This window comes from Amblyomma maculatum, chromosome 4 (assembly GCF_055883805.1).
Source record: "Amblyomma maculatum isolate TAMU_Amacu chromosome 4, ASM5588380v1, whole genome shotgun sequence".
NCBI lineage: Eukaryota > Metazoa > Arthropoda > Arachnida > Ixodida > Ixodidae > Amblyomma > Amblyomma maculatum.
This window is the reverse complement of record NC_139347.1, coordinates 157,001,423-157,062,370: the sequence shown is the minus strand read 5'-3', so window position 1 is coordinate 157,062,370 and position 60,948 is coordinate 157,001,423. Positions and strand designations below refer to the sequence as shown.

The 60,948-nt window shown below is 43.4% G+C and overlaps 3 protein-coding genes across 3 annotated transcripts; 2 read left to right on the top strand and 1 right to left on the bottom strand.

The window, feature by feature from the left end:
- Positions 1-5,471: 5,471 nt before the first annotated feature.
- Positions 5,472-20,567, bottom strand: LOC146193345 (esterase OVCA2-like). The gene is made up of 8 exons (XM_084602697.1): positions 20,520-20,567; positions 16,898-16,920; positions 15,131-15,201; positions 14,321-14,380; positions 12,704-12,819; positions 10,812-10,890; positions 6,946-7,092; positions 5,472-6,122 (listed from the first exon to the last, which is right to left on the bottom strand). The coding sequence occupies exons 1-8, from the start codon at positions 20,553-20,555 to the stop codon at positions 5,977-5,979; spliced, it is 678 nt and encodes a 225-aa protein (XP_084458823.1). The 5' UTR covers positions 20,556-20,567; the 3' UTR covers positions 5,472-5,976.
- Positions 20,568-20,719: 152 nt separating this feature from the next.
- LOC146193343 (pyrroline-5-carboxylate reductase 3-like) lies at positions 20,720-56,036 on the top strand. The gene is made up of 6 exons (XM_084600083.1): positions 20,720-20,786; positions 43,644-43,714; positions 45,930-46,109; positions 52,575-52,787; positions 54,208-54,300; positions 55,012-56,036. The coding sequence occupies exons 1-6, from the start codon at positions 20,720-20,722 to the stop codon at positions 55,189-55,191; spliced, it is 804 nt and encodes a 267-aa protein (XP_084456209.1). The 3' UTR covers positions 55,192-56,036.
- Positions 32,572-39,914, top strand: nero (deoxyhypusine hydroxylase nero). The gene has a single exon (XM_084602696.1). It carries the CDS (start codon positions 32,673-32,675, stop codon positions 33,606-33,608), a length of 936 nt encoding a protein of 311 aa, XP_084458822.1. The 5' UTR covers positions 32,572-32,672; the 3' UTR covers positions 33,609-39,914.
- Positions 56,037-60,948: the final 4,912 nt, after the last annotated feature.

Sequence of the window (60,948 nt, the reverse complement as noted above, 5' to 3'; positions counted from 1 at the left end):
AATGGATGCCCTTAAAAATGTTTTGAGACGGCTGCTCAATCCCACGAGTAGCCATGGTTCTAACTTTACAGTAAATGTGTAAATGAAAAATTGATCTTAATGGAAAATGGTAATGATACCAAGAAAATAAATGGCACATCATACTCTCGAAAAAAATTCTTATATATAGCATATGTAGCAAGAAAAATATTGGTAAAAAAACAAACAAACTGCCTTCTCTCACAATCCAGCTGGGTCGTTTACTTTATATTTCTTTTTGCCACTTGCTACTCCGCCAAAGAGGAGAGTGGGAAGGGAGACGTACCGAGGCCTTCTGCCGTGCAGGGCGAACACCTCTAGCTCCTTCTTTGCTGCGGAAATAGTAGAGAACTTGCTTAATGCTACAATTAGATGGCATCGTTGTTTTCTTGTTGGATTACCAGACACACCTGATTGGCAGCCTCCATGTGTGCATGTCTGGCACCACGCCCTAACCACGAGTCGCAGCAAATGCAATTGCCGGCAGAATAAGCAAGGCTAATCCCACCTGTAGCATACAACAACTCAACTCAACTCGCCGCAAATTCAGGAGTTTTTAAAGCTTTTTTGTAGATTATGCTCAATCCATGGTCTATACTACATTTTCTGAACAGCCTTTCAAGGACTTTTTAGGCCAGTTTGCTTTGCTTACGGGCGGCAGGCCCAAAAACCGCAACATACTAGTTACTAAACCAGATAGGCAGTTAAAGTAATTTTTTTTCTGGAAGTGTGCCCCACGAAACTATGATGCCTTTGTTCCACACAAAGCGCAGTGAATGATATGCAATTTCGCTGCACGTGTTTTTATCACTAGATAAAAATTTTAAAAACTGTTAAAGCAGGGTGCAAAATCCATAGATACGTACATATTTGAAAAAAAAAAAAAAAACAGCTGAATTTCACTGATTAGAACAGAACTGAAAACTTGTTCCAATTAGTTTGAATTAACAAATGTTAATTCGAACTAATTGGAACAATTAAGTAGATTGGGACTCATATAAGCCCCAATCAAAATGGATTGCTGCACTGCGTTCCCCTGCAGACGCCACTGATAAAGCACCAGAGTACGAAAGGCCTTTTCACGGTTATGAGACCCCTTAGCACCAAACGAAAAATAATATAAAGTAGCTACTTTCCGATTCAGCAAACCCGTATGCTCCGCAGGAAGTGTCTAGCATGATTTCCTTCAATGAAGACAGTGGGTTTTATTTTATTTTTACGCAAGCTTGTATGCTTTACAGTGCTGGAAAAGTGCAAAGCAGAAGAGATTGGTCATCGACAGTTTACACTACCAGTGTGTGAATACCAATTTTTTTGCATACTAAATTAATATAAATAGTGGGAACCGAATACTGAATACAGAGGTGGAAGTGCTGCTCCAATTGCTCCATTCTGTTCCAAACTTTCCCTGCTCCATCCGGCTCTAAAATGCAATACTGCTCCAAATTGGCTGTTCTGATGTCCTGCCATCAAATTTAGTAGAACACGGGAACGATGTCAATGCACCATGTGGCAAAGATATAACACATCTTGCACTGACTGGGCTTAATAGGAATGAAATTTTTTCAAGAAAAGCAAGCATGGAGCATAATAAATATTTGTCCGGAACTAAATTTAGATAATTGCAAAAATAAAAAATGCACATAGCACCTCCTCTCAGCCTTTTGAATCGCTGATGGAGAGAAACGAGATGAGCAAGCGAAGCTGTATGGTATTGCATACTATTGTGAGCCGTTAGGAAGGAAACTTGTCTGATTGTAAAAACTGCATGAGTTATTCTAATGGTTCTGCTGGAAAACAAGCAGGTGCTTCACCATTGAGCCTCTTTGTCAGTGTCAAGCTCACCAGGCCTATGGCACGACAAAACCATACTTGAAGCATTATGGGTTGGTGTGCCAAAGCTGTCAATCACTAGGAAGCTTCTCAAGAGTGTTGGAAGGGCATACGAGGTCTATCGCCAAAATATTAAATATGAGCCCCAGCAAACTGCGCAAGCAAGGAATGACCAACTATTGGCAGGAGGCAGTGGAGTAAAAAAGCTGTAGGATGGAAAGGCTACCTTTCAATGCCATCTATCTATATCCGAAAGCTGCTCCAAAATGCCCGAGCCTGTTTCCACCCCTAAAATCCCTGAACAATAATGAATAACAGCAAAACAATGAAGTGATTATGAGAAAATGGAACATGTATTTATATGAAATTTAATTATCTTCCTATGCTGGAACACCAAGTTTATCCAAGGATTCACAGAGTTTATCAAAGAAACTATTGTTTATCCTACAGGAATCTTCTTTCTCAATGCATTCACAGGTTGAAGCATATAATCCTCATCTATGGGAGAATTTTGGCTAGGCACGAGGAAAGGTTGATTGCTAAGCCGACACATGGGCTATGAGGGACACTGTGGTTGAGGGCTCCTAGTTCAGACCACCTGGGGTGCTTTATAAAACATGTGCACAGCACACAGGCGTTCCTGTGTTTTACCTCCACCGAAACACGGCCACAGTGGATGGGATAAAACCCAGAACCTTGCAATCAGCAGCCAAATGCAAAAACCATCCATACTGAGCTACTGATCTACATGTTATGGGGACAGAAAAGGAAATGTATCATTTCTCGGTGGACATCTAAACCACACCTTGAGTGTAGGGCTCGGGGGAGGATAGATTAAAGAACACAGAGAAGCCATGGTGAGTCCACCGAACTGATTTAGACCATTCGATGCATTTTTACAATTTCTACAAATTTTACTGAGGATTGCAGGTTACGTTTATCAGAGTATTCTTACCCTTTGAGGCAAATATCACAGCTGAGTGCTATTTTGTTTCAATGCATATGAATTTAAATTTTCCCATTCCATAGTCTAAACTGCATGTTTTTACGAGAAACCTTGCGTGTATGAAGTCACAAATCTGTATGCTCATCAATATTTGCATTGACATTTGCTCTGAGCTTAGTGAAGGAATAATAAATTGAAAGCTTTAATCGTTTTACTCATTAGAGAAATAATGAACAAAAGAATCACTTACAATGTTGCTGTTTATGAGGAATTTCATGATAGTATCTGTGTTATCATACTTTAGTCACAACCCAGTTTTGTTTCCAGATTTTCGTTGTTTTCTAGTTTTCATTATTTCGAGAAAAATATATTGACAGTAAGGTAATAAAGTCTATAAAACAACTCCATAGTTTAAACAAAAGATAAAATTTTCCAAAGTGACCCATTTGTGTATACTGACATTGCATAACACACGGGTGCTTTGAGTTTCCCTTCCATAGAAACATGACCGCAATGGCTAAAATTTGACCCCAAAGTGTGGCATTCAGCAGCGAAATGCCGTGAGCATTGAGCTACTGTGGCGCAATGACCGTCCTGCCTGTCGTAGAAAGCCCTTGTGCAGTGCAAAAATTAGTAGTATTTGGGTAAAAAATAACAGTAATAAGAAACTTAAACTGCCCTGCAACATGCATGGAAGAGCAATGCTGCAGCTGACAGAGCTTGCAAAGTCTTTCTTGCCTGTGAACAAGAAAACTACTGCTGGGGTATACTATTCCAAATAATTGATTCAGCTCAAAGTTGCAAAATATATTGTAGACTGGGCTGTCAAATCAAATACGAGCTCAATCTGCCTCAGAATGTTTGTACACCTCTAGTTATTTGCATATGGAGCAAGTATCTAAAATGAAGGAGTTTTAGAAATTCCCTCTGACAGAGTAAAGAACGGTTTCTTATTTCACTCCCTTTTGAAGAGTTTTTCCACTCTGCTCAAGTGGAGTCATGAAGTAATGAACTATTAAGGGAGTAAAATTATGCTCCAACACAAAACACCAAAAACATAATAGAGCTTCACAGGAAATCCGATCATGGATCATACTCTTCTCCAATGTTGCTCTTCTCAGCCAGCAGCTGGATACATTGCTTGCAGACTGCCGCTGAGATGGGCACTTGTTTCTAGACAGGCAAAGCGGCAGTAAATGACCTCTTTATCATATACAAGTGAAGTGCTTTTTCCGTAGACCACCTAACAGGGGCAGAAGAGCTGCACTGCACATTGTAATGCGGCAGTACATGTATGATGACATGACACCACACAATAGGGGCTTGATGGAGAGGTATGCAAGCATATTTGGAGACTAATGCACTACTTACTACACGAGGGGATGGAAGAAACACAACACACGACACAAATGCTTGTATGATGTATTGTTTCATCTGTCCCCCCATGTAGCAAGCAGCGCTAAGTCTCCAAATATGATCAACCAACTGGCCCATATTAGCATTGTTAGTATGCAAGCAGTGGTAACCCTTGCAGGATGATGAAAGGACGTGAAGTCAGGCCCTGAGAACCCTGAATTTTGTAAAGGCAGAAGACTCTAGTCAGTGCAGGCAGATTGAAAGGGCTGAGTGTCCAAGGTATATACAGTAAATCAGTAGGTGTCCAGTTGTTCCATCATGCCTACATGACTAAATGCTGTGGAGTCAGGCATATTCCATTGTAAAAGAATGTGAATTAATGAAGGCCAATTTAAGGCATACTGGAGGTGTATGTAGTGCTATGTACCACAGTTGATGTATTAATAAAGTAATGCAATTATGCACAGCACAGAGGACAAAGGGGGTAATGGATGAATGTATAAAGCCTTTATTGCAAAGAAATTGCTCTTGGCTGCTGTTTGGTAAATTTTATTTGGTTTGGTTTATAAGTTTAACGTCCCAAAGCGACTCATGCTATGAGAGACGCAGTAGTGGAGGACTAAGGGAATTTTGACCACCTTGGGTTCTTTAATGTGCATTTACATTGCACAGCGCACAGGTGCCTTGCTTTTTGCCTCCATCGAAAAGAGGCTGCCAAGGCTGGGATTAGATCCCGCATCCTTTGGCACAAGAATAGAGCGCCCTAACCACAACACCAACATAGCGGGACAATTAGGGAATTGAATTGGAAGCGATGGGGGTATAGGTGAAGAAGCAACCTCTAATTTCTTCACATCCTTCAGTGCTATGTGTCGTCAGTCAACCTGCCCTGCACTACTTAAAGCAGGCCGATCTCAATGCAATTTGCTGCAACAGGTGGAAGACATGGTTTACGTATTACAGTCATAATGATGAGCTCAGTCAATGGTTCCATCTGTCGTTAAAACATTTCCTGTAAATGGCATCACCTCTGCTCTCCAGCCAGAGGTAGCTTTAAAAATGACTCTTGGAAGGTGTCAGCAGAGCGTGGAGGCATTTATATTTGCACGATACATTTATTGAACTTGCTTTGTTGAAAAAAAAAACAAAAGTTTGCCAATGCCCCTCCTTATTTAAAAATGCTCACGTGTTCCTGCAATGTCTGCTCCATGCTATGCTTTGCGGTGCAAGATGTGGAAGTACCTTTATGAGTTCAACGTGATAGCATTTAAAACCCTATGCTTTGAAGACCATGGATGAATGTATAAGGCTTTGAATCGGGTAGCGGGAGCGCCGTACGATCGAAGTAATTTTCCAGTGAGCACCACATCACAAATAAGGAAAGCGGTAATATTCTTTGCTATTCGCTTAACTATTACTTCCATGATTAGATTCTTTCTAATGACGTGCCTAAACATTAACTTACAGTCATAAGGCAATGCGTACATTAGGTGCACCTTTATTCGGAGAGAAGCAACGCAGTTCTGTGGTGGAGCGGTTGCGTGCTCGCCTCGCGCTGTGAAGGAACTGTCTTTGTGGGTTTCCACAAAACTTTTATTGTTTCTTTATTTTCTTCTGATTTTCGTGTTACAACCATAACGCCAACTCTGGCTTTCTGTGACATGAGGCCCTTAATGCTATCGAGTAACAATATGTTTTTTAATAGTATACAGAAACCACACAGAACACGAATGTTTTCAAGGTTTACTGGAAAACACAACAGAGGTCCGAGCTAACAAATTTTCTGGCAATGCTTCATAAAAAAAGTCTGACTAAGCAGCCTATCATGTGCCATTCTGTGTGCTGGCCATTTGCTTGAAAAAGTCTATGTAATCCGTCTTGCACTGGCCGCTTGTTGGCAGGAAGTGGCCTCCCGGATGGTACAGTACCGTCGGGGACACAAAGAAGGCAAGAACTTCTGTTGCTTGAGCTGGAAAAAAAAAAATAAGCACAGTGAGTAGGACGCGCCTACATTCTCCTGACAAGAAGTGAAACCTGAAAATAAAAGCATAAAGCAGCACAGTTAAGACATTATAAACGAGGAGTAAGCAACAGTAAAAAAAGAGCAAGCAAAGAAACAACACAAATTGTGGGGCTTAAAATTTCCAAACAACACGTGGACTATGAAATATGCTATAGTGGAAGGCTCGGGATTTATTTCGCCACCTAAGGTTTTTAATATGTGCTGATGTATCTCATACCACACTGGCACCTTTTGCGTTACAGCTCCATAAAAATGCGACCTTTGTGGCTGGTCTAATATTAGTACTAAAGAACTAACATTAGTGAAATAAAAAAATAAGAATAAGCATAAAGCTAAAAGAAGTAAAAGTAAAAACTTCAAATAGCAAGCATTTGAAGGCATTCTGGAATGTTTCATAGGGCTTTTTGCATCAGCAATATTTAGTTTGGCTTTTTTGACATCACTCCGCCAGCATTGCTTAATTTTAATTTGCTGAGAGAGAAAGAGAGAGAGAGAGTAAACTTTATTTATATAAAATAATTACGAGGGTGGTTCACCCAGGTCAGGGAAACCATGGGTGAATATGGCCCTCCAGGCCTGACCGATGAGCTGGCACTGAAGAAGAAACTCTTTGTGAACCAGCTTAGCCTTCTACTAAATGCGCAAATAATGAATGAAAAAGATGGAGTACCTGAATAGAAAGTGGGCACCAATATGTCGGTGTGCAACAAAAACAGAGCGTAGAATCATGAGCTGGAACGTAATTAATACAAGACAGCATGTGACGCACCTTTTGGGATGACATTGTCGGTTTCTCCCACAATGTGTAGGGTGGGCACATCTACCAAGCCTTCTTTCTCAAACATGTAATCATGTGAACTGGAACGGCTACGAAACCCAGCCACTAGAACGCCAAACTTGAAGCTGCACTCCACCCCTGCAAAATATCCAAGTTGCAGTGAGGTTTTGTTTTTACAAACAAGGCCAGAGAAACCAAGCAGACAGTACAAATCAAAGTGTAAATTTTGCCACATAGACATAGTGACAGATCTAGTGTCCATTATAGTGGTACCAAAAGGAAGTTAATACCCACAATTGCAAGGCAAGTCAGCATCCTTTTGTGGCCCTGTCCACAACGAGGTAAGTTGTAGCTGATGCCTTCCCTCCCATGCATTCCTAAGAAGGTTTATTCAGTGAACGACCCAATGGTATAATTCGGCGGATGATGATGATGACTGATATGACCTGCCGGTGATGCATGATGGAATGAATGTGTTACAGAAGTGTGGACATCTGATTTATTGGCTGAGAGTTCTATTTTTTGCAATGATACATAATGTGTTACTGTGCACTGATCCCAATGTGTTACTATTTGCGTACAGCTGATGAACAATTTATCAATTGAATTTCTTTACTTACGTATTCCAGTTTCAATAGCCAACGCTTGGCTGTTGAAGCCGGAACCGAAACTGGTGAGAAAAAACTATTTTATATCATGTGGCGATTCATGTTCAGTAATGCCCTACATATAATTAACGAGAACAAAATGTAACCAGAGTTTGGTGTCTATACTCCTTTAAATTACTTTTGTGAGGACCCAATTTTTCAGTTTTCGTGAAACACACAGACATCAGAGAAAGTCGGCCCTCTGAATAACTTGGCCATCACCTCTGCTTCATGAAATTTAGTAGTTGTGAAATACTTCTGACATTATGACCTTATCCCAATCAATAAAATATTCAGCTCATAAAAAATATTATGTCAGCTACAGGATTAAAAAAAATTTCTGCGAAAAAAGTGATGCCACAGTTCTGCACCCATATTATAACTTCACTGCGTCATTGCGTCGCTTGCTCACTGTCAGAATGTAATCTGTATTGATTAATGGTAATAAAATTCCATATTCTGCCAGACACTTAGCATTTTTTTCTGACATGCATTCTTTTAGGCTTTTTACGAGGTGCTTAGTAGCAAATATCCAACATTATTCCTCAAGCATTGGATAAACATTTACAATGTATATTTGAACGTAAGTACAAATTTGTATTTTCAATTGTGGTTGTATGCTTGTAATCCCTCAGTGTTGAACTGCATAAGAAGCAAAGGCCTTAGTCAGGCTTCTAGCCTTTTGCCTTTGCTTCGATTTCTGTAACCACAATGAAACATAAATACATTCATTCACAGAAAAGAAAAAAAAAAGCCCGACTAATAATATTAAGCCATGCTATTAGTGGAACACTAATATTTTACTTGTTGTGACATGTGTACTGTTTTTTGTAGTTCTTTCTCAGTTCCTTTTTTTTAGCATTCCGTATTGTGCTCGCTGTATGGAGACCAATATGCCCCCTCCTTGTGTAACGCCTCTGGGCCCTTAAGGAAACAATAAATGAAATGAAGTGCAGCATCTCAAAATACCTTAAAACTGGCCCATCACAATATTTACTTATTCAACTAGTATAGCTACCAAACTAGTATCTCTCTGCAGCCTTTTTCTACTCTCTTTCTCAATGATCTACTAGTTATGGTATCACAACTGAAATCCTGGCATTACACCCGCAGGAGTTTGTTGGGGGACACCAGGAAGGGAAAATAATGCTCTTCTGCACTGAATACATGTGAAAACAGCCAGGAAATGTCCAGGCCGGTCATTTACGCTGCAGACAAAGTAACAATCAGCAAATGAGTTGATGTCTCTCGACTCTATTTGTGACTGTTTGGTATAATAACTCTGATGCTCTGCCACCCGTGAAATCTTTAAAACATTGGTCCTGCTGGAATTACGAGAATATTTCAATCAAAGTAATGAAAGACATTTATAGACAATCAGACCTAAACAGTCATGGCATTCTCAAAAGCTCAAGGCAGACGCTTTGGATGCAGACCGAACTGCACAAGGCTGTAGCAACACGCGAGTACACGCTTGTGACAACCATTCCAAGGTTTACAAACATTCAGAAGCACTTCATGATGAAAAAATGGCAATGACATTGCAAGACGAAGCACATTTGTATGTTCCAAGGACACAAAGTAGCGTTTGTAGAATGCTGATTACAGTATGTGGCTGTAAGGCAAAAAGCTTAGAGATGAAAGGTTAATCAAACAGGCTCGCAACAGTGTACACAAAGAGATTAGCAAGAAGTTTCTATCAGGAAACCAGAAGTCGAGTGCACGAGTATGCTCAGTGTATCAGTGCATGATAAAGGTTTATCTTTCTCAGAGAGCCTCGTGCAGGAAGTGGTCTTGGCTGTGCACCCTGTTTTTGTCTCCTCTCTGCTACAATGGCCTCCAAGAGAGACAGCTGTGAGCCTAAGCATGCAGCCGCAGCCAACAGCTGCAAGAAATGTGCGGGCGGCAACTGCCTGCCTGCTGTTTGCCAGGCTTTAGTCCTAGTTAAGCCGGAGGCTTCAAAGATTAAATGAAACCAGTGGCCATGTCAAATAGTTAGTGACACAGTCCTTTCTTCTATTTCAACCCTGACTGCCTGCCTTTAATACCTTTAATGCGTGCTTATAAACACATGCCTACGCCCTTCCCGCAGAAAGAATTCCCCTCTAAAAACAGTAACCCTGCATCGTTTGAACTGAAGTTTATATCTGCATAAATAATTATTGCCTATTGGAATTGAAGTAAATAACCAGCTATTAATTACTGAGTGCACTAATTAATGCTCAGACTAAACAGTGCAAATCACTCCAGTTTTTAGTGATCACATATACTGTTCAAGAATGCTGCAGCCCTTTCATGATGTTATGAATTACCCATGTACAGTCTTTGCCAGAAGTAACCAGGCTGCATGAATCTGCTTACCAATCACATAGCAGAGACCTCGCAGCACCCCTAAGGATCAAAGGACTTGGAAGGAATAAGGACAAGGGTTCTCTCCTTGCCTTAGAGAGAGATAAAGGCCTTGATAGACCGAAGTGTTCCATTATACGAGTGAGAAGCCAATCATGAAGCTTTGTTACTTTGATCAAAGATGGCCCTTTTGGGTGTGCCAGCATCATGGAGGAAGGAAACAACTTAGGAGAGGCCCTTGCCATTTCCAATGCATTGGAGAAAGTGTGGCAGAAGTGACGTCAAAATTTAGGGCTAGCCAAGTCGAGCCATTAGCAACGGCGACGTTGTTGCTATGAAAACTCGGGCCACTAGCAACAGCGTTGCTAAGGGCCCTAGGTACGTGAGCGTTGCGGAGAAAGATAATGTGGAGGGTAAATAATGAGGAGAGACGTTGCCGTCTTAAAAAAAAATGACATCAGGGCCTCTCCTAAGTTCTTTCCTTCATCCGTGGCCAGCATTCACTGACGGCAGCAAGCATTGCAAACTACAGAATACGACATTTACTGACACAACCAACTACAGGAGCAATTTTAAGAACTGGTTGGCCATGTCCTTACATTCTCTACAGTAGGAGCACAGGAACCATACACCACAAGGAGCTTCACAAATATTTTGTTGGCTGAAAAGAGCAAATTCAGGACATTCATGCAAAACATTTCCGTGAAAAATACGCCCCCTCCCCCTTAAGAAATATTTTATTCCCGCGTTACGAGTTTTACTCGGTGTTTTCTCTCCACTAACATCAGACAAAAACCTGCATTCATTATGAAAATGAGCACGGTACAAAGGTGAGATCATAAAAGGCAGAAAGGAGCCTACTGTTGAGGCACTGAAGTGAGAGGATCATGGCTGCCATGCAAGCACCCTGGCTGAAGCCCAGGACTCCATCAAAAGGGCCCTGCATAAAAAATACAGTTTTCACTTTATGTGTACTCAGAAGACTTTTAGACATTTGAATCTGTCTTTTTACAAGCAGGAAATGAACCCCAGTAAGAGGCTGCAACTTGAGTGCAAACACTGTGTCCGGTAGATATTGTATGCGGTTAACATAGATAGGCTGGCCAGTTGGTGACTCGAACCGGAACACATATTTTAACAGTGCAAGAAGGAAGGAAACAGGCATGCTACGAACTTAAACTCAGGTTTACTGTATGGGCTCATCAAATATACATAGCAGCATAAGCATGTGAAAGTCATAGAAGCCAAAATAGTCACAGTGAAGGCACATCAAATATGCACACAAGAGAAAAATTATGAAAGGCAGAACTCATTGTTACACTCTATCATGCTGCCATCTGTTATAACTTTTTTTTTTTTTTTTCGACAATATTTTTTTCAGGCAGCGAGAGGTATAGTTGAGCATAACAGTATAATCTATAGGCCAATGCTTCTACCACATGCTACTCAGCATGAAATAAAGCACATGCCGTTGCTATCAAAGCTAGTCAGATGCCATTTTGCATGAGCTCAAATTACATGAGTGCGAAAAATGCTTATGTCCAGCAGTATATACATGTGATGCAGAGCATTAGGGCTATATAGGGTTTGTTGAGGTGCAATACATGCACATGGTGTCACATACACCGAAAAAAACCGGTACCACAATATGAAACTACAGTGCTGCTTGCGGAGCTGTCAAATCTCGAACGAACATAAGGACTAGTATGGAAAAAGGCCCCCCCCCCCCCATGGTGTGATCTCCAAAAAAGAACTTGCCCACTCTATAGAAAAATTTCTTGGCTGCTGCAAGCAAGGGCTAGTGTGCAGTGTCCCGGTGGAATCATGAGCACGGCTACGCTGAGAACATGAACATGCAAGTGGATTGCCTCAGCATGTGAAGAATTTCGTCACACACTGCATTAGGTGACCAGGCAGGCTCAAGTTCAATGGCATGTCAATCAAGGAGCAACTAGTCGCACGACAAAAACAGTCGGACTGGCACGCGAGGTTTTTCGAAATTGCGACACAGAGCATGGACTTCCATGGAAGCATTCCATCAATCACGCCAACAAAAAAACTGAAAAAGAAGCAGCATTCACAACACTCCTATGTTCTCATGATTCCATGCAGAAAAACAATGGCAAACGAGCTGGAATGAATATGCTATGTGCAGAATATAGATTGTGCTTTCCTTTGTTTCGTTAGGAATCTTCCTTGTTTATGAAATAAACAGTTGTGAGTGCATTTTTACTGTTGTTGCAGTTTGAATTCATTGTATTTTTTGTTGATGAAACTCAATGCAGAATAAGATACAATGCAACAGTTTTCGGTTACAAAATAATGTGTGTGTGCAGATTATGAAATTACTATGCAATGTATACATTCTCTGTTCTTTTGACTTTGATTACACTAACTGGCCCAAATTCATTACCACCCAATGGCACAGTTCTGACTGTTCATGCAAATTGTTGTTAAAATCACCCCATTTCTGTGATCCGCAGTGACAGTTCTGACAAAAGAGACATGCCTTATATTCTCGATGATGGCTTGGCACTGAATAAACAGGACAATGCGACATTCTCAAATAGAGCTTTAGTTCAAAAAGTGAAAGAGAGGATCATGTAACAAGTGATTTTTGCTGCTCCCAAGAAAAGGGTCAGACAGGACTGACGTGATTCCCTCTGGGAATGAGCTTTGGTGTCCAAAAAACTCTATGTGGTTTTCTTACATATCACACACTGTCTGCAAAATAACAGGCACGGTGTCCTCACCTCCAATTTGCATGCCTGCTCGATGGCCTTGACAGACTCCTCGAAACCTCTGCACGTGTCTGTGTACTCCCGGGCACTGAAAGCCTTTTCACTCGAAAACCACCAGCCACGCCCACCTGGTCCACATGGCACGCAATTCACTTTGATTACTGTGCATGAAGGTGATTTTTGACAAAGAAAATAATATAGAATAATTGCCATCTGTTGCTACGTTAATAGGCAGACTTCCAAAGCATGCTAGTGCAACCGGCCAATCACACAGAATAAAAAATGTACTGAAATGCACACAAATTACGCTGCATTAGGTCAGGAAAGAATAAATATCATGTTAACTGCAAAAAGAAGCTGCGTATTATGCAAGCAGTGTTGTAAGTTGGCGGTACTTTTGGCCAGAGATGTGAAAGAGAGCATGCATGCACAAATGCAGACGTGGCACGCAGCCTTATTTATGGAGCTGCTTTCATTCTCAGTATTGGGGCAAATCATCATCATCATCATCATCAGCAGCCTGACTATACCCACTGCAGGGCGAAGGCCTCTCCCATATTTCTCCAATTAACCCGGTTCTGTGTTAGCTGCATCCACTTGACCCCTGCGAATTTCTTAACCTCATCCACCCACCTAACTTTCTGCCACCCCCTGCTACGCTTTCCTTTTCTTGGAATCCAGTTTGTTACTCTAAGCAACCATCGGTTAAGTATGAACCTATACCAACTTGCCCAGTCGTCAACCTTGTTGAATTCCATTTCTTCTTCCTGATTTCCACAAGAATGTCAGTAACGAGGTATTTCTCTGACTCACTCTGCACGCTTCCTATTTCTTAATGTTATCCCTATCATTTTTCATTCCATAGCCCTCTGCATTGTCCTCAACTTAAGTAGAACCCTCTTGGTTAGCCTCCATACTTCAGCCCCAGAGGTGAGTACAGGTAAGATGCAACTGTTGCATACTTTTCTCTTGAGCGAAATAGCTCTGTTGCAACGAATTTGTTTTGTATGCGTAGCATTATTCATCAAGGAAAATTTAGATCCACAAGCAAGGTAGAGGCTTATTTAAAAAGAACGGCACGTGGTCAACCCTGTGGGTTATTACCCCGACAGTGACGAGTTCCTTAGTCACAGTATTTATACAAGCAGGTGAGAGTGAATGACACACTAATCTGCATGACCAGGTATCACGTGATTATGAGATGCCAATCCTATCCATGCATCTGTGCAAGGCGGCATAGGTGCATCATTTGCAGCGCATTTCAACATTGCTCAAATCATCATCATCATCATCAGCCTGATTATACCCACTGCAGGGCGAAGGCCTCTCCCATATTTCTCCACTTAACCCGGTTCTGTGCTAGCTGCATCCACTTGACCCCTGCGAACTTTTTAATCTCATCCGCCCACCTAACTTTCTGCCTCCCCCTGCTACGCTTTCCTTCCCTTGGAATCCAGTTTGTTACCCTAAGCGACCATCGGTCATTAGCATTATAGGACCATTAGCATTATGCTTAAATAGCATAATGCTAATGTAGTCAGGCAAATAAGTACAGGTACTTCGTTCATGATGCAACTTCACTTTATGCAAAACTTAAGAAGTTGGTGGCTTGCTTTGAGCTGTTCTCACCTTCACTGTCACCTTCACAGTGGACGTCATTCTCTATGAGATGAGGAGCATCAATGAATACTGGAAAGATAGGAAGGGCCATGATGCCCACTGAGGATTAATGCAGCGAACAGGAGAGCACTAAGGATATTCAGTAACATTCAGTGGCAGAGACGTTTTTCGCCCCCAAACGAGACATCACATTCTGTAAGGGTAGAAAAGACACCACCACATAAAGAGTGCAATAATACCACCCTCACCTAGCATCGTCATCCATACACTTACATATACAATGGCACTGTCAAAATGACAAGGAACACTGGGTTAGCATTTAATTATGAATTCAGTGATCAATGACTAACTTCCACTAATAGGACACCCATTCTGCAGGAAAATATATGTCCAGACATACCAAACTTGGAGCCACTTCTCCTTGGCCCAAAAATATGAAATGAAATTATAGATTGTAGAAGTGGCAGAGTCACTCCAGAAGAGCACATTTCGTACCTGAGGCCTGTCACGTGTACAAGAAACTGAAGGTATATGCAACTATTCCATATGCAGCACAACTAGCTAAAAACGTTGCTGCATGCAAGAAGCTTAGCAAGGTAAGTATGGCTTATGACAATAATAGATTCCTTGCACTGCTGTGCAGTTACAACACAGTGTATCACACTTATTGAATCGGCGACATAGCCCTCCTCTGTTTCCAAAAAAAAAAAAAAAGAATTTTTCTCCGCTTGACGCAGCAAACTCTTGTGTTAAAATTAAAGATACGGCTTAACTGCTGAGTACAAACAATACCAATAAAGTAATAAGGGTCGTGCTTACCCAAATCCAGCAGGGATTTTGTTGCCTTCCGAAACCCCCCAAGTTTGGACTTGAATGCAGCAGCATCCTGCCTGAGGCAAATATATGGTAAGCTCTCTGGGCACTTGTGGTTCCCCATAATGACAGTTCTGTCCCCCATGGAAGATCTTTCCATAACAAGGCTTCATAAAAAAAATAATAAAATAAAAAGCTCCCTTGTTGATGCTCAGTGCAAACAATACAACAATAGTTTTGTTTGTTATGCAGTACCAATTAGCCCAACACCTTGCTTTTGCCACATTATGTGATCTGTGCGATTACCTGCCAGCCGGCTTACTAGCCTGTCTGGACTAACTGCAGCTGAGCACACAGCCGTCCCAAAGAACCACGTAAAATGATGAAACTTATTCTTACTGCTTAAGTACAGCATTGGTGACATAAAGCTGCAGTACAGACACGAGGAAACTATGATACGGGAGATGGCCAACAACTGATAGATGCGTTGCCACCATGCAATCTCTCCAATAGTGGACAAAAATTCAGTAATGAACTGTGCAGACATGATATCTGGACCCCCTGCTTGGTAGCTCTCAGTGAGAGGTTTGCAGTGAAGGAAAAGAGAGAAAAAAGTACTTCTATTCTACTATTTCAAAGGATATGCCTGAAATGAACCTACAAGCATTAGGCAATGCAACATACTCTGCTAACAACCCTAGGATACTGCAAAAGATTGAAGATGGAGAACGCAAAATAACATTTTATCGAAATGTTACAGGGAGCAGTGCTGGTACAAGAAAGCACATTTGCAATAAAGTAAGGGTAACAGAAAAAAAATGTTTTGTGCTAGACACTAGACACTGCAAGACTTGTTCATTTAAGTAAAGCAAAGTTTTGCTTCATCAGAAAGACACTACTCGCTTACTATGAATTTTATTAACTCTTTTGTCTCATATAGCTGGGAAGTTGTGTGATATAACACCTAGCCTAAGTAATCTCAACTTCCGGCTTAGGGCCATGTATAACAAACCAACACTCTCAAAATAAGTATTAAAATTAGCATATAAAGCATTTTTGAGCTTGCAGTTCTGGCAATCTGAATGCAAGTGAGCAAAGCACATATCAGGAGCCCCTTTCTTTTTCTTTTCTCCTTTCCTCATATTTCAAGTGCTCTTTTATTTATTATTTCAATATTCTGGTTTACAGTGAAGCTGGCAAATGCATGACCACATTGGAGACATTGGCACAGGACTGGAACATGTACACCAGGTTGCTCCACCGGTTCAGCTATTGATCTGAATCTTTCAGGATAGCAGAATCATAATGTACTAAGAGGATTTCAGTGTCAGAGGCCTCTTCTTTATTTGCCACTGAAAAAGTACAAACATGCTCGATACCTGTAACTGTAGGCTAGACATAAAAAACAAAGAAGAGCTACTCAAAAGCAAACCTTACATATCAGAGCGATGAATAAACTTTGCTTTTGAGGCATATGCCTCTGATAACAGGTGAACTGAATGTGTCCGATTTCACAGAAACCACAAGTGAAGTTGGCTAGACTGAACGGGGTCGTACTTCAGTATGAAGCAAAAAAACTGTGGGGGTTTAAGCATGGCTTGAACCTGGTAATAGAGCAAAAGCTGTGAGTGTTGCAGCAAATTTTTCTGTGGACACCTGGATTAAATGCACCGTCGTCACAACAGTAGTGTAGCTTTCCCTGCAAAAAGCTGCCAATTGCATGTGTGCGAAGTGCATAACAAGAAAAAGCAGCCTATAGCAGCACTGACTCACCGATAGCCATGTAGACAAAGAACCTGAAACAACAAAAGAGCAAAATAAAACGACCATCATTTCAAATGGGGAACAATCTGATTTCTGCAAAAAAAGAAAGAATGAAAGAAACCATCCCACATGGAAATAGAGGAGCCCCCAAACCTATCAACGTTGCATCCGTAAATGCGGCCCAGTACCATAGATATTTTCTGGCTGTATTTAATGTGAAAATGCTACGTCTCCTTTTATGACGAAAGCCCGTGGTGTTGTTTGCGCTTCCGAGAGAGTCATAAAATTCCTAGCAACGTCAAAAAAGATGTTACCAAGCAGACGTATGACACACACAGTAGGTTGAGCATCCATGATGCATCATTGCATGCGTCCAGACTCACCTGTGACCGAGGCCACCACCACGTCAGACAATCCTATCCATGTTGTATGTTTACACAGTAAAACCTTGTTACAAGAGACACTCAAGAGACCCCAAAAAGATGTCTCTTGTAACCAAAAATTCTTACCAACTCGTATGTGCGGCAGTTTAGATTTCCTTATCTAAATTCTGTTCCATATCAGTGTCCTTTTTTGTTGCAATATATATCAGGAACCAAAAAGGAGTGCCTCCTCTTGACTGGGAAATCAAAATGTCTTTATTGTTTCAGCCAATGTCGTCACATGCCTGTGTGACTGACACAACAGGGACATTTTGACTTCCCAGTCAAGAGGAGGCACTCCTTCTTGCTTCCTGACATATTGCAACAAAACAGGACACTGATATGATATAGAACAAAATTTGGATAAGGCAATCTAAACTGCTGCACATACGAGTTGGTACGAATCAGCTGCACTGCATGAGTGTACCTGGGTTAATTGTGTCTCTTATAGATAGTGAAGAATTTACTTTAGGGACCTACAAAAATTGTCCTTAGTAACAGAATGTCTCTTGTAACCATGTCTTTTGTATGCAATGTTGTTAACATGGCAAAAATAGGAAAACCAACTAAACCATTTTCAAGTGTCTCTTATAACCGAGTGTCTCTTGTAACGAGATTTTACATACTCGCCACTGGCTAACCACGTTGCGCAGTTTTCCTGCCATTTTTATCAAAACTGTTATGAAATCATTTGTTGTACAGCATTTCAGGTAGTGCAATACGATTTCTTGTTGCATATGGCATACATGTGCTAGTAAAGGTGGAGGCCCGTCTGGAACAGGGGTTCGAACCATCGGCCTCCAACCATGTGCCTCCAATCGCATGCTTCAAGCTGAGGTTGCGGCAAATATCACTCCCAGATGCTGGAGGAAGCGTGGCAGTCTACAGGAAATACTCACATAAATGCAACATTCGCAGACAGAAACTTAATACGTGTCAAAAACCTCACTTGAAAACATATCACTTGCAAGACTATATTGGTTTCACATTCACACACGCAAGCACTTCTGCCAAATTATGTTTTTTTTTTTAGGTAAAGTTTAAGATGCAGTTACTTGATCACACAATTTTGCTCAATGTCAGCCAAACACTTTTAGCAGCCAGAGATCTCGCATAATGGAGAAAAATGATGCAAGCATGCTGCAGAACATAAAACTCATTTGAGCTGTTCAATTAAATCCTTTTTTGTTTATATGTTTGATACTACCTGGGTTTTGCTGTGTCCCCAAAGAAAAACATCGCCTGCTGCGATGTGCTACATCCTGGATTTTTGCAGCCCATGAGTGTTGCAAAGGAAGGGAATTTCTTTTAAATCACAAATAGCAAGCACAGCTATAAGGCATCAAAAACAACCCTCCAGGGCTCAGATGGGGGTCCGAAAGTGAGATGTTGTAAACGCATGTGTTGACCATGGTGTACAATGCACTCAACGTGAACTTGCTAAGAGATCTAAGCTGTGAAAAAAAACAGCAGATGCCCCTCACTGGGGCCATCGGCCAATGGCGCGAACTGATTTTCATGACGCAGTTAATCTATGGCGAACTCCCTTTATTCTTTTTTTTCTTTGCTCTGAGGTACCCCCGTTTTTCCCTAGGGAGTTTCAAAAAGGGGGAGGGCTGTTACAACATAAAAAAAAATTAATAAAAGATTTTGTTTTTGCAGCACGCTCGATTAAGTGACAAACAATCCCACTCTGTTTTTGGAAAAAGGGAATTAACATACAACCTTATTCTAGTCCGATATTTCAGCATTATTGTTAGTTGCAGTCTTATTTTTATTTATCTAAAATCACAATTTTCTTTGCCAAAAAAAAAGCTCACTTTTCTTTTTAGCGTTTCTCCCATCGCTTGTACCACCTTAGAAAGAGCCTTGCCGCTCTATTTTGTATAGTTTCGATTTGGTCAAAGTTTTTTAAGGCGCTTCCCACACACAACAAGCATACTCCGTGATCAGTCAAACAAATTAAACAAAAACCAGTGTTTTTGAGCAAAAAGTGAGGATTTCAGATTTCGATTAATGAAATTTTGCGTTCTGGAAGTCTATGTAGTGACAATGGATAGACATCTTCCATATCTTTTGTTGCCATGGTAGAAGGTACAGGGGGATAATCCACAACCTAATGAGAATCGACCTATGTCACATGCATAAATTACTGATAGGGCAGCCACGGTAGTCTCATTAACGTGTGTGATGAAGCCCAAACCCAATAAGTGGGTGCGTACTTTGAATGTGATAGGCTTGCTTTCAGACTCTGAGCTTTGCGTGCCAGTAGAAAATCTTCCACTCTGCACATCCTTACATATAAATGGTGTGGGAACGATGAGGGGCACAAAAAGAAGAAGAAGAAGAAAAAAAAGGCAATAGCACTCATAAACTTCTTGTCCACTGCTTCAAGGTGCCTACATCGTGCCACCATATATGATGAAAATGGGACTGATAGATGAAGCATGTTTTTAAACTTATCTCGCTATTTGCTGTGCAACATGGCAGTAGGAGTTCGACCATGCTCAGTAGCAGACCCCTGAGTGGAGCAGCGTTCTCAGCGGTTAGCGACCGACACGGAAAGCGGATCGCAGTTGACTAAGCCATGCTAAATACCGGTAGCCTAGCAGAGTTGCGGGTAGCCACTCGGGTTGCAAGTCGTGCCCGCGCCAGTGCCTCCGTGGCACGTATCGCGAGGACGCGTGCAAATGGTTTGGCATTGTAACGCACGACTGACTTTTAGCATTTAACGATTTTACAAAATTCTGTAAGCGCAGGTGCTTAGCTGGAGTACGTTTTTTTTTGACGTGATTAAACTTTTATTTTTAATTTGGCCTACTCTTTTATTACGCAAGTATTACTAAAAAATGTCTGCGGCACGGCATGCATGCACTGATCATCGCATTAATTAACTTCGGCTTGCCAGAGTCATTTGATTTTTGTCGACGTAGTGCATATTCCGAGCAAGGCGTCGATTCAAAACTAATTTACAGCGTTTTGAAGTTCCCTTTCATTCAGATGTTTGCACCAAGAAAGTCTACGGCGTCGGCGGAATACCGACGACGGGACTCTCCTGCCGCTCGCACGACAGCGGCAACTCCCTCGACGACAACAAGGCGCTCAAATGTCGTCAGAGAGAACGCGACGCGACATTCGAGTCGTTGTTTTTCTCACGAAGAAAACCGATAACTGCTGGCTGCCGGCAGCTGCTCAGGTCGGAAACTCACCCGCAGCTTCGAGACGTCCGCCATGATGGTTGTCATAGCAACCGACACTAAGCGTTAGGAGCGCTGCAATCGACATGGTTTGTTGCCCAGTTTCAGTTTCAGATATCAGCGCTCCGACAAACCTTCGAGTTACTGCCGATCTCTCATTCTGTTTCCAATCCTGACAGCGGTTAGACGCGGTGTAAACGCGAGAAAACAGCATGTCGATTGGTTTTCTTGGCGCTGGACGAATTGCACAAGCCATGGCTAAAGGATTCATTGAATCAGGTATGTGCATGCAGTTTTAAATTATTTTGAGAGGTACTTCGGCTCGCGCGCATTGCCGGTAATTCACAGAGAGGACCAGTATATTATCAGGCGCAATCGTATTCTTTTTAAATGCATACATCGCTGGACACGCGTAAAAACAATGATAAATTAATAACTCATCGTGCGAAACATTAATTACTGCAGGTGTCCGTGAGTGGATATTTTACAACCAACATAATAGCTAAATAACCGTTCGAGCTGTGATATAATATATATATATATATATATATATATATATATATATATATATATATATATATATATATATATATATATATATATATTTCGTAGAAATCTTGCAGGATCCAGAAATATGTGTAAGAAGAGGGGGGGGGGGGGGGCGCACGAACAAAAACAATGATTTATTTCCGACGTTTCGGCCGCGGCCTGGCCGAAAGGTCGGAAATAAATCATTTTTATATATATATTTATGTGTGTGTGTGTGTGTGTGTGTGTGTGTGTGTGTGTGTGTGTGTGTGTGTGTGTGTGTGTGTGTGTGTGTGTGTGTGTGTGTGTGTGTGTGTGTGTGTGTGTACATATAAATACATATAAATTGAATTTACGACATCGGGACAGTAACCGGAGGCCAAGTCTAAATAAAAGCATCCATTAACTGAAACAACAACGCGTAAGCACGGTGCTTTCCCAACTGAAAAATGTTAATTGGTTTAAGGAACAATCCCCAGTTGGTGTTGAAATTAGCTGGTTTCGAGTTGAATTTCAGTTCGTCCATCTGGAACTCAATTGGGAACCAGAAAACTGGTATCAATTGAGAATTCCTTAAATCGGTTAGACCTGCTAAGATCCTCACCTGGAAAATTCTCGCTGTTTCCCATTTTAAGGCATTTTTCTCACTTATCTAAAAATTTGAAAAGTAGAAAAGATTGGTAAAATTTTCAAGTTGAAAAAAAAAAAAGGAGATATATACATATAAATGGTTATAACCAACCTTGTTTATAATACCCTCCGATTATGTGACCTGTCCCGGCTTTTAAAAGGTCACCGTAATATGAAGGAAAATAAATTTTCGATATGATCCCATAGGCATTTTTGTTTAGCATCATAATAACTCTATCGCAAACTTCACTTACTGAATTCGCCCATGGGAACAAATCTGCAGTCGCATCAGTTTAAAATGTTGGGCATAGCAGAGAGGCTCGCGTCGTGAATGGACCTTACTGTGTGCGGACCAGCGCATAACATAATAAAATTCCACAGCGGTCAGTATGACTGAATATTTTCTTCTCGATAGAGATAAAAGGCACTCTTTCGCGCGCACTAAACGTAAATGGGGAAAACGAAGCTTCCAGCCACGCAGAAAACGGGACCAGTGCTCAACCGTCATCGTCCACTCAAGTCGCGCCTTCCACTCTGGCGCACGCGCCTAAGAGCACGAGTAAAGAATCTTGCATGCGTACGCAGTTCAGTGGAGGAGATCCTGCGTCCTCGCAACTGATAAGGGTGTTCTCCAAGAACTCTTCAATCTCCACACGCGATACGCGTGTGCGATATGCGCCTCGATGTGTCGAAGTGCGCATCCGGGTCTTCGTTGGGACGATTGTGTGGTAGATCGCGTACAGAACTAGAGAGGTCATGTAACTACAGGGTCCTTCCATTGAGTAAACGCAGTAATATATATTCAGATCGCGCTCTGAAAATCTTGCACTATAAACTGAACCCAGGCGTTTGCTACCTGATAAAAAGCCGCAGATCATATCGCATCTAATTCATCCGTCAGGCGTCTGAAAGCGGATGCATCAAATTATTTGGCCAGTGTGTGACAGGTGCTAAAGCAATATTATAAACGGCAATTAATACATCCTTGAAATTTCAATTCTCAACGCCCATTGAACAATTACCGCACAAGCTGCAGCTCTCACAAAAACGGTGAGGCAATCCAGCAGGCTGGCAGACCGAGAATTTTAGACAGGTTGTTTTTAATTTACAAGTGACCGCTTTAATGAGTGTGTGAAAAATGCGCAACGCTGAGCGGGTGTCAGTTCTATATAACACAGCGCAATTATAGAGCATACAACTCTTACCCTGATTTCGGAAACCACGGGCCCATCTTTCCAAGCCCAAAAGGGAATTAAGTCTGCATTGACCAACCATACCGATCCTCGGTTATACACTTACGATTTATAAACATCAACCGCTGCTGAATTTGTAGCCATTCGGGAATCTATTCGCTACATATTTGGGGAACCACCTCAAAAATGGTGTATATTCACGGACTCAAATACTGCATTGCAAAATTGGGGAAACTTATTGCGCCACACTGCCTACCATGCAGTCCCTGGCACTAAACATTATGGAGCTCCTCACATCTGCCCAGCTCCAGAGTCCCAGGATAATTAATGTTTCAATGGATCCCTGCCCACTGCGGGCTCCATGGGAATGAACAGGTCAATGTTGAAGCGAAAAGCGCATTCAACAATGGCCTCCAAACAGCTGTGCCTTTTTCAAGAGCGGATACGACATGCCTTCTTACGATATGTATGAAGAATACTACAGCAGCTTATTGGGCCCAGCCAGAAACCCGACACATGCGTCTAAAAAGGCTCGATCGAACATTGAAATGTTACGTTCCGCGTGATACTCCGCGTCATCAGGCATGCTTGCTACATAGACTTCGTTTAAACGTGGCTTTACGCGCAAGTACTTTCATTTAATCGGACAGGTGGACTCGCCGGAATGTTCAACTTGTGGCATCCCAGAGACTATGGACCATATATTATTGGTGTGCCCAGTGTATAAGGGCGAAAGAAGTGCGCTAGCCGCTTTGAAGCGTTTGGACAAGTTTGTCGGAGGAACTGCTGCTGGGCGCTTGGCAGGACAAGGGGAAGGGTGTCCAGGCAGTGCGTGTTCTTTGCCGTTTTTTGTGCGCCAGCGGGCTTGATTCGCGCTTGTGAGGCAAGCTACAGTGCCTGTATGTATATTTCACATGCCTTCTCCCACATCGTCACCCATCATGATCTTCTTCTCCCATTCCCCAGTGCAGTATCAGGCCAGATTCGAATTATTTCGGCCAACCTCTCTGCTTTTCCTTTCAATAAATCCATCTATCTGTCTATTTATAAACCTTGGCTGCTTTTCCTTCCAATAAATCCAACTATCTATCTATATATATAAACCTTACTAACTTCTAGACGAAATTACAATTCCTCTAGCTTTATTCAGAAAGAAACACATAAAGAACTGATTTTGTTTGCGGTTGCGATTGGTCAGTAGTCAAACGAGCATAGTCCTGGGGCCCTATTCTCGACAATTCGCCATTTTGTTCAAATTGTGACGTACGCGTGACGTGTGCATCAGGACGTTGCCAGGTTACGTAAGCACACAATCGGGTTACGCATTCTGAAGAAAAAGAGAAATAAAGTGACAAAAAAGTGCGCTGTCGTATGCTCCTATATATTGGCGCCAAGTATGAAAAACGACGGTGCTCCTGCAGGAACCGATACTCTACGATGCATTCCGTGATTCGGAACCCTCGGGTCGCAGTGAGGTAAGTGAAGTATGTTGTGGCGTTGCGGTATTAGTGTATCATGACATACTTGCGGTCGAACATTCGGTATCAGCTACGCACGGAAAGGCTGCGCGAGTTTCAGTTGAAGAGCAAGAACGGCAAGGGAATATTCGCAATGGGTTGGTGCAAAATGGGACCGGAAAGTAGCGTTGCTGTTCATAAGCGCTGATGACCTCTCACGTTCACTTAACAGAGTCTTTTAAATGCAGAAACTAAAACGTTTAAGGACTTTGTCGTAAACAGAAGTAATCGACAGATTTCCAAAGTAGCTCCAGCACTGATGAAGAGGCGCCGGCGCAGCCGGTAATGTCCATCTCGGAGGACAACGATAACAGACTCAAAATATCAATTAGGAGGGGTAGGCAGCGAACGCGATGGTTAGATGGCATCCTCGAGGCACTGCAGATGAAGTTATGTGATGTTAGGAAGATAGTGAGAGACCGGAAAGCGTGGCGTGACATGGTTCATAGGGTCACGAAGAGTCGGACACGACTGAACGACTGAACTGAACTGAAATACTGGCTGTGCTAACCACCTTTTTCGAAAGGCCACTTTATGAGCTATGCGTCAGGTTACCAAGTCTGCTTAAGTTTCTAACATATATTGTGTCGGCTTGAGTTGGTAGAGCGCTGAAAGCAGCGCAGAGAGAGAGATGAAGAGAGAGAGAGAGAGAGATAGAGAGAGAGAGTCTACACATATACAACACACGAAGTGAAAGGCGTACGCTTGGCCTTACACCTAGTCGGTTAAATTTTCATGCGCTGGCGTGCTCAGTTCATTCCAGTCGTTCAGTCGTGTCCGACTCATCGTGACCCTATGGACCATATCACGCCACGCTTTCCGGTCTGTCACTATCTTCCTATCTTCCTAACTTCATCTGCAGCGCCTCGAGGATGCCATCTAACCATCGCGTTCGCTGCCTACCCCTTCTCCGGTGACCCTCAACCTTTCCCAACATCAAATCTTTCTCCAGCGACTCCTCTCTTCTCATCAGATGACCAAAGTAGCTGAGCTTTAACTTTAGAATTTGACCCTCTAATGAGCAGTCAGGGTTTATGGTCAACAATATCGACTGATTTGATCTTCTGGCCGTCCAAGGAAGTCTAAAGATTCTCCGCCAGCACCACAATTCAAACGCGTCAATTCTTCGGCGGTCAGCCTTCTTCACAGTCCAACTCTCGCATCCATACATCACAACTGGAAAGACCATAGCACGAGTTATACGGATCTTGGTTGGCAGTGTAACGTCTCTGCTCTTTACTAGGCGGTCAGGGCTAGCCATGGCTCTCTTTCCCAGAAGCAGGCGTCTCAATTTCATGGCTGCAGTCTCCTTCCGAGGTAATCTTGGAGCCCAAGAAGAGAAAATCTGTCACAGCTTCCAGTTCTTGTCCCTTGATGCTCCAGGACTTGATAGGGCAAGACGCCATGATCTTTGTCTTTTTAATGTTCAGTTTAAGCCCAAACTTCTCACTCGCTTCTTGTATGCGCATCAGAAGTCTCTTGAGTTCCACTTCACTTTTTGCCATTAAAGTGGTATCATCCGCATATCTAAGGTTGTTGATACGTTTTCCAGCAATCTTCACTCCAGCTGAAGACTCGTCCAGACCGGCCTTCGCCATGATGCACTCTGCATATCGGTTAAATAGGCAGGGCGACAGTATGCAGCCTTGCCTCACTCCTTTCTCGATCGGAAACCAATCAGTAAGACCATGCCCAGTTCTGACTGTGGCCTCTTGCCCTTCATACAGGTTCCTGAGGAGACAGATGAGGTGAATTGGAACTCCCATCTCTTGGAGAGCTTGCCACAATCTGCTGTAATCTACGCAGTCAAACACTTTCGCATAATCAATAAAGCAGACGTAGATGGGTTTCTGGAACTCTCTTGCTTTTTTCATGATCCAACGAAGGTTGGCAATCTGGTCTCTAGTTCCTCTGCCCTTGCGAAACCCAGCTTGCACGTCCGGAAGCTCCCGATCCACATACTGCTGCAGCCTACCTAGGAGGATTTTCAACATCACCTTGCTAGCATGCGAAATAAGCGCTATCGTGCGGTAGTTGGAACAATCTTTGGCACTGCCTTTCTTTGGAATGGGGATGTAAACCGACCTCCTCCAATCCTGTGGCCACTGCAGGGTTGTCCAAACTTGCTGACATAATGTATACAGGACGTTAACAGCGTCATCATGGTTGAGGTTTTGAAACGAAACGCAAAAGATGTCCGAGAAATAGAAAGAAACAGAGAAACAGAATAGCAGGAAGGTTAATTAGACGATTCTCAGTGTACCGTACACGTGCAGAGGGGAAAAACGGATAATAAGGAAAGGAAGCGAAAGATGACTCAAGAAATTATGGTATACGAAGCTAGGACTGCGCCGCGCGCGCGTATTCCTTACAGTCGAAACGGTAAAATGCAAATCAATTAAGGAAAATTATTTTCAGGCTGTAGAAAAAAAGGAATCAACACAAAATGTCCTTCAACTGATTCAACTACATCATATGATTACAGCGTACCGTCATAACGTGCTCCGGAGTACTTATTTTTCTATAAAAATAAGAAAATAGTGAGCCCGCATGCATATTAAAAGAAAGTTCTATGTATTAAACACATCACCTGTTGCAAGTTACATAAACATACATTCCTTTATCAAAATAGAAGCTGTGAGTATTTTTGCTTGCTTTGCTCATCCTGGAAAGGCTGTTCAATTCATTAACATTGCAGTGAGTGCATTGTGCAAGGCAAAAAAGGCAGTGTTTATGGCCGATTGTTTAAGAAAGTCTTTGGTGATCCCTCGCTGCCTGTTACGCGAAGTTCTTGCACAACCATCGAATCATATGACCCCTCAGGTTGTACTCACGAACCGATCAGACAGATAATTAGAAAGAAAATAGCGGTATACTCTCTGAAATTCATAATGATTTGGTGGGCGCTGTTTAACACAGAGACAAAAGGAAGAAAACACGGGACCGTGTGCCTTTATTTCTCTTCTTTTATTTGTCTCTGTGTTAAAGAACGCCCACGAAACCATATTAAGAACAACCTACAACTCGCCCAACTTCCCCTTCTGTTGCTTTCTGAAATGCCTCGTCTCGCGCAGATCAACCGCTTGATTTAGCGGGCCGCATTGCTACGTTTGGAAACGACTGCGCGGATCGATGGTTTCTCAATGAGAGCAAATCATTTGCAACGGGAGGGTAGCTACATCCTCATGCGGCTGTAGATCTGCGTCTTCATTATTTATTTATTTATTTATTTATTTATTTATTTATTTATTTATTTATTTATTTATTGAAGTACCTACATATATCGCCCTTGGAGGGCGATATATGTCTCCAAAAAACACTTCCACAGTGGGAACTCTGGCGGAGAGCAGACGTTTATCTGTAACCGTGCTGATACCGCAGGAGCTGCTTCGCGCCCAGCTGCGCTTTGCGCGTGAACCTACCCACCCGTTTTCAGAGCAAAGCATGACATCACTCTCCAATCTACTGCCTGCGCAATATCAACGCGCAGTACCGTCATCTTTCCCACCATGGAGGTTTGCTTCATGGCAAATTTCGACAACTATACCTGGCATCAAAAGAAAAGCCCACACCCCAGGACCCGCACTTAAATACTTCGCCCTTGAGCACATCTGTGCACGCTACAGTCATCATTGCCACATCTATACTGATGGCTCTGTCACAGCTATTTCTTCATCCATCGGCGTGTGGATACCATCAATGCACACCACAATCTCGGCAACACTCAGTCATCGCACTTCAGCTGTGGCTACTGAATTAACAGCTCTGAGAGAAGCAATTATATATATTCTACAACAACGCCCTGAAGCATGGGTTATCTTCAGCGATTGTCGCGCTGCACTACAATTGCTTAAATCATCAAGAATTCAGGAAGAGCTCGTCATTGACATAAATAAGCTACACACAGAGGCCTATGACCTGAGTCACAGCATTGTGCTACAGAGGTTACCTGCTCACTGCGGCATCGCGGGCAACGACCTCGCAGACGCCGCTGCAAAAGAACTAAAAGATTCCACAAGGACTATTTCAATACCATTCTCACGAAGAGATGCAGCAAGACTTGTAGCAACTGAATCATGGCGATTGCAACGCTCTCTGTGGTGTGACCCGAACCATCAATATCGACCTCTACACCGAATAGATCCCACTTGCGTCTTTCGAATTCCTCACAATTTGAACAGGTGGCATCGAAACTGTCTACACAGAATCCGCTTAAATGTGTCATACACAAACTACTTCCTACATAAAATAGGCATAGCGAGCAGTCCTCTGTGCTCTAAATGTGATGTGTGTGAAAATTTTGAACATTTGGTAACCTCCTGTCAACGGTTTACTGCACATCGCAGGACACTACGCAATAATTTAAGCTTACCTAAAGAAACAACCTTGCGCCTTGAACATGTCCTGGGTCCTTGGTGCGACGGATCGTCTGCTGCGCGAGCTACCAAGGCCTTACTAACTTTTCTGAAGGACACAGGGTTGATTAATACCCTTTAAAACTCATCTGTGTGTGATTATGTGCGTGTAAAAGTTAACTTTTCTTAAGGACACAGGGTTGATCAATACCCTTTAAAACTCATCTGTGTGTGCTTATGTGCGTGTGAACGTGTGCGACACCGATTCTCTTTTTTCTCATTTATTTCCCCTTCCCCTCCCACACTCTGTCACCCTCATCCCTCAACCCTCATCAGGAGTAGCATGCTAGGCTTACCACCAGGCAGACATCTCCTGTTGCCATTAAAATATATATCTCTCTCTCTCTTGGTGGGCATTACAGTAGGGGGGACGAGGCAAAAAACTGGAACACTTGTCAGCGCCGAAGTTCTAAAGTGAAAACAGTACAGACATCAAATACATCGTCCTAATTGGCATTGGAGAAGTGTGGAACGATAGAAACCTATTTCAAAGCATCAGAGTAATAACAAATACAAAAAAACAATCGCTGGCAATCAGTAATTATTCCAAAGTAATAAATAAACACACGCAACAAACACGGGTAATCAAATCAGTGGACACGAAAGGGGAAAATGGAGAAAGCTACGCATAATGACTAAGTGCATCGTCAAACTTTGCACGATCAGCAGTTTTAACAATGTCAGGACGCAGCGCGGTTCCATTTACTGATAGTGTGCGGAAAAAACGACTTCTTATAAACAGACGTGCGAGCAAAAATTTCTTTGATCTTTAGGCTGTGATCTCGCCGCTCAGATACATATCTACTTTTAACTAACGATGTTTCTTTGTACAGTACGTCCATCAAGAATAAAAGGCGAAATCGTTCACGGCGCAGGGAAAGGTCCTCCCAGTTAATTTGACGTTTTATATCGGAGATGCTACTGGGAAATTGGTAACAACTAGTTACAAAGCGGGCGGCACGATTTTGAATGGCTTCTATACTATTAATGAGATGCTGTGTGGGAGGGTCCCACACAATACAGGCATATTCAAGAATAGGCCGGACATTGGTAACATAAAGTGTTTCCCTAACGTTCTGTGGGGCTTGTTTGAAGTTTCTTTTAATAAATTTTAAAACGCTGCCTGCCTTCTGGAAGATGACGCAGCTGAAAAGTTCCCTTATAACGTCGTTTCAGTGCTTTCTGCAATTACAACAAGATGTTTCAGCTAACTTCACCACCCACCAAACTCTCTACCAAACTGCGGTGAGCTGATAGCCGCCCATACTGCACGTCGAATTCGCCGTGTTTGTTTCGCGGTCGCCTCAAGTTCTCAACTGGTTCAATATGAGGCGCCCAACTCTGGTCCCTTGCAGCAATGGCAGAACATACTCTGCGTAATGAAACGTCATTTTGACGTCATCGTTAAATGTTTATGCATGACGTATTTCTCGCCGTACAAGTTCGACCAATCAAATTTCAGGAGTCGGCTCGTGACAGTGGGCGGTTCATTTCAGCCCATTCGTATTACAAGCGTAAGTGCTTCCCTTTTTATCATATATACCTCTGTTTTACCTCCACAGTTACTTATATATACTCTCCATGCATCATGAATGCCGCTGTTAAAAATCCGTTTTCACGCTCATGTCATTTTTACGTCACCGCAAAAAGCCATTTCGACACATCAAAATTTCGCGCCACAAATTTGAAACACATGACTGTTCTGATAGTTCTGATAACCAATCAGAGAAAAAAATGGCGCCGAACGGCGGCCATGTGTGTCGACAACAGGGCCCATTTAATGACAGTTTTCGCTGCTTATTCAATCTAAGGCAGGCGCAATTTGAGAGGTTGAAATGGGAAATTATCTGAAGCTTAAAAACGCCATTAATTATAAAACTAAAGAAAGGTTGGGACACAATAAACTATTTAATTAATCTGCGCCCATTTAAGGTTCCCTTCCTTCCTAATTATAATGTGTGTTTCAGTGAACACTTAAAATATTCCTGAAAATTGTGAATTCGAAATGCAATACTATATATATATATATATATATATATATATATATATATATATATATATATATATATATATATATATATATATATATATATATATGCAGGTACAAACTCTGATGCACGGCGGACACAATTAATGTGCTGCACTACCCTTTTAATTCCAACTGATTAACTAAAACCTGGTAATTACTTCCTTATCATTGCAGTTTGGTGGTTATTCATAAAAGGAATTTCATAGCTTGGAACAAGATAATGCCATATCAATATTTGAAGCGAAGAAACAAAATTTTAAAGCAGTGCGGCGCGATGAAATCCGATGCCTTTTTTTTTTTCGCGTGAAAATGAAACTAAACGCACGACATGCTCAGGAAGAAGTCCGGTGATAAAATGTGCAGTGGTTGAGGCCGTCAGCTCAAACTGAAACCAGTATAGCGCCCCGTCACGTGTGTGTTATTCTGCTTCGCAGACGTAACTTTCCTTTCTCCATGGCCTCGCAGCTAATTGAAGCAAGGTGAAGGCCAGACACTGCGAACTGCATGTAAAGTGGTAAGACGCCTGACTACTGTGCCGGAGTTCCCGGGTTCGATCCCGACCACGGCGGGTGCGTTTCGATGGAGGCGAAACGAAGTGGCGTCCGTGTGCTGTGCGATGTAAGCGCACGTTAAAAATCCCCGGGTGGTCGAAATTACTCCGTAGCCCTCCACTACTACTCTCCTTTCGCTCCATTTTCACTCCCACCTTCTTCCCCTCTCTTAAGGCGTGGTTCAGGTGTCCACAGCGCAAGTGTTACAGATACTGCGCCTTTCCCTTTCTGTGAACCAATTATTATATTATTATTAGCCTTGCTCACACTTCGAACTCTTCATAAGTCCGATAAATAAAATTTAAATTAGTGGGTTTTAGTGAATTAGTTGTACACTAAGAATCAGTTCAGTCAGTTCACTAAGAATAGCTTTGCAGCAAATGTGAACAGCACACAGAAGGATTTGTTCCTACAATTATAATTTTTTTTGCTATTTCGAGCTCAATATTTTTTTTGAATTTTTGAAACGAATTTAAGGTTACCGATTGTGGCTTGGGGTGACAGACCGCGGGTATGAATAGGAGGCAGGCGTAGCAGGGCGTAGAAAAAATTTGTTAGGTGGGAGATTAGGAAGTTTGTAGGGATTTTATGACGATACAGATGGCGCAGTACGGGGTTATTTCGAGATATGGGAGAAGTCCTGCAGTTGTGGCTGATGATGATGCCTGGTTTCGTTCTTTTTCTCTTATCCTTACCTATTATTCCATCGACTACAGGCATTACGTACTAAAGTAACGTTGTTAGTACCAATTCACATGCCAACAGGCCATGGGATTTTTAAAATCTGTTTGGATTTTTTTACTGCATCTGTGAGCGCACGGACGTCCCTCTTTGGCAGAAAGTCTGAGCGCAGTTTTGTTTTTTCGTCGATGTTCAAATTCCACCTCCGGCGTATCTAATAGCCTGAGTTATAGTGCTCTAGAATATATTCTAGAGTACTCCGAGTCGTTTTGGGACGTTAAACCCCGTAAACTGAACTAAACGAATCCACTTTACGAATTCTCGGACGTCCACCGCACATCGATGGCCGTGCGGGTTTCATGGTGTCAGCGGCCTTTGGCTCCTTTTGTATGAATCTCATAATGAGCCCATAATTTGCCCTGCAATTAGTCGCCGACTAACCATCGTTACTGACATTCGAAACCGAAAACGCTGGGCTCGATGTAATCGCCACGTTCCAATCGAAAGCGGCAGCACGGCATGACGCGCGCCGCCATTTTGGTCTCCGCGGTGATTCACACACCGCACACGTCTGCCGGTGCAACGTGCGGTTGCTGGTGATAATCGAGGAAGGCCGTAAGTATGAAGCACGTGGAAGAGGCGGCCATCCGAGCTGTCGGCAAGGTCCTCAACGACAAGAACCGACCGCTGAAAGAGCGCTTTCGAGCTTTATTCACTCTTCGCAACTTGGGCGGTGAGTGCGCTATCGACTGCATCGCCAGCTGCTTTACGGACCCGTCGGCGCTGCTAAAGCACGAGTGCGCGTACTGCTTGGGCCAGATGCGCGATCCTCGCGCCATCCCGACACTCGAGAGGCTTCTGCGAGATGAAAAGGAAGAAGCTATCGTGAGGCACGAGGCCGCCGAGGCGTTGGGTGCCATCGCCGAGCCGGAGAGTATACAAGTGCTGCGCGAGTTCGCCGCCGATCCGACCGCCGTCGTGGCCGAAACGTGTCAGTTGGCCCTGGCCCGTATCGCTTGGCTCGCGAGTGCTGAGAGCCGGCTCGAGGCGTTCGCTGACAGCCCGTACAGCTCGGTCGACCCAGCGCCGCCGCTGTTGGACGACGGGGGTGGCGTGGAGGAGCAGGCGCGTCTCCTCATGGACAAATCGGCGCCGCTGTTCGAACGCTACCGTGCCATGTTCTCGCTCCGCAACGAGGGGACTGAGCCGGCCATCCGAGCCCTGGCCGAGGGGCTCCGCTGCCCGAGCAGCGCGCTGTTCCGGCATGAGGTCGCCTACGTGCTGGGCCAGGCGAGGCACGAGGCAGCCGTTGAGAGACTTGGCCAGGTGCTGGCCGACCAAAAGGAGTGCGGCATGGTTCGCCACGAATGCGCCGAGGCACTGGGTTCCATCGCAACGGGCGACTGTTTCGACATGCTGCGCCGATTCGAGGGCGACGAGGAGCCGCTGGTGCGAGAGAGCTGTGCCGTCGCGCTGGACATGTGCGAGTACGAGAACAGCTGCGAGTTGCAGTACGCCGACACTCTGCTTAAGGTGCAGCCCGAGGCGCTCATATGAAGAGGCGCGATGCGACCTGTGCCCTGCTGCTGCGACGCGAGTTATTGCCCTGACCTTTGCAGACCGTGTTGTGATGTTTGCTGTTGATGTTACTGTTCCGTTATCAGGGTTTCCAGAGGAGGAGGTCACTGGACCAAATGTGGTTTTCCCCACCTCATAAATTTTTTTTTTTCCTCTTGTGCAGCCATCACTTCACAGTAATGACCTAGGTCAGGCTTGTCCTAAATGTAATATATAAGCAGACCTTTGGCAAGTGTATATGAACCTATACAGCATATATAATGCTAAAAGTGGTTTAGCATTTAGAGTTCCTTATGATACACAATCATTTGCCAGGCCAGTGAGAATTTGTTGTGTATTGACATGAGATAGTTCCACTGGAAAAGCATTTTAACAGAACTGCTGCACTGCTTATTTTCAGTTTTATAGGATAGACAATGATAACATTAGTTGTATTGTGTTAATGTTGGCTTGATAGCATTTGCGGTAAGGTTTATTGGATTAATTGTGTAAGTTCAGCTCATGCGCTACTGCAACAAGGTAGTGGAGTTAATGCTTTGCGTAACTTCAGTCACCTGAATTTGTCATGCTATCCTGTTGTCTCAGGGTGCCGTCACTGTTCGTTGCTACACACATGTTGCAGGTGTGTTATTTAGTTATTTGGTTTTGGTACAAAGTGCTGCATCAACTCCATATATTTGTTACACACAGTTGTATTCAAAAATATAGTGGGAAATATGATAGAAAGTTATGCCCATGTTTTTCATACACCATTCATTCAGAATTTCTATAATTTACAAATATTGCATTTACACATCTGCTGGACCTATATTGTTTTTCAATGTAGTCTCAGTCAACATGCATAAACAGAAACAATTATCAACTTAGTGAGGTCTATACTGCCATATGCTCCTTACAGTCCTGACCTTCTGATTTTCATCTTTGCAAGGTCCCCAGGTGGTCGAAATTACTCCATGGCCCTCCACTACTGCTCCCTTTTCTCTCTTTCCATTTTCACTCCTACCTTCCTCCCTTCCCTTACAGCTGTTCGGGTGTGCACAGCGCAAGTGTGACAGATACTGTGCCTTTCCCTTTTTGTGAACCAATTATTATTATTATTTATGGATCCAGGATCCAGATTTGTGAATAAAAGCGTCATTCTTTGAGGACAGGGGTACACCAGGACGAAAATAATTTGAGGGAAACTTAAGTTTCCTTTCATATTATCGTGCCATTAAACTAAAAAAAAAAAAAAGATTGTTGGGGTTAATTGAGAGTCTCCACCCTATTGCAGTTAGTGACACAATTGTTGCCTTCACGCATTGCTTTTAAACCCTGTTAAGCCTACTTACATTTGTAATGTAAATTTTTTTTTTCCTTTTAAGGGACATCACTACTTGTAATATAACTATGTCAAAATGCCTATTTACCTCTCAGAATTTTCTAGTTATGCTGACACTGACTTTCCCATCTAACAGGACTGTTGAAGCTGTAATTTTATATGCCGGTTCAAAGAAGGCACGCATGCTCTTGTTTACTGGTGCCTCAGAGCTACACACATTGACTGAAGCAACATTGAGAAGTAATGTTGGTTCGGTAGGTATGTGGCTGTAATATTTGGTGTAATATTTATGAGTTTCACAAATATTGAATAAAGAGTGCTCGAGAATAAAAAAGACAGGGTTTTACTATCTGTACACCACTCGTAATAATCCTGGCCGGGGTGGCCGCTTTTCGATGGAAGCAAAAAGCAAGGTGCTGTTTACTGTGCGATGCCAGTGCACATTAAACAACCCCAGATGGTCGAAATTTCCGGAGCCTTCCACTACGGCGTCTCTCATTGCCCGAGTCACTTTGTGAAGGTTTTACTTTCTGGACCACTCAACAATCCTGGCCTTGCGACCACTTTTCGATGGAGGCAAGAAACAAGGTGCTGTGTACTGTATGATGCCAGTGCACATTAAAGAACCCCAGATGGTTGATATTTCCGGAGCCCTCCACTATGGCACCTCTCATAGCCCGAGTTACTTTGGGATAAACTAACTCGTAATAAGGTTGTACGCCCAGCTTGGCAATGTTCTGCCCTACCCGTAATTGCTTTTGGCACTTTGCTAACCTCCCCGTTCTACTTCAGTCGACCTCAGCACTCTTAGCCCTTTCTTTGCATGGTCTGATGATGTTGCGCTATTACTACAGTCTCAATTCTTGATGCTACCTAGACTTGATGGAAATGATGGTTTATTGACAAGACAGCCTCTGGGCAGTGACTGAAAAAAGTGTTTTGCTCCTGCTAGCCTTATGTTTCCTTACTGTGTCTGTTTAGGGATATACTAAGTGGGCACTCCCAGAACTCTCTTCTTTTGGCCTCTTTTGCTTCCTTTTGTGTAGTGAAAGGTCTGCCATGGCATGGTTTTTGTCATGTACTCTCATTTTCCAGGCCTGTCTGTCAAACTGCTGCAAGTGCCAATTGGATCGACCCTCAATAATGACATTTCTTCAGTGCTGTCAGTGGTCTGCATTTCGAAAGAGGCTACTGTGGCAAGTGGGGGCCTTGTATAATAGGGGAGTGTAGCGCTCTTTGAATACAGCATGAAAACCCTCCAACTAGCTTAAGTGCCAATGACTATCAAAGACAGACAAGTCATGCACACAGCAAAATGCATACAATCTTTCTCTGATAATTGTCTTCCATTTTTTGCACCTTGCCAACTGCTCGCCTTACTTTAGCCCTGTTGTGATCACTCCCTGTGTTGTCATAGCTGAGTGGAGAGGTGATAGCTTTGTGGTTTCATTTCGATCTGGTGAATGAGTTCCTCTCTCTCCAAAGGCTGCGCGATGGGGATATGGGGATGATGCATAACACACACGTGACCTGCAAGTGGTTCTGCACTTTTGACAAAGGCTGTACATTGCGAGGATGGAGTTGCAGGCAAGGCAGGCTGAGCAGGCCTGGTGATTTGTGGGCCCAAACTAATGTTAACTGAAATATGCGTGCCAACGAAAAGATATAAATCACAGACACTGGGTGGAGCAACATCGTGAGCAATGCATGGCATCTAGTGTAGCAGGAACAGTCAAAATAGGGGGCTTCTAATAACTGGTGATTCCTTTTTTGGTATATGTGTATTAGTTACGAAAATTCTTGGAGTTGAGTCTACAAACACCTGCTCATCCTGCTCATATTTTGCATCAGTGGTAAAATGTGTTTCGAGGTTTTGCTACCCTAGTTTATGATCTAGAAGTCTGCTTATAAGCTTTGGGGTTGAGTTTTGGTGCATAGACTTGTTAAAAACTTCTGGAAAATACTCATTCTAGAATGTGGCATCAACTTGCTATTTCTGTACTTCATGATCAGCTGCCATGCACTCAGTGGATCTTAGTGCTTTCCTTGCTGCTGCTTTGCTACATTAGCATCAATGTGTCGTTTACCCGCAACACCGAATGTTCTTGCAAAGTTGACCTGCCAGCATTTACATCAAATGCTTATCGCTTCCTGAATGCAGTCACCGAGTAGGGCCTGTGAGGTTCACTTCTACCCACGTTAGTGTTTAGTTTGAAACAAATATTTTATACATTTCTGCTTTAAATGTGTGTGTGTTGGCAAGTTTTTACTACATGATGTTGACACACAGCAATAAATAAGAAACAGTAGAGGCACATGCATTTGAGTTGTACAATGTATTTGAGCTACTCTTGTCCGGTGTACCTAGTGTTGCATGTTCACGTGAACTAGATCTACGGTCACCGAGCACGCCAACGTGGACAACTAATTCTTGCATGTTTTATAGCTGCTGAATGCAACAGGCTGCCTTCATGAGTTTCACATTTAATTGGTTAATCTTCATTCAGAGATACGTGGTCATTGACCTCGACAGTACAGAGTGCGCATCATTTTTAGAGTGGAAAACGCCTCGGGCTGCTGTTCCGGAACGATTTCATTGGCTACACAATTTTTAGACAGGATATGCCTTACTCTTAATGGCTTAATTTTGCAAAGGCCTAATTTTTGTGAATTGCATACTACAGCTCACAAAAATGAAGTGTCACAAATAAATTAGGCAAAATAAGCTATAGTTGCGTGAAATGGACATCTTTATTATTGACAAGCTGTTTTTACCTGCTATTAGAGGAGGTATAGGGCAGTCGCCTTGTGTAAGTATTCTTTTTGCACAAAAAAATTCACTTTTCTTTCTTGCAGGATAAGTTAACTTGGTACTGAAATGGGCATCGTTTGGGTAATTTTTCTAAACTACCACCCAAGTTTTTCTGTGCATTTTATTTCTGCGTGGAATGCTTGTAGCTGAGTAGTTCTTGCCTGCTGTTGATAAATGTTTATCTCTCGCTCTCTACAGCCCTAGGTGGATTGGCAAAAGCTCGTGAAGGTTTACAGTGTAATTACCTAGCCTAATGTATTGCCCTGTCGCATGAACATGTTCTACTCAACTAACCATGGTCATTTTATGAGGTTCCTGTATTATTGACAGTGTTGCTGTCTCATATTTGCATTGTTCTTACCACGCTTTTATGTTTTCTTTCATGTTACTCTCTTTCAGGAATGCAGCTAAGGCTATGTTGTGTAAAAGTGGTACAAATGCATAGCTTAGTGGTCAGATAAAACTGTTTCATGTTAAAGCTGGTTAGTAGTTCAAGTGTAAAAGCAAGATACCAACTTCTCCATGCTTATGGTATTACAATCACAAACCTGAACATTGAAACCATCGTTCTTTCACTTCAGTGTGTTGTGGCCGTTAAGTATAGTGGTAGACCTGTGCACCTTGCACCTAACGTGCTTTTCACAGCACTTCACCCAGTGAATTGCATTGTAGGTAGCAGTGCACTAATGGAGGTTTTATGAAACTTGTTCTCGCACATTGCACTGATTGGGTGTCAGCTGCTGATGATGTCTTTGTGTGCTTTGCAGTCTCTCTTTCATGCATTACCTCTGCACTTTTTGACATTTCGGATGATATTTTATTGCCGCTATACTATCAGCGAAACCATTGCTGGGCATACAGTTGTATGAAATTGAACAGATTTAGTGGCATATATAGCTTTTGCTACAGTATTCTTGGGTATGTGTCTGTGGTGTCTGTATTTTGAATGGTTGCACTCTAGTAGGTTTTTTGTCTTTAACGCACCTTACTATAATAAATATTCAGCTCATAATTTACGCAGTTCTTTTTGTTTTATAATTCAGGCTTGATCATCTTTTCATATCTTTGTCACTGTAATGTTATATTTTGCATTGTCTTCTGTGCAGCCTAAGTTGACACCCTCATGTGTATTTATAGCCAATACAACATTCTACAATAATTTTTTTTTTGTATGGTTTGCCGTTTTCTGAAGGCATACGTACGATCAACTGTGTTGGCCTGCAAACTTCAGTTGTAGAATCTGTGTTCTGTGCAATTTCCTTCTGTAGTTGAAAGGATAACTGTACCATGCACTCTGTTTCTAGCACAGCTTAAACTAGCTGAGTAGCTATAAATAGCTTAATGCTTAGTTTGCAGTACCAGGAATTGGCGTTTGATTTCCGTATATTCAGTTTTCTTGCTTGCATGGTTGTTTTTTAGAGTACCTACATTGCAAAGCTCCACATAAGAATTATCGGTACTGTGGTGTTATTTTTCAGGACTTGTGGATCAGAACAATGAGGACTTTTTTGTGTGTTGTCATGAGAGCGTGCTCATGCCATTACCTAGTGAGTATTGAATTAGTGGAGTCTGCTAGGCTGTGGGAAACTTCTCCGCGAGCAACATTATGGTGCATCTTTTTGTAATTTATCGTTACGTTTAGTCTCGTGATGTGCCGCTTTCATAGGGCTGTATGTGCCAAGGTTGTTTTTATCCTGGTGATTGTATGACACTGCTCTTATTGATCTGTGTCATAGAGTGAATATTATGACAAGACAGACATTGTCATTGGGTCTGGATTTATGCATTTGGCTGTTTGGCTCTGGGAATTTGAAATAAATTCATAGGTGAGATTACACTTACAAGAGCTGTATTTGTGAAGAAACCATTAAATTTTATTTTATCTAAGTAAAAAAAGCAAGCCTGACTTAGATTATGTGACATATAGCTCTCACCTCTACCGAGGTCCTAAAAAAAATTTCATAATGAAGCTGCATAGTGATGTAACATCCAGGTGACATCACATGGCCAGCAGATTCTTATTGACCCAGGTTTAATACAAGGATGTATTCTTCGCATGTGGGAATATTTATTGCATTCAAGGTTTTTACGACTGCAAAATCATCATAGCAGCTGTAAATTAAGTTTGTCCCAATAAAGACCTACAATCAAAGGACAGACCTTGGTGTCATTCCCAATTTAATGTCGGTGCACGTTCTTGTACCAGGCTAACACAAAACATTAAAAAAAGAAAACGGTGCTAGCCTACTTAAAGTACCTCGATTTCTCAAGACAGCTCACATATGGAGATAATAATACTCAAGGAAAAATAACTACTTTCATGGCTTTCTGTGGTCTGTGTCTCAATACCATCGAAAAATAAAACAACACTCCTATTAATCAAGATTCAAGTGAATTTTCTAATAATTTATATGTAGATGTGTCATCTGTTCGAACTTTTGTTTTATTTCAAACCTGCATGTGAGGCACCATGCCAGCCCAGCATATTCTTGCCTACTGCTAACATCCTGGTGTCATGCTTGTACAAAAACATGATTGTGCCAGTATACATAAGAGTTTATGTGCTCGTGCACGTCCTGCAGATATTAAAAGAAAACTTAAGCAGTGCCACACGCCCGCTTGCGCGCGCATGCGAGCGTATGTATGCACACGTGGCGTATGCGTGCGGACGCATGCGTGCGGGCATGCGGGAGTCAGTCAATTTCCGTTAATTGCTTGATTACTGAGCTCTATCACACATACACGCAGAGTTCAAATGGTTAATTTGGTTTGGTTTATGGGATTTAACGTCCTAAAGCGACTCGGGCTATAATTAGGGACGCTGTTGCGGAGGGCTCCGGATAATTTCGACCGCCTAGGGCCCTATAACAGGCTTTTTTTTTTTTTTTTCTTAAACTGTTCACAAATCGTTAAACAAATTTTTTGGCACATAAGGCTGGCTAAAACGAAGGCGTCGCTATATGTGGTATTGTAGTATGGTCGCGGAAATCACTGCTTCTATGGCATAAAATAGACAAAGCGACGACATTTTAAATGTGTATTGTGGGAAGCCAGCTTTACGAGTTAAAGATGCGTATATTTGACATTTAATATTTCGAACTGCATTGTCGATAAAGAAACTGGATTCAAATTTGGGGCTGATGGCCTTTCGTACTAAAATATTGGCCATTAAAATCAAAAGTGCGGAGTCAATCAATTTTCGTTAATTAATTGCTTAATTACTTAGCTATCACCTACATAATGCCCGCCTTGCTGTGCAATCCACCTGCACAGACCGCACTGACGTTTAAAAAGAAAAGCACTCGGTATTGTACTGACATCACACAATGTTTTACCTCCACCGGAACCCGGCCGGGATCGAAGCTGGGTCTCCCGGATCAATAGTCGGGCGTACTGACCTCTGAGACACCGTGGCATTACCCTTCATCTACGCATGCGCAGACAGAACCTCACGGAGTAAGATTAGACTAGCGAATTTCGTTATGTTACAACTATTGTGTATTAACCCTGCATAAAAGGAAATCAAACTAAAGGCAATTAAGGGGCGCAAGTATTCAAGAAAGAGTTGCTTGTTGGGTCAGTTGGTTCACTTAGTTGTGCGGTAGCACAGCCATCAAGAATAAGACGACTACAAGCGGTTGGACTGTCCGCTACAAAGGAGGAAGACCTGCACTTGTGGTAATGAACAATATTAAGAGCCGGATCTTGCTCTGGTTCTTTAAGACAATAGACTAAGACAGCCCCAATCTATGCCACATGGCGAGTCTTCGAATAATAATAATAAAAAAAAAAGACTACGGAATGGACAGCGACCGGCAGAGTGAAAGCGTATACTTCGACACTCTGTCGTTGTCCTTTCGGTATTCGCAAGTTCCTGAAGGGGGACTTTATCTGATCTCCATATTATTGAGATTGAAGACCGGGAGGGATTTTTCTCTTTATCCGCCTAATGGCGGCCGAGTGGCTTTGACATTCTGTTTCGGATACCAGCGTATGTTTAGTCAACTCCTGCCGGGCAGCAGTATTTCGATGAAAGCAACACGCGAAGACCACGCGCGCTGTGCAGATGTCAGCGTACTAATAATTCAGAGTACTTCTTTACGGCGTGCTTAGACTAACTGTTTTAAACTAGGTGGGGTTGGGGTTGGAGATGTGTGGTAAACGTATAGTACAAGCAGCAGTTTGCCTTGGTCTGTGCAAAAAGAGAAATGGTACGAATTATGAGTTCACGCCTTAAGAAAAACAGGTTTGTGTGACCTCGCCTCTTAATGGGATAAGGGAAATCACCGGCAGGAGTTTCCCCAGGGACCAAGATTAGATGTATCTAAGTTACTAATGGGAGGAGGGTTGCGCAGAGAAAAACCAGCTGTCAGTGCCAAAATGTTCGTTACGAAGTGTGGGGTGCCTTCAGAAAAACAAGGGAATGGGACGCCATATATGGGAGTGTGCAGGCAAATCAGTGTCATTTTCTGGAGGTCCACATGACTGGAGGTCCACATGGAGGTCCGCATGAAAACCGCAGTTAGTAAGGAATCGTTTCTAGGAGTGCGTTTCCTGTTTGCATAACAGAGTGAACAGTTATGAAGACAGGCGGTTGATATATTGATGGACACAGGATCAATAACATTTTTAGTCAGAACACGCGCAGAGCACTCCAATGCTTGTTCGCTTGATTAATTAGGCCGGAATCGGCCTAATGTCGGAAAGTATACGGTTTGTACTGCAACATGGCCTAGCCAGCAGGCAGTACCAGAGGTTACTGCAAGGCGGCCGAATAGCGCGTTTCTTCGAGAGATACCATCAGGAGTCCTCAACAGCAACTTAGCAACGGCGTTTCGCTAGTATATTTAAAGTTTCGACGGCAGAGAACAGCAATGTATTTAGAATTCTGAATGTATGGCGAAAGTTCCACACCGCTCCTCTCTTGAGAGATTATGAAGTACTTGTGCGTTGCAGCGACGTCGGTACCAGCCGAACGAGTGTTCTAAGCACCTGAGCTTATAGTTAGTTGCAGAGGGGAAGGGTAGGCTGAAGGGCAAGATGGCATATTTGGATTTCTCCGCCTGAATGCCTGGCTGACTAACGTAAGATGACTACATGTTTAGCTGCTTTGTCATTGTGGAAAACTGTTGCGGATGTGCCTAACTGCACTGCAACGAATTGTTATAGGAATTTGATATTTGAAGAAAGAAACATCAGCGAGTAATTCTGTAGCTAGGGATAGCGCCCTTGCAGATCTAGGGGTGTAATGGTGATGTCATTGCTTTGTTTTGAGAACGGATATCGTGATATTTGGCGCCTTGAGAGCGGAGGCTAATTATTTTTGTCATTCGAGAAAAAAAAAATGTTTCGAAATTACACGAATAAAGCGTCATAGTGAAAGACAGTCAATACGAAATTGTTGTAAAATTGCTAGTTAAGAATGGCAAAACTGTTTATTGACAACGCGATCTAAAGTAAAGTTAAGCTAACTGTCGTAACACCATCGATATTAATTCTACCGATAATCTTTGTGCATCGTTCATGCTATCGACAGTGAAGCGCTCTTGAAGCGAGATAGAAACTTTTCGTTCCTGTAACGGAAAAAAAACTCTACCTTGCACGCTTTCTTCATGGCGCGAATTTTGTAATTCGCAGCCAAAGCTATCGAGGCTAATATTACGATGTTTGCGGTGTTACTATTTGGTGCTAGCTTATTTGGTAACAACATTTTATTGCATTTCCTGGTTGTTAAGCGAATTAATAAAGTCAGTTGATTACCAAGAATTGAGAACACAACATGCTTTCATTAATGGAGCTTAAATCTCTACAAATGCCAGTGCACCTGTACGCCGCGTAGAATGCTGCGGTGGGGTTTTAGCATGTTCTTTTCTATCTGGAGGTGTGGCGAGTGCGTCGAAGATCATGGCCAGCTGTCCAGTCGCCGACAAACATCTACTGGATGAGATCAAGGCAAGCTGTTTGTTTGAGTGCAAAATGCAAGCTGTTTTGTTGAGTGCACTGTACAAAATGCATGCAGGGTCGATCTGACAGATAATAATGAAAGTGCTTGAATCGCATGCCAAATACCTGAAATTGGCAACAACTCGTAACTTTAACTTGGGCGTGGATCAGCCACAAAATTGGCTTTTGGAGCCTAGGCTTTTTGTGATGTGGTCACGAGTAATTATGGTTCTGATACAGAATAAAAACAGCGCGTCCTTGTCCAGCATGACAGTCGCGAGGTAGAGTAGTAGAGTCCCTAGAAGTCGAGGGCTCTCCTATTTTTGTTAAAGGTTGAACTTAACCACAAAGCATACAAAACCACAGCACGTAATGCGGTAATATTAGCGGCGAGACGCGCGCGTAGGTATGAACGATGTATAAAGCAAAAGTAGTCCCATCCGATGAAATTCTGGCGCATAATAAGCTTGGGGCTGATTTGAATGGGACCTTAAAGACATGCAGAACATTTTCTTCCAGCGCTCGCCTTCCATGTTCTATCGTTTCTTACGTATCAGTTGCGGTATGACAGGGTGCGCCACGTCCAGTGCTGTGGTGTGACTTTATGTGGCGCATTTAATAAATTCCTTCGGTAGGCAGGAAGCCGTCGTCTCGCCCCCGCTCGTAGGGCGCTGTAATCGACGTGTCGAAATCGCCGATTAACTAGGCTTCCACTAGCGTCACTATTTGTCTTTTTTTCTGCCCTCTGTAAAAAGGTAATCGTACCACAATGACTCGGATAAAGTTCTTTTCTCATGAAAATCCTCTAATATATATATGTTAAGTCCGGGCTAGTATCGGTCCGTCCTCAGCGTTCATTTTGCGAAACACACACGCGCGCGCGCGCACACACGCACGCGCGCACACACGCACACGCACACACACACACACACACACACACACACACGCACGCGCGCACACACGCACACGCACACACACACACACACACACACACACACACACACACACACACACACACACACACACACACACACACACACACACACACACACACACACACACACACACACACACACACACACACACACACACACACACACACACACACACACACACACACACACACACACACACACACACACACACACACACACACACACACACACACACACACACACACACACACACACACACACACACACACACACACACACACACACACACACACACACACACACACACACACACACACACACACACACACACACACACACACACACACACACACACACACACACACACACACACACACACACACACACACACACACACACACACACACACACACACACACACACACACACACACACACACACACACACACACACACACACACACACACACACACACACACACACACACACACACACACACACACACACACACACACACACACACACACACACACACACACACACACACACACACACACACACACACACACACACACACACACACACACACACACACACACACACACACACACACACACACACACACACACACACACACACACACACACACACACACACACACACACACACACACACACACACACACACACACACACACACACACACACACTAACAAGAAGCTCTGTATCGTCCGTTCCTCGTCTTTACTGTGTAGTCTTTTTTTTCTCGCGCTAAAAGAACTCTGCTGGGATTCCTTTGCTTGGTGGCAGTGATTGCTGTTCCCTTTCATGCCCTTATATACAGTTGGCAGTTTGGTATTCAGGCCCTGAGTAATTTGCAGGGCGATCTCCATGCCGCTGCTGTTTTTAATGTAAATGTTTTAAAACATTCAAGTACAGACGCTCCACGTGCGAAATAACACCGCAAGAGCCAGATATCTCCCAAGAAAGTTGCGCATATCGCATTTAAAATAAATTAAATGTAAACGAGAGATCCGAGCAGCCCTATCAGAGAGAGTTCACGCAATGGAGGTAGCTCTGCGCGAAATTTGAGGCCACGACTTCAGCACAGACTCCATTGAGTCCATTTGTGCGAATGTGTAGTATCGAAAAACACCTGCGCACTTAAATTACTTGCAGGGCGAGAAAAAAATATGAAAGGATAAACAAATGGTTTATAAGTAGCTGCCCAATGCTTCCATTACTTTTGTATTGCGTCCTCTGAAAAATCGTGTCTTTTTCGTTGCCCAGGCGCTGGGCTGCCAGACTACTCACGAGAACCTCGAGCTGGTGGACCAGTGTGACACGCTGCTGGTGGCACTGAAGCCTAACGTGGTGCCCCGTGTGCTTGACGAAGTGGGACCCTCAGTGCAGCAGCGACACCTGGTCGTTTCCCTGGCGATGGGCGTCACGCTCGCCGACATCCAGCAGGTATGACAATAAGGCAGCGGATCGATTGCCGACTACAAAAATCCTGCACATAAACGATTTCATCGAAGGCCGTTTTAACTTGGCCACGTTATTTTGCAGGTACGGAGTCGGCAGCATGTGCAATGTCACGAGACCCCGTGACATTGATTTGGTAGGAGCAGCCAACTAGGGTAGAGTAGAAGGGTAGGGACCCCTGTGTCTTAACCCCCACACGTTACCTCTGTAGGCCACGCAAGCAGGCTCGCAGCGCCTGAATGTAACAGGGATTTATACCTGTGTCGAGCGGTCTCTCACATAATGTGCATGGTAGCTTATGACTCGGTGTTAGTGAGCATGTGTAGGGTATAATGGAGGCACAAATAGAGATTATATTGAGTGGCAAAGTGAATGGACGTGAATGAGGATTCGCAAGACGTAGAATTTAAGTGTTTGCCATCTTTTTCGGCAGTGCCTGCAGAAGGTTGATGTGGCTAGTTGAAATCTAACACTTGACAGGCGTCCGACTCCCTTCTTTTACTCGTACCTGCATCCCTCTCACGGTCGCCCTGAATGTCCGCACTGCGGGGACCGTGCAACCCTATTCGACATGGTATGGAAATGTCAGGTCATACCTTCTATTGCACCTATTCCTAACCGTTCTCAAACCTCTTGGACGGAGCGGCTAACTGACCCCACGGCTGCTTGTCAGAAATGACTGGTGGCACGATCGGAGTTGGTGGCCCCGGACTAGGGGCTCCACCTATGACGCACATATATAATATATCGACAATAAACTTGATTATTCCTCCTTCTCCTCCACATCCTCCTTCACTTGACATGCGCTTGAAGGCATATAGGTGTGGGCACATCTCAGGGCCGCTATTGCACTTTTGTGTGTACACGGGACCAGAATCCCTCGCTTTACAGCGCGAAGAGAATTGCTTTACCTAAAATATAAAACTAATATGGATATTATATCAACGAGGAGCTACAAATCTCTGATTTAAATGAGCCGTGTAAATGAAAGTTAAAAAAAGTTGATCAGTTTCTCGGTAGTCACATTTGCTAGTTAACAAATGTTAACTGTTTTCTGATGTCCGCCTCCGTTACAATACTAAGCCAGAGAAAACGGCCTTTCATGTTCAACAAACATAGATTTAAATTTTACTAACAGTGGTCGGTGAAACACATTGAACATGTGTTTCTTTGTTCTACTCTTTATTCTCTTCCATAGCCAACTACGGATGTATGTTGTGGGCAACAACAATAGCTAAAAATGTTAACAAACTCACTGTCTTACAAAAACGTATACGCACTGCATGTAAAGTGCCGTATTTCTTCCACACTGCAAGGCTTTTCCATCAGTACAACGTTATGCAAATGAAGTCTATGTATCACTATAGGCTGAGCTATAAATATAAACTCGCCATAATGAAAAATGATGACTTCTTATTTACACTTGCTGGGTTAGAGCAAAACAGAACTGTGTATGATACCCGCGCAGCAGAACCTTGGCATGTTAAGAAATGCCGCACAAACTATGGCAAACAAATGTTGTAGCATACCTTACCGATACTTCTGAACCAGTTGTACTGCATCAAAAATATAGATGTATACAATATTTCTCTGAAAAAATTGGCCCAAATGTTCGTGTCGTTTTTGTACTGTACAAGTGCTATGTACTGCATACTGAACGTACATGTCTCTTTCTTTGTACCGAACACTTTTTTGTTCCCTTACATCTTGTTTGACGTTTTACTGCGCTGCCGTCAATGCTGCTCTGTAAGAGGAAGCCAGGACATCGCAAGCTGTCCATACAGCTTTTTCTCTGCCTGTCCTCGCAACACCGTTTGCGGAAATAAAACTTCAAACCTTCAAACATATAGTTCCAGGAACATTTTCCGGCAGATGAATTCATCGATACTTTAAGTTTACTGCAAGCCATAGGTACCGTCTTTGCCAAAGGAATCAGGCTGCGTGGTCTGCATATCATTTGTATTTTGTATTCTGTAAGGCTTCCAAGAAGAGGGAGAAAAATTCCAAAATTGAGCTCAAGTTTTGACTTTTCGCTTACAAATATTTACAGCTTGCGGTGTGGCATAAAATCTCTATTATACGACCGAGAAGCAGACCATATAGCTTAGTTACTTTTTAGAAAGAGTGTATCTATAGCCGACAGTGGTAGGAAGGAGGTAGTTAAGGCGACCCTCACAGCCGATGTCGCTTTAGGACGTTAAACCTTATATACAAAATCCTGTAGCTGAGCTCAGTGTCTTTGTGGGCAGCATTAAAGAGAGAGAGAGAATAGAATAGAAATGCAAGGAGGTTAACCAGGCGATGCCCAGTAGGCTACCCTACACATAAGGAGGGGAACAAAGGGAGAAAAAAGAAAGAAAGAGCGCCAAGGAAAGGAGTCTGTCACCTGCCCATAGAACTGTAGTGAAAGGGGGTAGACAGCTTACACTTAACGTCTTAAACTCAACCCCGAGTCCTTAAAAAACTTAAGGAGCGCCTTCACTGACCTCCTTTGGGATGAAGGAGTCATACATGGACCCAGAACCTACATGGGCCCAGAACCTTAGCTTCAGTAAGAGCGCAAGAGTCCAAGTGGCGGAGCGTAGTAGCCAGGAAGGCACGCTCACGGTCAAACCGAGGACAGTCACAAATTATGTGCTCAATAGTTTCAACACACCCACGCTGCTCACAAGTTGGAGAGTCTGCCATTTCGTTGAGATAGGAATAGGCGTTTATAAACACCACTCCTAGTCACAGGCGACACAACATTGTAGGATCACAGCGGGGGAGAACGAATGGTACCTGCAGTTGAAGTAACTAGTCGAAGTGGTGCGAGCAGGACGTCCAGCCTCCAGGCGTAGACCATGATTGTCTAGTCACGCTTCGGGCGATCAGTCGAAGGTGCCTTGCTGCGTCGGCTCTTGTAAATGGTATCTCGATAATGTTGGCTGTATCGTGAGCCGATCGAGTAGCATCGTCAGCAAAGTTGTTCAATTTCACTATGGCCCGGTATCCACTGGTGAATTATTTCGTGACCCTCTTGCGATGCCTGGGGGTGCAGACGTCGAACCTCCGCTACAAGTTGCTCATGGTCGCCATGGCTCAAGACCGATTGAAGACATTTCAGGGCAGGTTTGGAATCAGAGAACACAGCATTTAAGAAAACCGAGAATCACAAAGCGGACCGCACAGCTGCGTGGTGTGGCAAACCATGAACTAGCGCCGTCAGCGGTAGCGAGCAGCCACGATTCTGCTGAAAGACGGAGCCATGATTTTTCACCTTGACGTAGTCCTTGTGCGCACATTGGTCGGAGTCGAAAGAGAAGACCAGGTACGTGTGAAGGCGTGCGTCAGGCTACATTAATTCATCTTTCTAGCGCGGGCGTCGCTACACGGCACTCGTCTGAATGCCGGAGAGGATAAGCTAAGGGAGATAAATCACACGTATGGGTCTCGAGGTACGAAGACGGAGAAACAGATTATGCTATGCATAAGAGGTGAGAAACAGGGCGAAAGAAAAATAGAAGAAAAAGAAAGGGGCAGATATCAAGCGTTTCAGAACTTCTGATACAAGGGATCATCGAGAGGCAGATCTGAGAAGGATGTGAGGTAAACTACAACTTGCAATACGTACAAAGGGGAGATATACAGAAGTTAGTCCTGCGAGGCCTTAGATAGCTTAACTGTCAGTGCCTTGAGTAAACTGGGAGAAAAATACTGAAACTGAAGTATGTGTACGAAAATCAGCCTATAGGGAAGAAAGCAGAACGATTTAATGTTTGGAGCTCTGAGATTTATTTAGGTTCTAATTGTATTTGCATTTAGCACACCTTCTGGCTGCCTATTAAATCCGCCGAATATTGAAGCGTGATTTTGCCAGAATTAGTTGCATATTTTGAGCCTAATATGCAAAGCTTGTAATAAACATTGGACACATTGAAGCTGTGATATGCTGCGTCACATACAGAGCTGTTTCGACTACAGTTCTTGGTATCCACCGCTCCATACGTTATGAAAAAAAGCAGCGAGAGAGATAGTGGGCTTTGTGTAAATGCTGTCATGATTCAGTTCAGTTCAGTTCAGTCGTTCAGTCGTGTCCGACTCTTCGTGATCCTATGGACCATGTCACGCCACGCTTTCCGGTCTCCCACTATCTTCCTAACATCACATAACTTCATCTGCAGTGCCTCGAGGATGCCATCTAACCATCGCGTTCGCTGTCTACCCCTTCTCTGGCAACCCTCAACCTTTCCCAACATCAAATCTTTCTCCAGAGACTCCTCTCTTCTCATCAGATGACCAAAGTAGCTGAGCTTTAACTTTAGAATTTGACCCTCCAATGAGCAGTCAGGGTTTATGGTCGACAATATCGACTGATTTGATCTTCTGGCAGTCCAAGGAACTCTCAAGAGCCTTCGCCAGCACCACAATTCAAACTCGTCAATTCTTCGGCGGTCAGCCTTTTTCACAGTCCAACTCTCGCATCCATACATCACAACTGGAAAGACCATAGCACGAGTTATACGGATCTTGGTTGGCAGAATAATGTCTCTGCTCTTTACTAGGCGGTCAAGGCTAACCATTGCTCTCTTTCCTAGAAGCAGGCGTCTCCTAATTTCATGGCTGCAGTCTCCTTCCGAGGTAATCTTGGAGCTCAAGAACAGAAAATCTGTCACAGCTTCCACTTCTTGTCCATTGATGTTGCAGGACTTGATAGGGCAAGACGCCATGATCTTTGTCTTTTTAATGTTCAGTTTTTAATGCCATGATTAGTAACATATAATTTAGCGGCAAGGTGAGAACGTGGCTATTCAATGGTGTGATTTCCTGAGAAGAAAACATCGATTTTCAATCGTTGTTTTAGTTTAACCTTACCTGTTTATTATTTCTAAACTGCGTACTTTATTCACAGTCTACAGCGTCAATGGTGATGGGAACAGTGCTTGGCAGCAAAGTGCGCACGGAATTCATAGGGCAACGTTTCCTGCCATGGAAGATTCTCTAGCACTACATATGGAGCAGAAGATAAAAATACTTAATTTCGCGAGCTCAGAACTTCAGCGCATTACTTGCTGCCGCCGATTCGGGAGCGCTTTCAGTTTTATTAGCAAATTATTCTCTTGAACAATTCTACCAATCGTTGGATATAAGGCAGAAGTTTCAAATGGGAAGTCGCTGTGTCAATCGATACATCGCAGAGGGAGATTTTCGGAAGGCATGTATTATTTGGAATGTAAATTCCTTTCATATTCATAGCAAAGCGTGAAATAAACAGTTCATTTTTAATGAACTTAATGAAGCCTTTATCGTTAAGAGGAATGCCAGAGACCTTGTCGATACCCATAAAAGATATTGGACATAATATGAGATAACGAAGTGATTCCTCACTGACGTCCACCCAAGCGCAGACATGTGACTAGCAAAGTGCACAGTTTTCACCAAAACTTTACAGGTTAAAAAGAAATAAACAGAGATGAAATTATTAATATTTCAATATTTTCCAATTTTAAACACTTTCATTTACATTTTAAGAAGAAATAAACAGGAATGTAATTAATAATATTGAATTATTTTCGAATTTCTAACACGTCCCTCTTTGAGACATTCCTTTTAATTAACTGCAGAAACTCCATGAGGGCACTGATCCAAAGGACCCTAAAAATACTGATTTATAATTGGTTCCAGAGGGACCAATTATACACAGTAAAACCACGGCTGCAGTTCTGCAATTTTGCAAGGCCACTGTTAGGCTCAAATAAATATTAGGTCTACACGGTCTGCAATTGATGGAAGAGCGGTTTCAGTGTTTAAAGATAACTTTGTAATTGTACCTTGAACTTCTTCGTGCATAAAAAGGCTTTAATACGGAAGCGCTTTGCTGCATGCGAATAAACAGGAACAGGGGCAGTCATTTCTTATTTTCTTTTTTTGATGGCCTCATTGTTCTTGCAAAAATTAGGTAGGCCCATTTTTACCTTGCTATTTTTACCAGTGGATATGTGAGCATGTGGTCATAATTTAGTTTTCAGAGCTTGCATTACCACAATCGTCTTGCTTGCTTGCGTGTGATCGTGAGCGCTGACGTCAGCTCATCAATGGCCTGGTGGGACAGGTTTTCTCAGGTATCGCGCGTTGCCCGCCCAGCGCTTCCTTTGGCAACACCCTTCCACCGTTAGGAAAAGAAGCTGCTCCAACAGAGACTTCGACTTAATTGGTGTCGCCGGTAGTTAAATTCCACCTTACATCACTTAGTGAATCCGAGCTAACAGATGCGTGGGGACAGCTTGCAGAGATCTGAGATCATAACCATCGCCTCGCATTCCTAGCTATCATCTCAGCTGCAAGGACGGAGAGCATACGTCGGAGAGCTTCTTCACGTCTTTAGTGCCGATCGACGACGATTCTCTACGATCTGAAATTTTCGCACACACTGTCCTCCCACTCACACAGACCCCCACAAATTCTGCGCAGAGGCTTCCTTCCGGTACGCGCGTGATCCGAGTGATGCCCAACACACCGTGCCTGGTGCGTCAGGGGGCCAGCGTGTTCGCGCGCGGCAGCGCTGCCACCGCGGACGACGCCAGCCTCGTGTCCAGGCTGCTGGCCAGCGTGGGCCACTGCGAGGAGGTGCCAGAGTCGCTCATGGACGCCGCTACCGGACTTAGCGGCAGTGGGCCGGCATATGTGAGTATGCGCCATTCGATCGCTTTGCGTCTGGTGGTGGTAATAGCATCTATCAGTAAGGAGCCTTATGTATCATCATAATAATAGCCACCATAATCATCATCATCATCATAATCATCATCAGCCGGGATGTGCCCACTGCAGGGCGAAGGCCTCTCCCATACTTCTCCAATTAACCCAGCCCTGAGCTAGCTGCATCCACTTTACCCCTGCGAACTTCTAAACCTCATCCGTCCACCTAACTTTTTGCCGCCCCCTGCTACGCTTTCCTTCCCTTGGAATTCAATTTGTTACCTTAAACGACCATCGGTCGTCCTTTCTACGCACTACATGCCCCGTCCATGCCCATTTCTTCTGCTTGATTTCCACTAGAATGTCACTAACTCGAATTATTTCTCTGACCCACTCCGCACGCTTCCTATCTCGTAACATTAGCCCTACAATTTTTCGTTCCATAGCCCTTTGCGTGGTCCTCAACTTAAGTAGAACCCTTTTCGTTAGCCTTCACGTTTCAGCCCCATAGGTGAGTACAGGTAAGATGCAACTGTTGTACACTTTCCTCTTGAGCGATACTGGTAAAGTGCTAGTCATTATCTGCGAGTGCTTGCCAAATGCGCTCCATCCCAGTCTTATTCTCCTAGTATTTCACTGTCGTGGTCCGGACCTGCGGTCAGTCCCTGCCCTAAGCACACGTATTCTCTTATCGCTCCCAGAGCCTCGTTATGCATCGCTCGTAAACTGATGTTCCCTTCCTAGGCAATTGAACTTTACTGCAGCCTTCTGTACACTAGATTTTAGGCCGACCATTCTGTTTTGGTTAAGTAGGTCATTAATCACCCTTTGCAATTTCGCCCTAGCTGTCTTAGCAAGGCAATGCACGTAATTCAATTCGGCAGTGCTGAATTTAAAGTCGGCATAGAAACATCTTGATAAACCAGCCAAGAGATCCTGGAAAACTTGGGAACAATATGGAAACAATTATGCTTGCTTGCAATAATTCTAGCCTACTCTCGGCGCATCTCTTGTTATAAAGAAAGTGATGACGGAGCGTTTCGCCATACCGAGCATGAAGAAAAAGCGCAAATCACAGTGAAAAGCCCGAATGCTGGTGGCCATGCTGAAGGCTGTTGAAAATAACAACGATTTCTAAGGTTCACGGCAATATGGCCCATTCATATCCTGATACCGCAATGCCTGTACGAATGCTGTTATTTCTATTGAGTCAAATGCTTTCTATTAATGTATAAAATCTATCGTAGGGGTTGATTATATTCTGAGCATTTTTATATCGTCTGGTTCACAGCGTGGATATTAGCTATTGTCGAGTAGCCTTAAGAGGTTATACGTTATAAGATGCCGAGAGTATCTTCTGATTTTGTGGCGCTTGAGAAACGAAAACGCCGTTTACTTTTTGTTGCAGATCTTCGTCCTCATTGAAGCCCTGGCTGATGGTGCAGTCAGGCAAGGCATGCCAAGAGACCTGTCGTACAGATTAGCTGCGAACACCGTTATGGTGAGCATAATAGAAACTAAAATGTCATTGGTGACCTGACGACTAGCACAGTAACAAGCGAAGGTGGCTGCGGCTATGGACAATAACAGAGGGAACAAATTAGTCGAAAACACAATTTAATCACAATTTGATTCAAAACATAGATGCGGAGTCCCACGTTTGCTGGCTCAAAATCATGACGGCTGCTAATAAACTTTTATAAAAAGATAAGATGAGGATAGGAGGGTTTGGTAAAGCGGCTGAGAGGAGTCAGTGGAGATTGATCTAATTTTCTGGGCTGAGTTACACGTTGCGTACGAAATGTGTTGCGAATGACACAGAATGAAAACTGCTCAGACCTCACTGAAATATGGCCGAGAACAGAACGACCGCGAAAAAAAAAATGGAACAGCTTTTTAGAAAGGATGCCTGTGTCTTGCCTTGAAGTGCTGACACTTTGCCACGTCGATGGCTCGACTTAGCATAACTGTGTGGCCAGTTGTTCGTTGATACAAGCTTGGAAATTGCAGCTGTACCAGTGCACACCGGCGTCGAAATAGGTGGCAAAAGCACGGCCAAATAAGTGCAGTAGGCTCAGGAAGAGATATTTTCAGCTTATCCTGAAAGCCCCTGTTCGCTTGAGTGACGCCGCACTTTAGCGAATGATTTTCCCTCCACAATTCGCCTTTGAAGTTAGCAGTCGAATGGGTCGATACATCTTCGTGGTTGCAGGGTGCGGCCAAGATGGTGCTGTCAACGGGTCGGCATCCTGGTTCACTAAAGGATGACGTGAGCTCTCCGGCCGGGACCACCTGCGAAGGACTGTGGGCTCTGGAGAAAGCTGGCTTCCGTGCAGCGCTCATTGAAGCCGTAGCCGCCGCTACCGCAAGGGCCGCTAGAGGTCGCCACTAAACCACTTAACGACCAGATACAAAGGCTTAAACGCAAAGCGCCAGTGTGAGCGGAAGAGAAATGGAAAGTATACTGAAAGTACGTATCGACTATAGATGGGAAGGCCCGCGCTAACGTAAAAGCATATGCATAACTTCGTGGGATGTTCTGAACAGTATGTAAAGAAGTGCTTGGGAAGTCGAGTGTTCACATGAGGGTCATTTCTCTTGCTGTCACGTACCTGTGTTACGGTGCCAACTTTTATCATGGCTCTGAGAATTAGCAGGGTGAAAAAAAGGCCTCTTGCTGAGCGTTAGAGCGCTTATAACGAGATAGACATGTTGTGCAGTGAGAGGACGTTTATGTACGATTTTGGTTGTGGTGTCGTGTTTTATCAAACGGACAGAAGACGGTTACTGCTACGCACTCCGATAAGCACACGGCAAGTATAGCTGCAGCAGGGTACTGCAACAATCGCTATATTTGCGTCATAATCTCTGCACGTACGTCGCATTCTTTCGCTGGAGCTACAGTAATAATCACTCACGCAGTCCTTATGCCTAACTAGAGTCTGACGTTACAACTTGCAGGATGCAGGAAGAGAACCGTTTCTCTTTTGAGACTTCTAGTGAACGAAAATACATGTTAGAACACTGCCAGATCCTTGGCACAGTGAAGAGCTAGGATTGTTAGGAATGGTATAATCGGGGGAGAAGGAAAGGAAACAAAAAATGTACCTGTTTAGCAAGATACTACTCGTAGTTTTTGCACTAATTAGTGTGTACGTTTTTCACTTTTGTCGGCAGATGCTTCCAACTATTCTGTGCGTATTTTGTTGATGTAACTCTGCCTCCATCCTCCACCTCCAAAACACACACACACACACACACACACACACACACACACACACACACACACACACACACACACACACACACACACACACACACACACACACACACACACACACACACACACACACACACACACACACACACACACACACACACACACACACACACACACACACACACACACACACACACACACACACACACACACACACACACACACACACACACACACACACACACACACACACACACACACACACACACACACACACACACACACACACACACACACACACACACACACACACACACACACACACACACACACACACACACGCGCGCACGCAGATACTCAGGTGCGTGCTAGCATACAGGCATGCGTGCCAATAACCATCTGCAACATTGTTGCCCACTACTGAGGCGCTGAATGTTTTCGTTGTATTCTCCGAAAATTATAGCACAATATGGCGCTGACATGTTCATGTAGATGGGGCTACTATATCTTTTAACTCTTCCGGAAAAGTATGTTTTAAAATGGTCTTCTGTATCGGCTTATACGGAAACGCTACGTATAGGACGAACAGGTGCGTCCTGCATAAATATTTCTCTAACCGAATCCCCCTGTATATGTACTTGTTTCTACATTTTTGCTTTCTTGTCACTAATTGGTCCGCTGCACTTTCGATGCCGTAGTTGACGAATGACGTCACTTGTCTCGACTACCAGTTGTGCGAGCACACAACAAATAGAAGGAAGAAACAATCATGACAAAAAACGATCCTGGCACTTCGAACCCCCCCCCCCTTCCCCAACTTCAGGTAGTTTGTGATTTCCAACGTTCCGGAAAAGTATGTTTTAAAATAGTCTTCTGTATCGGCTTATACGGAAACGCTACGTATAGGACGAACAGGTGCGTCCTGCATAAATATTTCTCTAACCGAATCCCCCTGTATATGTACTTGAAAGTGGTGCGTTATTATTTTTATCAAAGTATGTCTTATTTTCTCGGTGTTCTTGTTCTTATGAAAAATAAAAACCTATTACATGCAATTACGTAATTATGTGAGGGCCTGTCAGTTGAAATTTTGTTTCTGCATTCAAATTTTTTATGCCTTTCCCTTCGTATTCTGAACACATTCTCAGCAGTAAGGAGACAGAAGTAAACACAACCATGGGATGTGATTCAGCGGTCCTAATGACTTGCTGGGAAAATTTAACTCGGGAAGCAGAAACGCTGCAAAGCACAACACTTCTGTCACTGGGCAGTGATGCACCACATGGCTATAAATTAACTGAATTAGCGGACCTCTTTACTTCGCTGGTCAAAAAAAAGTCACAGGCTATCGATGAGACCCATGCAGCATACGTGAAAGCATTATACTCCTGTATAACTTGATACACGATTATGTGATCACCTATGTAAAGACATGTCATGCATTTTAGGTACCTTAGGATGCATAAATATCCCTTACGTAGTGTGGATATTTCTTTCTAGTGAATGCTTTAAACCCAATGGCATAATAAGAGCCATAAGCCCTCATGCATGCCCGCGTCAAGGCATCATACGAAGTCCCAATGATCTCATGTGTTTGGTTCCCATCTCACCCTTCAGTATGAGACGAAATGCCTGGGTTGGTAGTTCCTTCCAGCCCGACAATGCCATCTGGTTTCGTAACGTCATAACCGGTCGGTCAATCACACTTCTGGAGACTTCCGTGAGGGAAAAAGGACTGATAAAGTGACGGTGTTAACATGTTACCTGCCAATTACCCCGTCCAGTGGCACGCTTGTAACCTTTTTTTCAGTGGAGGCTGTTGGTCCGGGATCTTGTCACCTGACAACTACTGCCTGCCAGAAGTATGCGCGTGATTTTTATAGGCTGCGGTACTGAAGTTTATTTGTTTATTTAAGAGGCTATGTTTGCCACAGGGCATAAAAGGTGCTACTAAAGGCAACGTTATGAAGCGGTACAAAAATCCGCGCAGTTCAGTTATGTGCAAACATTTACAAAATTCGATCATAAATGTTTTTAGTTCACCACCATACATGGAAATAGGACTCATCGATGGATGAAAGTCTTGCCTTTCGAAGAACAGTATCGGGCACAAGCGAAGTTCCTGGGCATGTCCATAAGAGAAGGCGCATAGTGGTGTCGAGAGCGGGTGCTTCGCAGTGAGGGCATTTGTCCGGCCCTGGTATCCTCTCACTTCACCACTGGTGCAGAACTGCATGTGTAGGGGTCACTCCGACTCTCAGTCGCCTTAGAGAGACCTCCTTCACCCGGGATAGACTGGGGGAAGGTGCGCGCACACAGGGTTCATTCATTATTACAGCGCAAAGACGGCACGGAACAAGAGGAGGACACAACAGCGCTGACTGTCAACTAAATTTTGTTCGAGACCAGTAGGGTTTTTATACCTCCTGGCGATCAGAAACGGAAAAAAACAGGAACACATGCAAGAATAGCAACAGGAATGTGCAAGGGTACAAGAATGAAGATTAGCCGACACGTATCAGATTTCACATTCTAGATACTTGGGCTCTTTCTGGGACAATGCCACTGATGGTGCGCTTATGCAATCGTCCTGCAATCTTATAATCATACAAGCTTCTATAATCTCTCTTGTTAATGCGTCTCGGTGTTTCCCTATGACACTGCATTGCCTGTACATAGGTTCACATTGATCGTCACTATCATCTTCTGCGCAGCAGTCCCTGCAATGTTTGGCTACGTGGCCAGAAGTAGCAACACGTGCGACATTATCACTGTGCTCTTTTAGCCTTTTGTTGAGACAGCGGCCAGTCTGCCCGATGTACTTTTTCCCACAGGACATGGGCAGAGAATACACCACACCTTCTTGACACGGGACAAAATGATCCCCATGTTTAACTTTGCACCTGCGCGGCTCAATAGTCGTGCAATTAACTTTTTTGCACATCCTGGAAAGTTTTTCCGGCGCTCCAAATACTACATCAACCCCCGCCCGACTTCCAATTTTTCGGAGGTAGTGCGACACCTGATGGAGGTAAGGCAAACCAAAAACCTTCCTTCTTTCCCTTTGCCTAACCGGTTCACTAGTGTGGCGAGGTCTCAGGTTTTTCAGCTGCTTTTCTGCCACCGACACTAGCACATCGGACGGATAACCAGCCATAGTAAGGCGATCAACTTGTTTCGCAAAGCTTTGTCCCATACCATGCTCGCAACACTTCTTTAAAACATTATTAAAAACAGAATGAATAATGGCCCTTTTTACAAGTTTAGAATGAGCTGATGCGTAAGGCAAGATGGGTTTTTTAGTTCGAGGCTCGTACGACCAACACACATGGGAGGAAGTGAAATGAAGGGCGAGATCTAAGAACCTGATAGTGTCATTAAGTGGGGTTTAATCTGTTATAACCAATGGTTCAATACACTTTGTGAACACTGAATGAATCTTTAGGAACTGCTGCTCAAAGCTGAGGTTGTCGTACTGTACAAACACAAAGTAATCGTCAACAAATCTAAAAATGCGGCACACACCAAACCCTTCCAAACGATCTTGCAGTGTTTTGTCATGCAATGCCAAAAACATATCGCTCAGAATCGGGGCTAGGCACGAACCAATACATATCCCGTCTTTCTGAATGTACATATCCCCATTCCATTCTACAAAAATCGAACTAAGATAAAATGATAACAATTCTAAGAAGGCATCCGCAGCAATTCCGCACTCGTTTTGGAAAGCTATGACACCATGCTTTTCAATGTGGTTATTCACAGCTGCCAGTATCTCCGCCTAGGGAATTGTGTAATACAAGTATTTTACGTCGAGTGAAAATCCCTGCAGTTTTTTATCTTGATCCCATCCTTTTATGAAGGTGATTACTTCGTCAGAATTTTTTATTCTAAAAGGGCCATCGATAGTTAAAACGTTGAGTTTCTGTTGCAAGTATTTTGCGACCTGCTTCTGCCATGTCCCTACTTCTGAAACTATTGCACGAAACGGCCAGTTGGGTTTATGGGTCTTTGCAGAGAAGAAAATTTCAAGGTTGCTCTTGTGACAGTTTTGAATCATACTCGACAACTTGTTTATATTGAACTTGTCTGTTAGCTTTTTTGCTTGACTCTTAATTTTCGACATTTTTACATCATCGCGCTTGTCAAACACTGCAAGGACGCTGTCCATTGCTTTCGACACGTACACATCTCTAGTTAAATCAACACAATTACACAATTCCCCAGGCGGAGATACTGTCAGTTGTGAATAACCGCATTGAAAAGCATGGTGTCATAGCTTTCCAAAACGAGTGCGGAATTGCTGCGGATGCCTTCCTAGAATGGTTATCATTTTATCTTAGTTCGACTTTTGTAGAATGGAATGGGGATATGTACATTCAGAAAGACGGGATATGTATTGGTTCGTGCCTAGCCCCGATTTTGAGCGATGTGTTTTTGGCCGTGCGTGACAAAACACTGCAAGATCGTTTGGAAGGGTTTGGTGTGTGCCGCATTTTTAGATTTGTTGACGATTACTTTGTGTTTGTACAGTACGACAACCTCAGCTTTGAGCAGCAGTTCCTAAAGATTCATTCAGTGTTCACAGAGTGTCTTGAACCATTGGTTATAACACATTAAACCCCACTTAATGACATTATCAGGTTCTTAGATCTCGCCCTTCATTTCACTTCCTCCCATGTGTGTTGGTCGTACGAGCCTCGAACTAAAAAACCCATCTTGCCTTACGCATCAGCTCATTCTAAACTTGTAAAAAGGGCCATTATTCATTCTGTTTTTAATAATGTTTTAAAGAAGTGTTGCGAGCATAGTATGGGACAAAGCTTTGCGAAACAAGTTGATCGCCTTACTATGGCTGGTTATCCGTCCGATGTGCTAGTGTCGGTGGCAGAAAAGCAGCTGAAAAACCTGAGACCTCGCCACACTAGT

What these genes read in the sequence shown, in the direction of transcription:
- LOC146193345 (XM_084602697.1), bottom strand. Translation starts at nt 20,555, where the DNA reads ATGACAACCATCATGGCGGACGTCTCGAAGCTGCGG. An exon ending in AGCAGGCATGCAAATTGGAG is followed by an intron (nt 10,891 to 12,703) that starts GTGAGGACACCG and finishes TTTTTTATGCAG; the next exon opens with GGCCCTTTTGATGGAGTCCT. An exon ending in CGACAATGTCATCCCAAAAG is followed by an intron (nt 6,123 to 6,945) that starts GTGCGTCACATG and finishes TTTTTTTTCCAG; the next exon opens with CTCAAGCAACAGAAGTTCTT.
- LOC146193343 (XM_084600083.1), top strand. Translation starts at nt 20,720, where the DNA reads ATGTCGATTGGTTTTCTTGGCGCTGGACGAATTGCACAAGCCATGGCT. An exon ending in TAAAGGATTCATTGAATCAG is followed by an intron (nt 20,787 to 43,643) that starts GTATGTGCATGC and finishes TTCTATCTGGAG; the next exon opens with GTGTGGCGAGTGCGTCGAAG. An exon ending in ATCTACTGGATGAGATCAAG is followed by an intron (nt 43,715 to 45,929) that starts GCAAGCTGTTTG and finishes TTCGTTGCCCAG; the next exon opens with GCGCTGGGCTGCCAGACTAC.
- nero (XM_084602696.1), top strand. Translation starts at nt 32,673, where the DNA reads ATGAAGCACGTGGAAGAGGCGGCCATCCGAGCTGTCGGCAAGGTCCTC.